The sequence below is a fragment of the Phoenix dactylifera genome, chromosome 13 (assembly GCF_051530095.1).
Source record: "Phoenix dactylifera cultivar Ajwa chromosome 13, Ajwa_hap1_PhDact_Kaust_v1.1, whole genome shotgun sequence".
NCBI classification, from domain to species: domain Eukaryota; kingdom Viridiplantae; phylum Streptophyta; class Magnoliopsida; order Arecales; family Arecaceae; genus Phoenix; species Phoenix dactylifera.
Window position 1 is genome coordinate 19874683 of NC_143202.1, and position 72089 is coordinate 19946771.

Here is a 72089-nt window from a genome sequence, read left to right on the forward strand (position 1 = left end):
GCAGCTTTATCAGTTCGATGGCCTGTCTGTGGGTGTGGGTTGAAGCTTGTATTGACCAATGTTTTTATGATCCTGTTAAAGAAGATAATTTGAAACTGTTGCTGACCGTTACAAGGGTTATGGCTGTCATTGTTCACTTGTTTTGCTTCAGCTGTAATTATTTGAATTAAAATAATGAATATAGAAAGGTTGCTATTCATATTCATAATAGAAAGGTTGATAATAGGAATAAAATGAGTCATTTGTCCTATAGTATTATTTATTAAAAATTTACAAAATTTTAATTTGGAATATTATTTTATTACAATGAATGATGCAAAAATTGATAATATGTTTTAGTTTATAATAAAAAAAATGATGATATAAAATGATATCATGTTAACTTTTAATAACATTATGACATTCATTATTTTTAAACATGGCTGGAAGTTCAGTTATGGTGTTTTAATGGAATTGATTGCTGGCTTGCTTTAATTCGCAAGTGTTTTAAAACTTGATGGTCTAGATCACTCAATCATCGAATGAACTACTAATTAAAATTTGCAGAAGAAAATACTTCTACAGGAGTTTAAAGCAACAGGATTATTTTGGCAATTGGAGACTTCGAGCGTCCTTTCCATCCTTATCTCTTTTTTTCTTGTTTTCCATTTTTATTTACTCGCATCCTCTCATTTTCTAAGAGACCTCTGCTCTCCTAATTGCTCTCGGAACACTACTTGACTCTCATGTCCTCTTTGTAGATAAACTACAATCTCTACTTCAAGCAACAATGAATTGAATGTTCTTTCTTTCTCTAATTTCTAGATAAGGAGAAGATTCAAGCATTTAAATTTTTCTTAATATATCCTCTTTTTGGTGAAATGCCAATCAATAATTTATATAGTTACTTAATCAAAAATGGGTATTAGCTATTGTATAATGAAGAGGATTTTTTTATCAATCATTATGCATTTTTGTTATTATTTGATTTTAATATATATATATATATATATATATATATATATATATATTGAAATGTATTCTATATATAAAAAATTTCTTTATTTTTTATTTTAAAATTATACTATTATTTTTATATTGACTTGCGAGCTAATTCATTCGAAATACCGATCCAAATGGATAACTAAAAATCCAAGTAAGCTGAGTTTCATGGTTTTAAAAACTGAATTGGATAAGAAAGAAGCTCAAATCAACTTGGTCCAGTGAACTACTTTTTGTTTTCAACAAAGTAGCAAACCTCACCTGCCCTAGCAACAAGGATATTAGTAGAATATATGTGAGCTTTGAGCTACATCAACCAACTCTTTGCAAGGGGATAAGCTTTTACTTTACCAGTAATAATTTTAAAGAACAAACAAACAATTAATGCCTTCATCGAAGACAATTGTTAAAAAAAAAAAAGAAACAAAAAAAAGATCTAGGATGATATAGAAACCTCACATGAAGAAAATTTTCAAAGTTCATGAGTAACCCAACTATCTTTTCAACTAGAGCTATGTAGGTTGTTGGTTTGACAAGCAGTAAGAAAGTTATATATCATATATATGGCTCTTTTACAGAAATTTTTGTGTTAATAGCAAAAAATTTTAAAATTTAAAGGAAAAAAAATTATACACTACACCAAGCATGGAGGTTTGCTAGGATTACATGCTCCATGCTAGTCCAAACATGAGTAGACTAAACATATTCGCTAGCTGACCATAGTTTATTTAATTTATATTGGGGATCAACATCTTGAGACCAAGTTGGTGGATATATTAGTAGTGTAGGGTATCTCAACTATTTCGTGGGGACCAAGTTGAAGGCAAGTGGGAGGAATGGAAGCAATTGATGAGTTGCCCTACCTATTTTGTGACTACCTTCGCTTTTTCTTTGCTTTCTATTCTTTTAATGTGCAAGAAAGATTGCATTGAGGGGAACGTAACAGAAGAGGATAAGGATGGGGATGTCGAATCCATGGGCCGTAGTACCTAGAAATTAAAACAAGTTGGTATGGTGGATGGATACAAGAATCAATCAATCTAAATTACATCATCATAAGACATACTAATATGATAGCTAGTGTGTTTTGGCATTTGGATTCATGTAAAGGTATAGATTTTCTACGCACGTGTACTCTTACCAATCTATTAGCAACAAGTAGATTTAGGCCAGAAAAATTGGTAATGTGTTAGGAATAATTGGTACAAGAAATTATGGATCCACTTGTTAATAATGGGATCCAGGGGCAACCAATATGAGATGGTCATAATAAATTTTACAAGTTATTTTCAGATGTAATTGAAAGCAAAGAAGGAAGATTTAGTGAGGCTCTACTAGGTTAATGGGTCGACAGTAATGGTTCTCTTGTTTAGTCATTGTTATCATTTATTTTATCAAACTTATCATCAATTATTTGAAGTGAAATGATTAGTTTTCTATAGTCCCTTGCACAACAGCATCCAAATTTGACTTTTTTTATAGTGAAGTTGGGAAATATAAGTGGGATCCGGTGCACTAGTGCTCATACGATCCCACCCCAAAAAAACCACCAATTTAGATTGAAGAGTTAAAGTAAAAGATGTTAATAGTTGGACAACTTGCACTTCTCACTATAAATTCATGTGACTCTTGCTGTGCAAAGTGACTTCTAATTATTAGATTCTTAAATTGTTTTGCTTTACCTATGGAATCTAATTAGGTTGTTTATGCCATGTACATAATTGTCTTTTTCTTTGTCATAATGTAGCAATAAACTCAGCAACACTCATAAAGTCAAAATACTCAAGTTGAAAATTTGTACCAGATTAAATAAATATGAACTTAACAAATGCTTGAGAACAAGTAAAATGTAATTAAAAAGGCTTTTCTCAAAAAAAAAAGAGAAGGGGGGGGGGGGGGGGGGGGGGGGGGGGCGGGGGGCATTATAAATTTAATGATTAACATTTAGCAGCACATGTTTATGCATCATTTCCCTAACATGTGGTTTCTCCTAAATAGTTGATGATCACTGGCCCATTTGTTGCCTTCGAATCGAAAAATAGGGTTCAAGGGTTGGAAAGTATTACAAAAATCATTTGGTCACACCAGCTCAACATCTCATTACTATATTTAGGTTAGACCTTGTATTATTTAAATGATATGATGGCTTTATACAATTTTTCACCGACTCAAAATTATCTAATTAGTCAACAGGTTAGGTTCATATTTAAAATCATAACTTGAAAATAAAAAACCAGAATGATCCTAAATCATGACTTCCCATAGTTTTTGACCTGCTTATTATGATATATTTCCACGCACTTTAACAATAGCATATTGGTTTTATTTTTAAGGTCATATTATACGACACCAATCTTCTTGTGTCACTATGAGCCAATGATCTAGTTGCAATCAACTCCTATTATGAAAAATTTTCTCCATTCTTTAAGCAGGACATACAACATGAAAAGGGGCTGAAGGGGGAGGGCTTGTGCATCAAAACTATCAACCTTTTGAATCACACCAAGCCTCTCATACAATGTGGCATGCTAATAATGAAAATATCCATTGTAGGACTCAAACTACATCAAACCTATTTGGCACCAAGACATATATGGACACCATATATGAAGATCCATTAAAGGAAAAAAATCAAGAATAACTCAAGATATTTTTGAAGGTTTTAAGAATATTATTACTATGGGCTAGTGTATGACTTGTAAGTAGCACGCAAAAACAATCGCAAGAACATGCACTTTGTTATCTAATATGATAGAATTTGTTTCAAAGACAATATATTCAATATGTATTTTTTTACTCTGATATAATATAATATTAAAGGCAAATTTCGAAGTATATGAAAGGATTTGATGATATATCTCGATACTAGTCACCGCTGTAACTCTTGTAAGAAGTGATATTTCACTTACTTCAATTTTGAGAACAAAAAAAAGCAAAGTACACCCTTCCAAATAAAAAATATATAAAAAGGAATAAATTATAAAACAATAAATTTTTATTAGATAGGAAGATCAACAGTATCCATATGGATAGGTATAGATCCTATCATAGTGATTATCATGTGGATCTCATGGGCTAAACTCTATTTCCTATTCCCTAACACTACAATAATGTCATATACTCCTCTCCATGTTACCACCTACCAAGCCCAGCAAAGTTCAATACAAACAAAAGTTGTATCTTTTGCACGAAAGAAGGATTCCCTTCCTTTACACAAATCCACCGTTGGATCGCACAATGGTCGCTTTGAGATCTATATAGATGGATGAATGAAGAAGTTCGGTGTGCTTTGAGATCTATACGCAGCATGATCCAATGGTCGATATTGTGAAAGAAGATCAATTATTCTTTCACGCAAAAGATACAACCTGAACCCATTCAATACAAGGTTACATACGAACACATCTCTGCTTTGACATGGAGTTGGTTGGTTGGTGGTGATGATATCAAGTATTTCACTTGGTTGGCTAATCGACATTTAGCGAGGTGGGTCCCACTAGATAATGCACATAATGTTGCTGATTTCTTACTTCTGAGATGTATAAGAATGAGAGTGGGATCCAGTCACACCCAACTGACAGGGTTAACAACTTTGACTTTAAGAGTAATCTATGCTCTTTCAATGCAGTTTCTACGTTTTTACGACATATTATTCTTAGGAGCCATCACCCTCCTACTTTCTTGAGATCAACTTTCATGGCAATGTACATTAGAGATATGTTCTTTTGGTAGAGTGGCCTTTGTTATAAGGAGTGCTAGTGATGCTCTATTAGATGCAGGTGGCGTCATAATCTTTGATCCTACGTCGATGGTGGAACTACGGCTCCATCGGAGGGGCCTTATACTATATGGAAGGGCTGACTCATACTACACAGATATCGATGGCATTTTATATTTGCTTAGAGAGGGATCCATTGATAGTTATTAGATGGTTCTCAAATTTACAATCTTCTAATGCCAAACCTTATCCTTTTTGGTAGGATAGCTTGCAAATAATGTATATATATATATTGCTCTCTCTTGAAGTATCATATATCTATAGAGAAGCTAATAGTACAATGGATTAGATGGCTACTTATATGGACACTTACATTAGGATCTCACGTGCCAAACTCTATTTCTATTCCCTAACACTAGAATAATGTCATATACTCCTCTCCATGTTACCACCTACCAAGCCCAGCAAAGTTCAATACAAACAAAAGTTGTATCTCTTGCACAAAAGAAGGATTCCCTTCCTTTGCACAAATCCACCGTTGGATCGCACAATGGTTGCTTTGAGATCTATATAGATGGATGAATGAAGAAGTTCAGTGTGCTTTGAGATCTATGCGCAGCATGATCCAATGGTCGACATCGTGAAAGAAGATCAATCATTCTTTCACGCAAAAGATACAACCCAAACCCATTCAATACAAGGTTACATTCAAACACATCTATGCTTTGACGTGGAGTTGGTTGGTTGGTGGTGATGATATCAAGTATTTCACTTGGTTTGCTGATCGACATTTAACGAGGTGGGTCCCACTATATAATGCACATAATGTTGCTGATTTCTGACTTCTAAGATGTATAAGAATGAGAGTAGGATCCAGTCACACCCAACTAACAGGGTTAACAACTTTGACTTTAAGAGTAATCTATACTCTTTCAATGCAGTTTCTACATCTTTACAACATATTATTCTCAGGAGCCATCACCCTCCTACTTTCTTGAGATCAACTTACATCGCAATGTACATGAGAAAGATATACTTTTGGTAGAGTGGCCTTTGTTATAAGGAGTGCTAGTGATGCTCTATTAGATGCAGGTGGTGTCATAATCTTTGATCCTACGTCGATGGTGGAACTACGGTTGTATGGGAGGGGCCTTATACTATATGGGAAGGGTTGACTCATACTATATAGATATTGAGGGCATTTTATATTGGCTTAGAGGGGGATTCATTGATAGTTATTAGATGGTTCTCAAATTTACAATCTTCTAATGCCAAACCTTATCCTTTTTGGTAGGATTGCTTGCAAATAATGCATATATATATATATATATATTGCTCTCTCTTAAAGTATCATATATCTATAGAGAAGCTAAGATGGCTACTTATATGGACACTCACATTAGGACTACACTATAGGACTCTACTATGAATCTTATTGCTCAATTTTTAGTATTTTATTTTTGTATCCCACAGATATATCTATACTCGAATAATTTAACTTATCTGATTTTTACCAAAAAAAAAAAGGTTGGCCTTGGGTGTCTTGGCTGAGTTTGCTACTACCAATTACAACCGTATTCTATGCTTATGTTCCTCTTTAAGTGTAGTTGAGGATTGATGCAATACATAAAAGAAAGATGACTTTGTACCCTGCAAGGAAAGAAAAATTAAAAGAAACACGTGGCTATCATTGGGCACTATATTATAGCTACGTTAAAGAGGAAATGAGGAGGGAAATAGAGCAGCGTTGGATAACATTTTTCATTTGATTGGCTTGCGACTAAGCTCATTCTCATAGCTCACAAGTTCACAAGCGAAGAAGAAAAGCCTGGATATTCTAAAGATCAACTCCTTAGAACCTCATCGATCATTATCAGTCGATATGAGAGATCGTGGTCTTTGACATATAATTGAATAGTAATTTTTCAAAATTAAGCCATGCATATGTAAGTATAAAATGATTTAAAAGAGTAAGGATAGAGAAAGTGGTAATATCATATTAATAACAATGGTGCATGCTAAACATGAGTTTCAGTGATGTAAGTCTTTATTCCTTCATTCAGCATACTATGTTGCCTTCGCTGATATATTGAATATATGATTGAAGAATTTAATGGTTAACTTGTCTTGGATTTGGAGATCGGATAGAAGAGAAGATTTGGGGATGGAGCCATGGATGTTGCTTTACGTATTTGGTTTGTTCCTCGATGAGTGCATTGCCCATCATGCTAGCACATGATCCGGTGCCCTTGGACCAACCCAAGGCTTAGGCTCCAAGCCGACATTCTCTACTTCTCTAATAATGATTAATGATAATCATCATCATCATCATAAAAAACATAAAACTAATTAATCTTTATGAGAATTAGAAAGGTACCAAAGTAAAGTAAAGCAATAGCTCGTGAAGCATTCAGTCATAGCCAGCTCGAGTCTCAAATTGCAATGGACCATGGGACCACATAGTATACTGGTGTTCAGAAATACTCTAGAGTTTTGCTTCGTCCGTGGAAAGAGGAGGAGAAAAAGTATGGTCAATAGAAAAAAGGAGAAATACCTTGTGTTTAATTAGAGTTTTTAAAGAAGAGATGTGAAAAAGTAGATTTTTCATGGAATAAGATTCTTACATCTCATAGAAAAGAAAAACCTATATGGGATATGGAAAAGTCCAATTCACACAAGGTGAAAATTGGGTTCTTTTTTCCAAAAGTGCTCTTAAGCTTTTAGATAGAATGAGATAAAATCTTTTCTTTTATTAAGGGCATAACGGGTATTTTGCATAATTTTCTAAAGAAAGTAGATGCTCAAGTAAACATAAGCCACTTTGAAATGTGCCATTTTTCTATAGTCAACTAAACAAACAAAAACTACATTTTCAGACGTCATATATCCAGGCATTAGCTTTTCGAAAAAAATATTCTATGAGAAAATATTCTTTCGAACCAAATGAGTCCTAAATGGTGGTGTCTTCCTAAATGAGAGCTATAGCTCCAAGAGCTTGAGCAATTGCTACAATTTTTTTAAAAAAAAATTAGAGAAAAGATGGAGTTCTAATTATATAGATCTAAATGCTAGGAGATTCACCACCCAAGACTCAAGCTTGGAACCCCTAGTTTTTACATAGAGTGTGAACACTGTTTCAGTGTTCAATTTACATCTACTAAAGGTTTTTGAAGAGGATTCTGTGACAACTCTGAAGTTTCTGCATATTTTTTTTCATTAGAAACAAAAAAAAATCTATGGATTGCATGATCTTTTGGCTAAAATATGCACAAGTTTTCATCTCATGTTTTCCTTGACAAGGTTTTCATCTTGATTGAAATCTTAGGTGAGATTTCAATTTGTATCGGTATCGGGCATCCCTCAATATAATGTATATAAAAATCTTGATACTATTATCTTAGCAGCTATGTAAATATCTGACCGATAAAATTTATTTATGCGGATCGATATTTTTCAACATGGACTTACTAGATACCATCTACAATTAGCCTTTTCATGGAGTGATCATCACAAACAAACTTATCAGTATTTTGTAGACTATGATAAAGTTTCTTCCGCCTCCCCACCCCTCCTCTCTGTTCTTTTTTTTTTTTTTTTTTTTTTTTTGTAGTGGATTACCAGATTTGCTCAAGTCATTTTCTTTTCGGTTGATGGGTTCTTAAATAGATACGTGAAAAAGCTGTAGTTTATTTGCATGTCTTAAATAAATTATTATGCTATTTCAATGCCTTGCAGGGGATGAGTCCATGGTTAATGATCTTATGGATAGATTCAAACCAACAATCCTAAAGGGTTGCTCTATCCAAAAGTATTAATTACGGCTTGGATTTGCTCTATCCCAAATAAAATGTGCTGAATTATTTTGTTTAACTTATAGGGAACAAAAATTGTTCATCATGCTTTAAGAAAAATTTACTAACAAATTTCTTCTGTACTTTATTTTGGATTATCATTATGAATTTATTGCATTTATTCATATCAATTCTCATATAAATGCTAATCAGGTGTATATTTAAATCTCAAAACGATGCCGTCCCATAGTCTGTAACTATATACCAAGAAAAAATAACTTTTGTATCTAGATACCATCTACATCCTGATATAATAGCAGTTTTTTCGTTGAATGATCATTTCAAACGAACTAGATATCATCTAGACATCCTTTACCTCTAAATAAAAAGTATTAATTGTAGTTATATTTTTGCAAAAAAAAAATGTATCGTTTATATCTAGATACCATCCACATCTAAATATAATAGCAGCTTTTCATGCCACAATCATTTCAAATAAACTTACCAACATTTTTGTGCGCCATGTAATATTCGATACAACTATAAATTTTACTTTTTCTTACCTCCTTACGAATTTTTTTATTAGTAATTAAATTCCGCTGCATTGCACGGATTATTTGCTAGTTGAACATTGAAAAAAAATAAATATGAATTCGAGTTCAATTGTTAAGTCAGTATATCCGGCCAATCCAAATCTAAATCCGGCCTTATTGGTGTTTAATTGAACAGATGTAACCACTCATATCTACCGTCGATAAATTCTGAAGATAACAAAAAAATGCAGATGAGATTTTTTTTACCTTAATTTTATTATGATCAACAACAAAGAAAGCCACCCAATCAACTATTGTATTAGCCTTTGAAAACATGTTTGTCTACACATGATATCCAAGAAATAATGGGTGGGAGCCTCCATCCCTTGGTTTTCTCAAGATGAATTTTGATGGTAGCATTTCAGAGGGTGGTAGTAGATGCAGTGTGGGTTTTGTGATCAGAGACCACGACTCTAGACTGATTACGGCTGGAGGTCGGCGTATTTTTGATGAGTCTATCCCAGTGGCGGAGTTGCGAGCGGCATGGGAGGGCCTCAGTTCAGACTAGAATGTACTTGGGTGCTCGACGGATCTTACTTGAGGGAGATTCAACTATAGTGGTCGATCGGATTCGGAGTAGGCGTGTTAGGCTAGATCTGCATCCTCTTGTCTATGATATCTGCCATCTTGTGGAAAAGTTGGACTCCTTCCGAGCCACGCATGTCTTTTCGGAGACGAACAGTGCGACGGACTGGATCGCCACATTTGCAGCACACCACTCTGGGGCCATTCTATGGAGGGTTGGATCGAGTGCCGGTGGTACTAGAGTGTGTTTTGCTTTTTGATTATTATAGACATTCTCATAGTTTGCAGTGACACGCTGGTACAACCAAAAAGAAGAAGAAGAAGAAGAAGAAGAAGAAGAAGAAGAAGAAGAAGAAGAAGAAGAAGAAGAAGAAGAAGCCCGTTGCTGATGGCCTTCAGCTGTAATAGTCCATTTATACAATTCGGAAGAAGAAGAAGAAGAAGAAGAAGAAGAAGAAGAAGAAGAAGCCCGTTGCTGATGGCCTTCAGCTGTAATAGTCCATTTATACAATTCGGATCCGCGCCGAATCCGGCTAGACCCGTTCGAGTTACTCTTCGCGGTGATCCAGCGAATCGCCCGCCGTTTCCCGGACGAACGCCTCGAGGGATGCGCATAAACTGCGCGCTTTCTTAAATAACCCTTCGACGGAGAAGAAGAAGCGGAGGATCTGGGAATTGAGATCTTCGGAGATCGAAGCTAAGCGAGGGATGGCGGCAATGGAGGAAGAGCTGAAGGCGCTGCTCCAGGACATCGAATCGCTGAAGCGATCTCAATCCGATGCCAAATCCCTCCATTCAGTCGACGAGGTCTCCCTTCTCTCACTCTTTCCCCTTGTTCTTTGATTTCTTGTTTTAATTTTCTGTTTGATTCTAGTATTTTCCGTTCCTTTATGCGGTCCTAATCTTGGCTCTTTCTTTATTCGTTTTAATGGAGTTTTTGCCGCGATAGTTTGCGATCTGATTTGATCTTTCCCGATATGTCAGGTCTTTTTCTTAGTTGGAGAAGTATCGATTCATCTGTTTCTCTCATGCGTCGGATCTCCTGACTTGCCTTCCGCTGCAAAGTTCTCTCTTTTTGATAAATTCTGTTGTATTTTTTGTTAGTTTCTTTGTTAGACCACGTTGTTCGTTGGATTGCTTAACCATGCCATTATAAACTGATTTCTATTGTTTCCTCTTCTTTTCCTTTTCTGGATCCATAATCTTATATATCAAAAGGAGGCATTATCCTCCCCGAGTTTTTCTTTTTTTGTTTTTTGTTTTTGGAAATAAATCAGATTGAAGACTCCTCATTAATGTGCTTATTGTTGAATATCCATCAAATTTTGGTTCTTATGGTGTTTACTGTAGATGCAACAGCGAATAGTGAGAATCATGAATGTTACGAAATTTGGGACGTCACGGCGCTCCAAAGTCAAGGTCTTTTTCTTACAAAAACCATTTTTCAACCCATATTCATATGCTAATTGCTGCTAACTTTGCTTTGTGGTTATGATGCATCTGGAGTGATGTGCAGGATATGAGTGCCGAGGTGGCAGACAGCAACCCCTATAGTAGGCTGATGGCCCTTCAGCGCATGGGCATTGTGGAGAACTATGAAAGGATCCGAGAATTCTCAGTTGCAATAGTCGTGTGTATTTGTCTCATCTCTTCCTTAATTCTTATAAGCATTTAAATTGCATGAGCTTCTTTAGTAAATTTGATGCTGAGTTAGACCAAGATCAGCAACGATTCTTGAAGTATGAGTAATGAGTAAGATATAAAACAATCAAATATGGATGCCTCTAAACAAATCCTTATCAAGTTCAAAATTACGTCAATGACTTTAATAATTGAAAATTTTGATCTCACAGCCTGCTTTAAGAATATTTCTTGTTTTGTAGGAACCTGTAACCAATAAAGTCATTTTGAGGTTGTAATAAATCATATCTTATGGTCTACAAAAAAATGTGATTTATTGAGCAAAAATAGTATTTATTGAGATATATGATTAAAGTCAATGCCGACCAGAATACTCGACTTTATGGTTATTCAACTCTGGACCCTCTTACAACAAATTCCACAATCGAAAGCCTCAAAGGGTGTGTAAATATGGCCAAACATCATCAATATTGAAGGGAGGGTTATGAACGCATAGGAAACTATGTTAGAACAAGCACGATAGCCAATTCTACATCCTTCACTGCCACAAGTCTCCTGGGCTGCCTTTAGACCTCCCTAAAACTTGATGAAAGAAAAGCACAATGTGATACTTGACTCACTAATATTCAATGAACTCAAGTTTCACAAATAAGTCAATAATAGGTCAAGTTACAATCCACCACACATGAGTTTCCAAAGATCATATCACAATAATCACTATAAGTTGAATTTCAAGCCCAAATCACTTCCAAGATGTCCAATATCAAGTTAGCTTTCCAATTATCTTGAATCATCTTAATTGGAGCTGAGATGAGAAAGTTATGGCCATTTTGTTGCAGACATGTCATGCTGACAAATTGCTGATGAAATTCAGCTTAATTATGAAAATACTATTCCATGGCCTTCTCGAACTAAGGACAATTTTCTAGATTTTTGGTCAAATTTTCTTGTTTTATTTTTTAAGAAACACTTGTTAGTTGGATTACAAGTCCTACAGGACCTAAAAAACTCTTTTCTTGTTATTATCATTTATTTTCTTTGTAGGAAAATTGCATCCATGTAGAAATAGGATTTCCATGGGTGTGAACAGCCCATCTATATAAATACTGCCCACATACTTAATTTTGATCATAGATAAATAAATAAACCTTCTATTTACTGGGTACACTATGAAATTCTCTTTTGTCGTGGAAGATTCTGCATGACCCTATGGATTTTGGGGATTCGCGAAGTGGCTAGTTGGTGGAGTCCTTAGTCATGGAGCTTTTCAAAGGTGTCAGTTGGTGGAATCATTGACAACAATGAGTCCTTGCTAGTGAAGCAAGAAGCTATTACTTATCCCTTCTCTAGTGTCTTTCTTTGCATCTAGATCCTCAGCATTTAATTTAAATTTGATAATTGCTTTCAAAATTTAAGGTTTGGATTTACTTTTATTACATATCTTGCTTTATTCCTCCGCTGGGTAACTCTGAAGCTTGCGCTAGGGTCCTAGCTTATGACAAATATGCTATAGCAGCACATTCTATGCACTTGAGCAAACTGAGATTGCATCAGCTAACTAGTCTTGAGACTCAAAACTTAACTCTTGCCTGGAAATCGTGTGGTGGATGTAATATATACATCTAAAAGAGACCCACCTCTCTCATACTAGAGAATCGTGATGAGCCACAAGAATTCTAATCTTGAGCATGTCTCGCACAGGGTATGCTGAACCGGCCCATGCTAGCCGATTCAGCCTATATCGGACCGGTCCTGTTTAAGTATGGAAAACGATTTCGGCTCCAAAGGGCCCGGACCAAGCGGTACAAGCCCGGTACCGGTGCGAACCAGACCAGTTCGCACTTGTACCCGCCCTCGGGGCAGCGCCAGGGGTGGCCCAATGCATTTTGGGGCCTAAGGCGAACTCACTAGAGAAAGCCTTTTTTTTTTAATGATGAAAAAATAACATAATAAGTAGTTCTGAATTTTTACTATTAAGGAATGCATTTGTTTGATAAATAGAAATATTAAAAAAACAGCGAGAGAATGATAGATTGTAGATAAAATGAAGAGATGTATATATGAACACATACAAATGAAGCAACTCCTATATGTCAAAGTCAAGCAAGCCAGCCTAGCACTTAAATTTAACAAATTGTAAACCGGAAAAAAAAAACAACATCATTTAAACCTTCAAGAAAAAAGTTTGGAAATTACCAAAACAAAAAAAAGTAATAGAACCTCAATATTTTATTGCAGAGAAAGAGGAAGTCATGTCAGATTATGTGGACATGATTACAAATGTAAACAAGGAAATAATGTGTCCCAGAACTCTTCAACCAAAGGAATTTCACAAATCTTCAAGTACATGAAAAGAATGATCAAAATTAGGCATCAAATATGAGTGTAACAGAAACAGTCAGGCTTCCAGAATATGCTCATACATGTTGAACATCAACATATCTGCAAATATAGATTATTCATATTGTTGCATGGTATCTTGTAGCACTGTTGTGCTTTGAAAGAAGTTCCTAGGGAAGATAATGTAGTTTAGCTCTTTGATATGAAAAGACTGAAATTTCTCAGTCTATATCACTCACAACAGAAGCAAGAATCTCTTTGATTTAAAAAACTATGCCTTCATTCATACTGTCTAAAGGATACACATCCACAAAAAACTATCATCAGTATCAGTCAAACAGTCGACAATCAAATTAAGCATCATCTGAAATTTCATTTACCTCTTTTTGCTCTAGCCGTTTATCGAATTCCTAGAGCTCTTTATCCAGTTTGTCTTGCAGTGTAATATGTTTTCTTTCCTTTTCTTCCTCCTCGGCTTCACCTGGGGAATACACACCAAAACCAGTAAATGGAGTTAGTCTTTGCAACATGGACAAGCTGATATACAGATCGAATAAAAATAACATATTCCTCACAGTAGTAAAACCAATAGAACAATACCACACATAAGTTAGTAACAAGGTGTATAAGAAGACCAACTCCAAATCAACAACTTCAACATCTGAATGTCTGATATGCCACAAAATGAAAAACAAAAACAACAAAAGAAACTACTCTGCAGCTCCTCCTAGCTCATTTTTGCGCCGTCCGCGGCTCAAGATCCATTTCGGCGTCAGATCAAAGATTCCAAGATAACGAACTCCGGAGAGAATCATAAATCATCGAGAATAAAATAGTAGCGAGAGTGTGAGACAAGTCCCTTTACTTGCGAGGCAGGCGCGGCGAGCACCAAGAATCCCTTTACGGTTTCAGAGTCCACTCAACGAGCAAGAATCACAGATTCTTCTATCAGGCGAGGCTGCGGGAGGATTCTTCCCTCCCCTCTTACAAGAGCGCACGAGGAAGGAGGGATCAGAAAGAGATGGGAGGGTTTGATCACTATCAGTGACTGTGAGAGGGTGAGGGAGAGGGGAAGGAGTCCCCTATTCTCCGGTGTTTTCTTGCAGAGAAGGGAAGGGTCCATTGAGAGATGGAGAAGTAGGTGAGCGGCGAAGGAATAGGCTGCCGAATAGGTTCCTGCTTGCCGTGGCCAATGGGCGATGGGATTGGGACAGGCGGACGGTGAGTAGGTTTTTCCACGTCCTGTCGAGGTAGCCCGTAGCCGGTAGCTCTACTGCGACTCACTGTAGCTATAGGAAGTTCGGTGGGCGTGGGCCTTTTTTTGGACCGAGGCCTTAGGCAACCGCCTAGGTCGCCTAACGGTTCAGCCGGCCCTGGGCAGCGCGCTCGTGCGTGGGGAAGAGCGCCCGCGCCCGCGCGATTCTCCGGGCGCGTTGCCTCGCGCGTGATTCTCCGGGGTAGCGCGCCCGCGTGGGCACGTTTAATGCCAAACTGGTCCGAACCGAAATCGTACCGGTCTGGCAGGCGACCGGTACGCCTACCAGTACCGGTACAACGCACCTTGATATTCTCACACTTGACGTGATTTAGACTGGAAATGTAGATCAGTTGGAGATTTTGCAAATAAATGTCATAGTTGGTGTGTAACCAAGAGCATAACAATACAGATAATGATAATGAATGAAGAAAAATAAAATACATTTAATATGCCTTGTCTATTAATGGAAAATCAATCTACTATCAAGCTGAATATCACTTTGGGAGGGAAATGTGACATTAAGGCCTAAGAGGATAAAGTGTGAGGTCTAGCTCACTTTGTGAGTTATTACATAGTGATATATTGGTGTTGTAGTAAGAGAGGAGATCCCTCTTCTTAATTTTTAAAGGGCAAATGGCCTTTTTAATGAAGCTCAAGAAATGAATTGTGAGATGCTGGGTGATAAAATTTCTAGCATAATCAACATCTATGGAGTATGAAGAGATGAAGCTTCATCATTGTACTTATTAATGGAACCAAGTATATGATGAACCCAAGAAGGTATTGAGGTAGTAAACGGTTTGAGAGTAGAGGAAGCACTATTTTTGAGTACCAGTCTGTATTGGTATATATTAGGTGTGCAATACTCTACTAGTAAGGGATCAATAACAGGTACACCCCTCATACATAGTGTCAGAGTCGGTGGAACTGTCCCGAACCGGACGGTTCCGGTCGTACCAAGCCGTCCCGGTGGCCGATTCGGACAATTTCAGCAATGAAAATGAAATCTGTTGCCGAAGGGGGAGAAGGAGAAGGAAAGAGAGAGCAAGCGGGGGAAGGAGGGAGAGGGAGGGAGGTCGGCGGAGGGCTGTCGGAGGCCGACGCTTTGGCAGGAGGCGGAGGCTACGGCTGTGTCCTTTGTTTTCGATTTCAATTTTTTTTAAAAAAAATATAATTTTTAAGTGAAGTCGGAAATAGGAGACCTGGCTGCGGCCTCCGCCTTCTGCCCAGGCATCGGCCTCCGCCGGCCTCCCTCCCTCTCTCCGCCTTCTCTCTCTCTCTTCCTCTCTCCCATTCGCCCTCTCTTCTGCCTTCTCTATTGTGTCGGTACAGGCCTGGCCCGGCACAGCGTGGGCCCGTACTGACCCGTGCCACCGGGCAACCGGTTTGGTGCCCAGTACCGGCACAACATACTATAATCACTACTATAAAAATGTGCCATACCAACACTAGACCAGTTGTATAATGGTAGAGGTACCATAATTGATACTTAAAGCCTTGGGATGAAGCACTATTTGATTTTCAATTGAGATTTTTTGGAAGGTATTTTGGAGGCCAATGATTACCATTGCTTAAGATCTTTACGCATAGTTTTTAAGTTGTATATCTACATTGTAGTTTGTTGACCAATTCTTATTAAGAAGCATTAATTTCTTAATCTTTCATGAAATTTTAGGATGCGGTACTATTATCTATTTTTAATGTTACTTCACAATTGTTGAAATTTATGTTGTTGCCACAGGGTATAGGTGGTGTAGGCAGTGTTGCTGCAGAGATGCTTACAAGGTGTGGAATTGGTCGCCTGTTGTTGTATGACTATGACACAGTGGAGTTAGCTAACATGAATAGGTTATTCTTTCGTCCTGACCAGGCATGCTGATTCTTCTGAAGATTTCTCTCTCTCTATCTATCTATACATATTTATCTCGAGGGCGGAGGGTGGGGATGAACTATGGTTATCTGTTCTTTCCCCCATTATGTTGAGATCAATAGTCTACCTGGATATCTGGTATATGTAACTTTGATCATCTATTTTGCACACTTTTGTAGTTCAAGAATTACTTGTCTTTTGAAATTTAATTCTTTGAGGGGTGAGCCCTCTTCACTTAAACAATTTTCTCCCATATAGGTTGGCATGACCAAGACAGATGCTGCTGTCCAGACCCTTTCAGATATCAATCCAGATGTTGCGTTGGAAGTAAGTTTTTACATATTGACTATTTAATTCTTACTGTTCTAGGAGTTATGACTTAGTTATACATGGGGAATGCTTTCTGTCAAGCCAAACAGTCAGGCACCGGATCAACTTGCCAGCATTGTTGCATGGGCATGAATAAGAGGGTAGGATTCAGATATATCCAAGTGTTTGATTGGGCAAGAATGAAATGAAAGAGTAGATGCCCTATAAGCCAATCATTTGATGGGTTTCTCTTTGTAATCCTCCAAATCATGTACTTTGACACTCGATATATATCAATAAAGGCATTGTGTTTCATCATTTGCTGCTTATCTATTTTATTATTGGATGATGAACCCCATAAATTAGGACATTGATTTTAGGGTTATGATGAGATTATACCAGTGAGACCTAAAATCCTAAAATCCTAATTTAGAATATTCCCAGTCAAATTGGTATATTGAGTCGGGGATCAATATTACCGGAAAGACTGGCACATCTTATGTATGCTCAATGTAGAGGGTGATTGATCTCACAATCACTTGTGTGAGACACTAATACAAAGATGTGGGTGCTCATTAGAGGAATGAGTTCACTGAAATGACTAGCCATGAGAACATCTTATGGATTCTTACTTAATTATCAAAAGATGGTTCTCATAGTGGGAGTTGTGCAAGTGATCCTTAGACCTGAGATCACCATGGTACCTTGTGCACTTGAAGCTATATTTTGGTTTACCCTCATTCACGACATTGCGTTGTGTACGGGGTATTCTGGATATGGTGGATTTTGTACGAAGGTTGTGAGTAGGTCAACAAGGAATCAGTCACTTCTAGTAAGAGAAGGTAACATCCTACTTACTCTAATCTTATGATGATTCACGAAGCCTTTGATCAAAGCAAAATGAATATTAGAAAGAGTTTCTAATGTTTCATTGTTTGAATTATCATATAAAAGATTGAGAGAGACATGAATAAGTGATTGAGTTTGATATTGATCCATACTCGAGCACTTATTCAGGATGTAGTATGACTGAGGGATTGAATTGCACAGTAACTTTCCACTGAAGGGTATGTTTGGATTTGTCCAATACATTCCTCATCTTCCGGGTAGACATGATACGTTGCTAGACGTCAATCATGTCTTGTGGGTTGATCGGATCAAAGAGTTTGATTAGATCAAAGCATCAGAAAGGTTCTGATTGCTAAGTCAGGTTTAGCACTAAATTGAACCTAAATTGGATTAGAGGTATTCTAATCAGGTTAGGTCAACTTGCACCTGCACCTACTGCTGGCTAAGATAAGGAACCCAATGGGTCACACACAAGGGAATTGATCAAGGGTCTAATTGGATTAGATCATGTTTGCAAGATGAACATGCTAGCACGTGTTGCAAATCCTAGCTCCTGATTCAAATTAAATTCGAATATGATTCTTAGATTTGGTTGATCTAATATGATTAGATCATGACCTAATATGGGTTAGCCAAGAGTTGAAACCCATTTGGCTTTAATTAGACCTGATTTGATTAGGTTTAATGTTTTCTTTAAGTTGGTTAAACCCAATTGGGTTGGGTTTGATAGGGCCTTCACTTCTGGGCCATTGGATCGCTTCCTGGATGAAGGATCTGGTCCACTGGTTGGCGCCTTCATCTGGACCATTGGATGGCTTCCTGGATGAAGGATCTGGTCCACTGGTTAGCGCCTGAATCTGGACCACTGGATGGCTCTCTGGATGAAAGATCTGGACCGTTGCTCAGCGCCTGAATCTGGACCACTGGATGGCTCTCTGGATGAAAGATCTGGACCGTTGCTCAGCGCCTGAATCTGGACCATCGGTGATGGCATCTTACTTCTGGACCATTGGATGGCACCCTGGATGATGATGTCTTGATCTGGACCATTAGATGGCACCTAGATCTGGACCATTGGCTTTGGTTCACTGCATTTGGGCCCTTGGATCATCAGGATTTAAGAGGGAGATGTGAGAAAGAAGTTGATACACCCTTCTCCTTAGCACCCCATCATGATGGGATGCATCTCTTGGCACATGCCTCATCATGATGAGGTGTGTGGATGGGATGCATCCCTTTATGATGCATCCCTCCATCTCTTATAAATAGGAGGTGCCTTGGGGTTCTAAAGATCATCCAAGAAAAAGCCTCTCTTTCTCTCTCCCTTATCCCTTCTTTCTTACAAGCCTCTCTCTTTTGTCCTAACCCAAGACAAGAGGGTCTTCTTTAGGACAAAAAGGCTAGTGAATGTTTTAGAGGTAGAAAGGAAGAAGTGAAGGAAAATCAGCCAATTAAATCCTTTGGAAGGATTGAACAATTAGAATCAAGTTTTGGTGGAGCTAGAGTCTTGAACCCATTCCTGTGTGGATCAACATCGGAGGGTGAACATTTGGGCACCTTAGGACATCTTCAGACATATTGGATATAGCGTGATAGGTATTCTTCTATACCAAGATTATATTTTCTACATTATTTGGTTATACTATTAAGGTGATCTTGGCTTATTAGGGTTTCATATAATGGGTTTTGTAAGAAAATTTTATAATCCCGTATCTTCCGCTGCGCCCTAGGGCACTGGGAAACCCTAACAGTGGTATCAGAGCCACCCTTAATTAGTTTAACCAAATGATAATACATGCTATTATCTTGATGCTATGAGATAGCTAGGTTGTTTGTATGCATGATTAGTTTATGCTATGAGATAGTGTTATATTCATGTTGTAGCACAGTATAATTGCTAGTACTAAATTATAGAATATGCAATGAGACCAATATAGTAGTATGAAAACTTTGGGCTGACCCATTCTGGAACAATCGACTCAGTTGGTGTCTAGGAAGGAAGCCACAGGTGGTTACTTAATTAGGACCTCACTCTCTGAGTGAGGGGTGCCTCCCACCTGCTTTCCTGGCCAATTATTTGATTGTCCTTTATGGTTGAGCTTAATGTTAGTAAGATACTATTATTTGAAAGCCCTCACTAAATTCATAATTAAGTCGTAGTGTTAATTGCTTTAAGCTGAGCCATTCTGAATCAATTGACTAAGTTGGTGTCTAGGAAAGAGGCTACAGGTGGTTATTTAATTAGGACCTTACTAAGTAAGGAGAGCCTCCCATCTGCTTACCTGGCCAACTATTTGATTGACCTCCATGGAAAAGCTAATTGCTGATATAACACTATAATGGTCCTTCCTTCATGCTTAGATATTATTATGTCAATATCTACGCTAGCTTGTTGTGATTCCCACAAGGCTAGTATTAGGGATTGATATTGTAATATCTTGGTGCATATGATGCATATGGCATATTTTAATATGTTGCCTTGTTGTGATTCCCACAAGGGCAGCATTATTCAAATATGACTGTATAAAAATGAAGGGTTTGACTTAACTAGACACAATAGTTTGTTGTGATTCCCACAAGACTATATGTGTGCTAGAGGACAGAATAAAGTTGGGAATTGCATGGGATACAATTGGAAAGAGTTTCCCACCTTTGAACTTATAAGGGCTTGTTGTGATTCCCACAAGGTCTTTTATAAGGAATTTGGATCTCAACCCCACTAAGAAAATTAGTATTTTCTCGTTCATCATATTTGAGAGTTATGACATTCGATAAAAATAGTGGGAGTAACAATTAGATAGAAGTCCTTGTCTGATTGAATACATGTCATCATGATTGGTCTGCTTATATTAGTGTTCTTTGTAATTATAGATTAATTCTGCAAAAATGGCATCTTCACTCTCACTTAGAGGTATCTTAGATACAAACAAATTGACTGGTCCCAACTATATGGATTGGTTGAGAAATTTAAAAATTGTTCTCACACAAGAAAAACTTTCCTACATTCTTGAAACCCCTGACCTAGGGTCAGCAGGGGAAGATGCAACTGAGGAGGAATTGGCCACATATCGTATGTGGAAAAATGATAGTTTGACTGTCAAATGTATCATGCTTGCTTCTATGAATAATGAATTGCAGAGGTAGCATGATAGCATGGATACTCACTCCATACTCCTTAACTTAAAGGAGTTATATGGTGAGCAGAGCAGAACTGCTAGATATGAGATATCTAAACAGTTGTTCCGTGCTAGAATGATCGAGGGATCATCTGTGCAAGACCACTGTTTAAAGGTTATAGACTTAATCACTCGATTAAGTCAACTTGGTTTTGCTATGGACAGTGAGCTCAGTCAGGATTTGATCCTGCAATCACTACCCGACTCATTCTCGCAGTTTGTCGTGAATTATCACATGAACAAACTGAATTCCTCCCTGCCTGAGCTTCTAAATATGCTGAAAACAGCAGAGTCTCACATCAAGAAGGACAAGGGTCCGATCCTTCTTGTTGGTGAGAGCTCAAAGAAGAAGTCGGGCAACAAGGGTTCAAAGAAAAAACTAAACCCTAAGAGTCGCATCAAAAAGAAGAAGGGAAAGAAAATCTCTGGACCCGGTACCTGTTTCCACTGTGGCAAGACGGGGCATTGGAAAAGGAACTGCAAGAGCTTTCTTGCAAGTGTGAAGCCTGATGCAAGTGTTGCATCAAAAGGTATGTTTTTATTACATGCCAATATGACATTAAGTTCTTCTGATTCTAATTCATGGGTATTGGATACCGGTTGTGGTTCTCACATATGCAAATCTTTGTATGGACTGCAGAAAATTAGAAGTCTGAAGAAAGGTGACTTCGAGCTATATGGCGCTGGAGGAGAATCCATCCAGGCTGAAGCTGTTGGCACCTACATACTGGAGCTACCCTCCGGAAAGTTCTTGAAGCTAGAAGACTGTTATTTTATGCCAAAAATTATTAGAAATGTAATTTCAATTCCTTTGTTGCTTAAGAAAGGATTCGAAATAAATGGAAAGAGCAATGGTTGCTCTATTTCTTTATCTAATGAGTATTATTGTCATGGCACTATGGAAAATGGTCTTTTAGTATTATGTCTTAATAATGTTATGTTTCATATTGGCAAAGATAATAAAAAAAAAAGAGAAAATATTAATAATACCCTCCTCTGGCATTACCGATTAGGTCATATTAGTGAGACAAGGTTACATAAGTTGTATAAAGATAAATTCTTTGACCCTTATGATTTTGAATCATTAGGAACTTGTGAATCTTGTCTTATGGGTAAAATGACCAAGTCTCCATTCTCGGGACATGGAGAAAGGGCAAGTGAGTTGTTAGAACTCGTACACACTGATGTGTGCGGTCCTATGTCAACTCAAGCTAGAGATGGATACTCTTACTTCATCACATTTACTGATGACTTATCAAGGTTCGGTTTTGTGTATCTAATGAAACATAAATCCGAAGCCTTTGATAAATTTAAAGAGTATCAAAGTATGGTCGAAAAACAAACTGGAAAGTGTATTAAAATCCTTCGATCTGATCGAGGAGGAGAATACCTTTCTAGTGAATTTTTAGACTATCTTAAATTAAAGGGTATACTCTCTGAATGGACACCTCCATATACGCCACAATTAAATGGTGTAGCTGAAAGAAGGAATCGTACCTTATTAGATATGGTACGGTCCATGATGTGCTTCACAAATCTTCCAATTTCCTTTTGGGGACATGCCCTAGAAACTGCTGCATTAGTATTAAATAGAGTACCATCTAAGTCTGTATCTAGCACTCCATATGAGATATGGAAAGGAAAGAAACCTAATCTTAAGTATCTTAAGATATGGGGTTGTCATGCTTATGTCAAAAGAAATTTTGGACATAAGCTAAGTGCTAGATCGGACAAATGTATATTTGTAGGTTATCCTAAAGACAGTTTAGGATATATCTTCTATGATCCTACCGAACAAAAGGTATTTGTTGCTAGGCATGCCACTTTCTTGGAAAAAGAGTTTTTCTTAGAAAAAGGCAAGGATAGAAGAATTGAACTTGATGAAGTTCAAGACCTACAAGGTGAGACACATAATAATCCTCAACCAGATGTACCCATGGAAGAGGTACAACCACTACACACTACTCCTCTCCGAAGGTTAGAAAGAGTGCGAAATGCACCTAAGAGGTATGGATTTATCATTGAGAATGATGAAGCCCACATCATTGATAACGATGACCCTCTGACCTATTCGGAAGCTGTCAAGAGTAGGGACTCTGACAGATGGCTAGACGCCATGAAATCCGAGATAGATTCTATGTATACAAACCAAGTGTGGACTTTGGTTGATGCACCTGAGGGAGTGATTCCAATAGGGTGCAAATGGGTATACAAGAAGAAGATAGGAGCTGATGGCCAAGTAGAAACCTACAAGGCCAGGCTAGTGGCAAAAGGTTTCAGGCAAAAACAAGGCATTGATTATGATGAAACTTTTTCGCCAGTAGCTATGCTCAAATCTATTCGGATTATCCTTGCTATAGCTGCATACTATGATTATGAGATATGGCAGATGGATGTCAAAACTGCCTTTCTTAATGGTCACCTTGAGGAAGAGGTTTATATGACACAGCCAGAGGGATTTGTCTCAAAAGGGAGAGCAAATCAAGTATGTAGGCTTAAGAAATCCATTTATGGATTAAAGCAGGCATCTAGGAGTTGGAACATCCATTTTGATATGATAGTCAAAGAGTTTGGCTTCATTAAAAATATAGATGAACCTTGTGTGTACAAGAAGACTAATGGGAGTGCTATTGTCTTCTTGATATTATATGTGGACGATATATTGGTCATTGGAAATGATGTTCCAATGATGCAATCGGTCAAGACTTGGTTATCAAAGAAATTTTCCATGAAAGACTTGGGTGAAGCATCCTATATACTTGGTATAAGGATCTATAGAGATAGATCTAAAAGGATGCTAGGTTTGTCCCAGTCTAGGTACATTGATAATGTGCTGAAGAGGTTCAGCATGGATGGAAGTAAGAAAGGTTTCTTACCCATAGGACATGGCATACAACTCTCTAGGAAGATGTCTCCTAAGACATCTGAAGAGAGGAATAGAATGAGTTCTATTCCCTATGCTTCAGCAGTAGGGTCGATCATGTATGCTATGTTATGTACCAGGCCTGATGTAGCTTATGCCTTAGGTATGGTAAGTAGATTTCAGGCAGATCCCGGGGAGGATCATTGGAAAATTGTGAAAAGCATTCTCAAATACTTGAGAAGGACTAGAGATGTTTTTCTGATTTATGGAGGATCAGAATTGAAACTAGAAGGCTATTCAGATTCTAGCTTTCAATCTGATCCAGATGATAGCAAGTCAATCTCTGGATATATCTTCACTTTGAATGGTGGAGCTGTGAGTTGGAAAAGTTCCAAACAGCAAACTGTAGCTGACTCAACTACTGAGGCAGAATACATAGCTGTTAGTGAAGCTGCTAAGGAAGCAGTCTGGATGAAGAAGTTCATCACAGAGCTGGGTGTAGTTCCTGAGATTGTCGGACCAGTCCCAGTTTATTGCGATAACACTGGAGCAGTTGCACAGGCTAAGGAACCAAGGTCTCATCATAGATCCAAGCACATTTTGAGACGCTTCCACCTTGTTCGAGAGATAATCGAAAGACAAGACGTCAAGATTGAACGAGTAGACACAAAGAACAATATAGCAGACCCATTTACTAAAGCTCTACCACAGCAGCAATTCAATCGTCACCTCGATTGTATGGGGTTAAAATATAAGGGCGATTGGCTTTAGTGCAAGTGGGAGATTGAAAGAGTAGATGCCCTATAAGCCAATCATTTGATGGGTTTCTCTTTGTAATCCTCCAAATCATGTACTTTGACACTCGATATATATCAATAAAGGCATTGTGTTTCATCATTTGCTGCTTATCTATTTTATTATTGGATGATGAACCCCATAAATTAGGACATTGATTTTAGGGTTATGATGAGATTATACCAGTGAGACCTAAAATCCTAAAATCCTAATTTAGAATATTTCCAGTCAAATTGGTATATTGAGTCGGGGATCAATATTACCGGAAAGACTGGCACATCTTATGTATGCTCAATGTAGAGGGTGATTGATCTCACAATCACTTGTGTGAGACACTAATACAAAGATGTGGGTGCTCATTAGAGGAATGAGTTCACTGAAATGACTAGCCATGAGAACATCTTATGGATTCTTACTTAATTATCAAAAGATGGTTCTCATAGTGGGAGTTGTGCAAGTGATCCTTAGACCTGAGATCACCATGGTACCTTGTGCACTTGAAGCTATATTTTGGTTTACCCTCATTCACGACATTGCGTTGTGTACGGGGTATTCTGGATATGGTGGATTTTGTACGAAGGTTGTGAGTAGGTCAACAAGGAATCAGTCACTTCTAGTAAGAGAAGGTAACATCCTACTTACTCTAATCTTATGATGATTCACGAAGCCTTTGATCAAAGCAAAATGAATATTAGAAAGAGTTTCTAATGTTTCATTGTTTGAATTATCATATAAAAGATTGAGAGAGACATGAATAAGTGATTGAGTTTGATATTGATCCATACTCGAGCACTTATTCAGGATGTAGTATGACTGAGGGATTGAATTGCACAGTAACTTTCCACTGAAGGGTATGTTTGGATTTGTCCAATACATTCCTCATCTTCCGGGTAGACATGATACGTTGCTAGACGTCAATCATGTCTTGTGGGTTGATCGGATCAAAGAGTTTGATTAGATCAAAGCATCAGAAAGGTTCTGATTGCTAAGTCAGGTTTAGCACTAAATTGAACCTAAATTGGATTAGAGGTATTCTAATCAGGTTAGGTCAACTTGCACCTGCACCTACTGCTGGCTAAGATAAGGAACCCAATGGGTCACACACAAGGGAATTGATCAAGGGTCTAATTGGATTAGATCATGTTTGCAAGATGAACATGCTAGCACGTGTTGCAAACCCTAGCTCCTGATTCAAATTAAATTCGAATATGATTCTTAGATTTGGTTGATCTAATATGATTAGATCATGACCTAATATGGGTTAGCCAAGAGTTGAAACCCATTTGGCTTTAATTAGACCTGATTTGATTAGGTTTAATGTTTTCTTTAAGTTGGTTAAACCCAATTGGGTTGGGTTTGATAGGGCCTTCACTTCTGGGCCATTGGATCGCTTCCTGGATGAAGGATCTGGTCCACTGGTTGGCGCCTTCATCTGGACCATTGGATGGCTTCCTGGATGAAGGATCTGGTCCACTGGTTAGCGCCTGAATCTGGACCACTGGATGGCTCTCTGGATGAAAGATCTGGACCGTTGCTCAGCGCCTGAATCTGGACCACTGGATGGCTCTCTGGATGAAAGATCTGGACCGTTGCTCAGCGCCTGAATCTGGACCATCGGTGATGGCATCTTACTTCTGGACCATTGGATGGCACCCTGGATGATGATGTCTTGATCTGGACCATTAGATGGCACCTAGATCTGGACCATTGGCTTTGGTTCACTGCATTTGGGCCCTTGGATCATCAGGATTTAAGAGGGAGATGTGAGAAAGAAGTTGATACACCCTTCTCCTTAGCACCCCATCATGATGGGATGCATCTCTTGGCACATGCCTCATCATGATGAGGTGTGTGGATGGGATGCATCCCTTTATGATGCATCCCTCCATCTCTTATAAATAGGAGGTGCCTTGGGGTTCTAAAGATCATCCAAGAAAAAGCCTCTCTTTCTCTCTCCCTTATCCCTTCTTTCTTACAAGCCTCTCTCTTTTGTCCTAACCCAAGACAAGAGGGTCTTCTTTAGGACAAAAAGGCTAGTGAATGTTTTAGAGGTAGAAAGGAAGAAGTGAAGGAAAATCAGCCAATTAAATCTTTTGGAAGGATTGAACAATTAGAATCAAGTTTTGGTGGAGCTAGAGTCTTGAACCCATTCCTGTGTGGATCAACATCGGAGGGTGAACATTTGGGCACCTTAGGACATCTTCAGACATATTGGATATAGCGTGATAGGTATTCTTCTATACCAAGATTATATTTTCTACATTATTTGGTTATACTATTAAGGTGATCTTGGCTTATTAGGGTTTCATATAATGGGTTTTGTAAGAAAATTTTATAATCCCGTATCTTCCGCTGCGCCCTAGGGCACTGGGAAACCCTAACATGAAAGAGATCAACATTGGACATATTATCAAATTTCTAAATTGGATTAGATTGGTACCAGTTCTTATCATATTCTGTGATAGGAAATTTTTGAAGATGGCATTTGTTTAATTTCTATTAATTGGCAATTTGTTTCTTTTGTTGTTAGAAACTAACTTATTAGTAATTAATAATTCATATCAGCATATGCCCCTCTTGATATTAAACATTTCACTAGTTTGACCTATTTGGTAAGTATGTAGGAAAGCGTAATCCTTGAAAATAAAGATTGCTTCCATGTACCTTGAAAGATGGTCAACAAGTGTAAAATCTGAAACTTAAGATTGTTCAGATGCTATTGTTTATTATACCTAAAGAGCATTGGCATCAAGCATGATGAATGAGGATTCTAGCATGATAGATAGTGTGCCATTGTTTAGATGCTCCAAGAAAACTGAAAGGTTAGGTTACTGATTGTTCTGCTGTTAAAATACATGTTCCTTACCCTAACTCCAAAATTATCTGAGGCTATAAATATGCGACCTTCTACAAAGTTATTAATGTCTAACCTCCACTCTTAACCATGCTCTGGAAATGTCAAAAGTCTGTCTCTATTGCCATTCTGGTAGGATTTATTTGAGATTTGTGTTTGACTTGCTCTTGAAAGTCGGACTCTTCACCATCTTTAGAACATGCAAACAGAGGTATCTGAAGTTTCTAACATATCCAACTTGCTGATAATTATTGACATGGTTCCTTCAAGTTGGAGGCATGAGTCTAGGTAATATGTTTGCTTAAGCATTTCTTTTTAGTGTTTTGTTAACAAGTAAGATCTAAGAGAATGCTGAGTAAGTATGTGGAAAATTTGTGAGCTGGTAATTTAACAAGAAAATTAAAATAATGATCAACATTTCCTCTATTGACCTAGTAGATGGATTTATGAAACAGTATCTGTCAATCATTTTTAACAGGCTCTATACCATCAGCATCAGCAATAAAATTCTCCAACCTTGCTAGTTATGCCTATCAAGGGATAAATTCTTGTGTCTAAGAAAACTCTTGCAGCTTTAGAACTTATATTAAGGTTTGATTTTCTAGGCTTGAAGCTGGAAGAGGGGTGTAGCAGGAATCACCTCCAAGCATGGACGGCAAATTGCTAAGTATGTAGTAGTCTTGGTGTTTATTCTATCTGATGCTTCCACAAATGAAGTCAGAGAGATCTTCTTAAAAGTTTCGACTTACCTAAATCCATGAGGACCTACCTAAATCCATGATTAAGAGTTGCTATGATAATCTGAATGATGTTTTTCTGACAGGTAGAAAAGCAAAATATGATCCTTCTTTTATCCTTTTTTCTTTTACACACCTGGGTGTAGTGTGGGCGTGTGTTTATGTCATGGAATGATGAAATGATGTATCAAAATAGTATTGTGCAATCGGTAATTGGATGATTGAGAGATATGAAAACATTAAACTGCTGCAGAGATTTGGTATCAATGAAGATGATATCTCAATATATCAGTGTAATAAGGTTTTACAAAGTGTAGGCTAAAAGATTGTTGGCATAAACAGGTCTCTTGTGGCCATGCTAATGTGGATGTTGAACATAGGAAAAAGGGTCAAAATGCAGACAGAGTAACATGTTGTGATATTTTTTGTAACTACAAAATATGATCCATGCCTCTTTTGTGTAACACGGAAATAACATCATTGTTAGCAGTTAGCACCATATAATAATGTATGACAAAGGATGATTCATAAAGCTTGATTCCAAATGTTACAAGAAGCTTGATGGTTATGTCCAGGATTATGGTTTATTTCTATAGATAACTGAACAGCGAGCTTTTGGCATCCATCAATAACTTCTACTAGTGTAGAGATGGACTGAACTCTCACTCATCTCATGTTTGAGTGTATTATATACAAATTCTTTCTGAAATTTGTAAAGTGATTGCTCACTAAATTCAACATCTTCAGGAGGAAATCATCAAGATTGATATAAATAAATCACCATCCAATTAGTAGATGGCTGATAGATATAAATGCTACTGCTCTATTAAACTGCTGATAGTTTGATAAATGACTAGGGGAAAAAGCTATATGGTAAAGGAGTGGAGAAAGATGCTTGTCAGGAACTGTAGGCATCCCAGAAATGTGAGTTTGGTTGCTATGAAATAGTTGGGATGGTTACTTGTGTCACATAGCGATGCTAATACAATTGTTGAACAGGCGAAAAAGTGTAGATTAGGCAGCGTATGGTTACCACAAGGATACATATATTGTTGTTTCTGTTTATTTAATGAAGTAATCAAAAAATGAGGTCTGATATAACTTTAAACCTACCTATATTATAATATGAGTGTAGGTATGAACCCAACCCTTAAATCATTAATTTCTTGGATTTATTATAGGCAAAATACTTACTGAAAGTTCATTTAGAATATGTAAAGTTGCTGGTCAATAAACCCAGAATTCTCAAGTGTGAGTGCATCGTGGTCCAAAACTTAATACTATTTACTACCACTCTAAGACATCACCATGGTATACAAAATGATTTTTGAGGATTCTCATTGAACTTCGTACATGCATATATGTGCACCTGTGTATATTACATGTGTGCAGAACTGCTCAGTAAGCAAAAATTGGTGATTTTTATGGAAGTTCTAATTGACTTGTCTTACTAAAGAACTCTAGGCATAACAACCTCATTATACGGTGATAATATAGTGCAGGAGAAGTTTTATAAAAAACTAAAAAACACAACTTTGGAAGCGTTCTTCTATCATAAAAACTAGACAACTGATCAAAATCAACATTCTTATCACAAACACAAGGTAGATCACTATTATTAAGTCAACGTTAGATCGTCTAGAGAACTATAGTCTAGTCTTCACGAGAATCATTAACACAAATGTTAAGCTGCTATATCTTAGCATTTCACTAGTTGTACTTGTATCTACTGCCTATTATGGAAAAGGGAAAAAGAAAAATCTTAGATTGGTACACAAATGCATACTTGAACATGAGGGTCAGTAGAGATTCAAATGTGGAATCCAGACATGCACGTGCAAAATGATGTGATGAATATGAGTATATCCCTGAAAATATAGGTGGAAAGGCTGTTGGTAACGCCTACATTGGATGGCTGATGCAGCATGTGGAAATTTTGACCCATGTGGTGGGGACTGTTGAGTAACCCTTTCAAGGACCTTTGGGTTGGTTCATCCACCACTTCTTCTAATTCTAATGTCCAGGTGAAGAACTATAGGATGATGAATTTTTGGAGTTTGCTTAAAACCTAAATGTTGCTTATGTTTTACGGAGGCTGAAATATATTTGGTAGGATAGTTTTTGAGGCTTCTCAGGTTTTGTATCTCATTTTGGTTTGGCTAATAGGCTGACAATTGATTGTTCAGATAGACCAAGAGCTGAAAAACTGCATAAACTATTTGCATTCTCATCGTTGTGAGTCTTTTGTTTCTGTGGACCCTTAGTTATTGCTCAATATTGTTAATATTTAGATGCCAGAATATGGATGGGGATGTTAAATTTCTACATATTGAAATGGTCCACCTAGGATATTGTTTTTTATCTCCCATTGAAGGCTCTCATTACACTGGTAATCTTTCATTGTTTCAGTTTTCTACCCAACTTTTTTTTTATCCTCTCAGGAGGATCACTATGATCTTGGTTGCATAATTAATATGTCAGTCCTTTTATGTGAATTGTACTATTTGATGTTTTGAATGAACTTGAAATTAATGTGATGTCTCATTCACATAAGAGTCATCTCTCTGTATGCTCTGATGAAGATCCAAGTGAAAATTAAACTGCTTTTTTATTTGTATCGTTGGACTGCATGAAAATGTTGATAAAAGTCTAATATGTTATAGGTTGTAGCATCTGGAGTGGATGAACGTACGCTCAAGCGAGAAGGTGTTTGTGCTGCATCTTTGCCAACAACCATGGTAAGAGACTTTTCTTACCTTCTTACTTGTCTTCTTTGTTTCACTTTTGTTAGGAAAAAAAAATAACAGTCAAGGTGTTCTAGGCTCATTTTCATTTCAAGAAGCAACTATTAATTTTTTCAAAATCATTCTGTTAAAATTATGATATTTTTAGAAGTTGTCTCGCGATCCTATATGTTATTTGTCCAACTTATGATAGGAAGTGTTGTATTTTCATTCTTAGCATATAAACTTTAGGGAGTATTGGCTAGAGAAACTGTTGCATATTTATGTACATGTAGTTGTATGTTATATTTTTTTTGTATCCAAGTACTTTGAGCACATTCCTTACATGAGAACGTGACATCAACTTCAATTCTGTATGTTGGGTTGTTTATATAACCAATTTACCTACCACCCATTCAGACAGTTCTAGTCTATGATTCTCTATGGATTTCATTGGATATTTGAGATACCTCAACTAGCAATCTTTGTGCCATCCACATAGGAACAGCTTTCTGGATCCACGTATAACCCACTTATGTTTGAAAACATGGATCCCATATGGATTAGTGTCAATTACTAAGCAAAGCTCTTCATGCAAAACTTGAAAGATAGGAGGCTTATATTTACAGGGTTGTGCATAGTTGTGTAAATTTGTTACATGTGAAATGCATTGAATGAATATACAACATCTGAGGGGTTATGGGCCTTCTGGCTAATAATCCATACGTTTAGCTTTTCCCTTCATATGGATCTTAACACATTCACCACCATGAAATACTTTCCTTAAGTTACAAAAACTTTTCTCCGGGAGTAGCATATGTTGTTTTTAGTTGCATTTTAAGTCAGAGATTAATTCTACTAATTTGGCAGGAATTTTAGGATGCATTGCAATGTGGGATTTTTCTTTGGCCCATATGCTTATTTTTATGCAAAATATTGTTCTTATGACATTCATAGAGGTGTTTATTTATTTTTTTCTCATTTGGAAATGTTCTGTGTTCTTCCATCATCTTCCATTTGTTGTCTCCAGAATTTGAATCATACCCTCAATTTTAATTTCTTGTCATTCAGCTATTATGTCAATTGCCATGATAAAATTGATCAGTGGAGTATAATGATGTTATTGGCTATTATGGTTTGATTGTGACAAACTGTTATTTTTTCACATAAAAAAATTAGTGCTGTTGCAATGTTTTCCTATACTTTTTAGTATATCTATAACCGTTCTGCCTATTATGGAAAACAAGAATCTCAGCATCTGCTACAAATTCTTACTCATGGTTCCGAACTCAATTTTTCTTGCATTGGACTTAAATTTGCAACCTGTTAATTTATTACCTATATTTTCACCAAAACATAATGAAATTGCCTTTTTTTGTAAGAGTTGATTTAGTGACCTTGATAATATATTTTATTGTCATGGTAATAATTTTCTTTTGCAGCTTCTGAACTTTTACTAATAAGTGTAATATTCTGACAGATTTTTGTCTGTTTATTTTGTGGAAAGATTAAACATAAATGTTGTATGTGTGTCATATTTTTCATTCTCTTTTTCTGTTTTTCTGATGTGGTGATGATGATTTTCCATTTCATGGTATGATTTATGATCAGCTGTTCTTGGACAAGTTGTTCATTCTGTGCTAGCATTGGTATCTTTATCCAATATATGCTAACTGGAGATTCATTGTCTATTCAGGGGGTTGTTGCTGGTCTCCTAGTTCAGAATGCACTTAAATACTTGCTGAAGTTTGGGCAAGTTTCTCCTTATTTGGTAAATTCAGCTCTTGAAAAACTAATCCATAATCAACTTGTACATAAATTCTTGTACTTATGTAGCTCTTTTATCACCATCACTGCAACTTTGTGTTGTAAGTCTTTTTATCAGCATTCATATGTTACATAGCTTGTTTTTCTGAGTTAAAAATCTGCAGTTTTAGCATATGAATTAATCTATGAATGCCTAATAGAAATTGTTAAACTCACTGGCAATCAGCAAAAGCTAAATTAATTGGAAAATTATGCAATTTCTATGAGGTATTGATATTAGAGCTTTCTCTATCTGAATTTCATAACATCATTTACATGCAGGGATATAATTCACTTGAAGATTATTTTCCAACCATGGAAATGAGACCAAATCCACAGTGTTCAAACTTGGCATGTGTTGAGCGACAGGTATATAATTTGCATGCTGCCTATTCATGAATTAGCATTTTGCAGTATTAAAATCCATGTGCTTCCCATTGTATTGTACATCTCTTATGGCTAAGGCAACATATATTGTGCAGAAGGAATACATCCAAACAAAACCAGCTAGAGATGCTGCAGCTAAGGCAAAGATGGAAGTTGAAATATCAGCAGTAAGAGAAGGGCCCCTTCACTTGGATAATGAGTGGAATATAAGGTACTTTCTTGTTCTTAATAATCTTATTTCACTCCTACTATCATCATACATTCACACAGATTGATTTTCTATTTTGAAGAGGAAAATTATATTCTATATTTTCACCAAATAATATTCACATATGCCTAAATGTTATAGATGATCACAATGCTACATTTATGGTGTATATGCATTACTGTATGCACATGTTCATCATGTTGCCCACTGATGTGTTATTTCATTCTTTATAGTAGTCTGTGCCTGTAGTTAAATCTACATGCATTCCTGCATCATGCTCATTTGGGTGCATAAATCTTCATAATTGTATGTTTGGGTGCATGATTATTCTTCAAGTTTCATGGTATTAAACTCCATATCCATGATCGAAGGGCTTTATATGACAACTTCAGGAACTATTTTTGAGAATTGTGCATTTGTTTTCTAATCCAATAGCTGGGTCAAAACTTATCATGCCGCCCTTTCAATCTTAAATTTTTCATTTTTTGAAAGAGCTAATGAACTTAATAGGATGAAGGGCTATGGGAAGAATTTTAGTAGGTTTCCTATCTAGGCTTGTATCCCTTAATCCTTACTGTGTCACCACGTTCAGTGACAACAAGTCCTAGCAAGTGAATCGTGCCCCACAGCTTTACTGTGCTTTCTGCTGTCATCCTGACTATGCTAGGTTTCAATCACTTATTGTTGTTTATAGGTATTGGACCATGTACTGGTGCCACACTAGTATTGTGTCAATACGGTATGTGGTCTTTTTGGCATATCAAGGGTGGATACGTCTCCCATATCGGGTACCAGTGCCAAAGCAGTATGGTATGGTACGCTTTATACCGCTCGGTTCGGGCTGGTACGGTGAACCATGGATAGAATTACCCTTCCATACTTCTAAATGTAGTCTTGTTATCATTGCAACAACACATTTAAAGGTCTGTGGTCAAAAAACTTGATGTTGTCCAATTTAATCTGACTAGTAAAAGTGCACGTGCCAATGCACTTTGAACTAAAATACCAATGAAAGAAAAATTAAATTTTTATTTAGTGTTTAATAGATATCAAGAATTTTGGTTTTCAAGTTACAGGAGTTACGGACAAAAGCTTTGAACTATTTTGAGTATGGTTGCTAAAGGATTTGACAATTCTGTTTGACATGTTGACTGGACATTGGTGTATTAGTTTCTTCTTGAAAATTTCTTGTCGTTCTTGGTGGGAATGAAAAGTTCCCACTATGACAGTGCAATGCATGGGATTTAGACTCTCTCGTGTGCATGTGCGCTCTCTCTCTCTCTCTCTCTCTCTTTTTTGTGTGTGCGTGTTTTTTTTTTTGGGGGGGGGGGGGGGGATGTGATTTTGGGCTTTAGTTTGACCAACTTATGCATTCAAATAATAGGCCTAAACAAGCTATAATGTCCATCCAACATGGACTAAACAATATTAAGAATCTACACAGGAACTACAAAATATATGAATGGATTTTGTTAGGCCCATTGCCTATGAACTGATAACTGAAAATATGAAGTTATATAATATAATCAATGGGCGACTTGTTTGTTTTTGCAGTGTTAGACTCATCTTATTGATCAAACTTCCAGTGTAGTTAATGGGCCACAAGTCTGGTCAACACTTGGGCTACAAGGTACAGGAGAAGGAAAGAATCCCTGGAGTTGCACAAGGGACTTGGTTATGGGATTAACTAATTATGGAAGGTGGAGATTAGGTGTTGGGTTGGAAACCTTGGGCTTGCATTTAAGAGAGGGAGGGGAGTAGAAATTGGGCTGAGCTCTTGGACATGGAACTGAGAAAGAGGAAGGTGGTAACAAATTTTCTTCTTTCTTTTGTTTTTTTGCATCAAAAGATAGGAAGCCTTGGGCGAGAAAATTGAAGAAGGGGGTCCAGAAGGATTAAGAAAGAGGAAGAGGATGCCAGGATGACTTGCTGTAGGCAAGAGAATTGGAGAAGGTATGGGAGTTTAAAAGGATTAAGGAACAGGAAGAGGATTCCAAGATGATTTGCTGTTAACGAGGGTCACGGAAGATTCAAAGAAAGGTATTAAGCTGTAACTGATCTATGCCCTACCAATTTGGGAATTTGAGAAGGGACTCATGTATAGGAAATACTTTGAATATTTGAGATTATTCCATCTAAATCTAAGGGTCTAAAATGCTTCTTGACATAAGTTATTGAATCTTTTATAGTATTTAAGATTAAGGTAGGGCTTTCTATCTTGCCTCTGAAAATACTTTAAACTTACGTAATTTATGTACTCTAACATTTCTGGATTTTCTTGCTCTAGTTTCATATTCAGCCTGTCTAAACACTAATTTCTGTCCACTAGAGATTTTTTATCTCTGATTTAGGTGCCTTTTTGTATTTCTTCACATTTTTTGTGCCTGTTTTAGTAAATTTTAGGTTCCTTTTGTCCACTTCCCATGTCTTCATGGTTATGGTTGATTGTTAGCAAATAGGTTAAGCCAAACCTAGATAAAACTGACATATATGCTAGTATAATTAATTTTTAGAAATTTTTTTCTTGCTTAACAATTTTTATGTGACAAAAAAGTATTAGATTTAGAAAAAGTTTGTTTTGGTTTTACCTTTTTTTTGGGTACAATTGTTTTTTTGCTTGATGTCGTATCTTCTCTTGAAGAAAACTTCACATGGTCTCAACTTATAAGCATTTAATCCCATTTGGAAGGGTTTGGCATGGTTATTTCTAATTTCCGACCCATTTCTTAAATTCTAAATCCATTAAATCCTTTGCTTGATTTAATCATGGATCGATTTATACAGATAGTGTTTAACAAATTCCCGATTACCGATTAATTGCGCCTACCTATCCCCAATCACCTAGTAATGTTCGTTTGGACACCTACCAAGGATGCCTTTCACTTTTAGACAGTTCCTTGTGTATCAAAGGACTTAAAAAGTAAAGGTAAGGGTGGTCTACGATCAGGGAATGCCTTTATTCTTAAGGAGAATTGGTTGTAGAGAGAGCGTCTATCTCTCATAAGAGAAGAGAAGAGTTATTTAAATAACATAAATAATTTTTCAAACAAACCATGAACTTGAAGCAACAGATCATCAATCCAGAAGTTCACTTCAAATCAAGTAGTTAAGTACTGCTGCCATGGGTCATGCTGTCTGGTGGCTCCATGCCGCACCTAAATAAGAAAAGAAAGGATGTGAGGGGCCCTTCAGGCTTCATATGGTGCCGTCCTGAGCAATAGCAACCTGTGCTGAACTGGCATGGGTCGATGCAGACAAGCACGCTCCTTAGTCAGTACCAACCTAGTGTTGGGTGCCAGCATTGGCCCAACAGGGAATGTGCAGGCTGACATGGATCTCAGCATGGACTGACACATAAAACCTTGCTTTAGATACACCCTCTCAAGTCCCTGTTTGAATCAAACCAGGTTGATTTTAGTAGAGAATATGGTGTTTTTGTTTGGAAGAAAAAAGGTTGTTCCAAGGAACTAAACCTGATGAGTGGGTTCTGCTTTTTCTGCTGTTGTTACTGAGAACTTACAGCCAAGCTGACTATTTTGATGCATGTCTTATGCTATATGCACTGATACACTATGGTATCAGTCAGTGCAATCATATGTGACTAGTCCATGATACACAAAAATAATCGAAATCACAACAGGTCATTCATCTTGTTGCATATCATCTGAATGGACATCTTCTGGTCTGTGATCTGGCATATCTGACATGTCTCTATTCATGTCATATCCTGGTGTAGGACAGGTATAGACAAGTTTGCATGTAAAATAGTAGTTTGAAACTGTTGTCTATATCAAGATGCTGCATGTGATACTAACCCAGATAATCTGTCATTAAGATTATAAGGCAAATATCGAGTTCATAAGGAACTAATACATGCTCTTACTAATCTAATTCTCAAATTAATTAAATGTCATCAAGTAATAACAAGTAACCATGTTTGTCTGGTTGCACTCCAATTTGAAGATTTTTGAAACTGTCAGATAACCTTCTTTAATGGCTGTGAATTGCTTTTTGTCATGCATTGAATTTCAAACAAACATGGTCTTCTGTTGATGCAAATAGATTAACGAAAAACTCACTGACACTGCCTTGAAAGCTGAAACCTAATACATGTGGAATTTTGGTGGGGGTCAATGCATCCCTTTCTTTACAGTGATACTCGGGCAAGGAGAGAATGATATTGAAGAACCTTCAAAATCACTACCACCTTATTGCCAAAAGAAAACTAAAATTTAGTAGGCATGGAAAATGAGGTATATTATTTTAATTCTCCTGGGAGCTTAGCTGAGCAAGTCTCGATATGAAGGAGCTGCTATTGCTGATATTAGTAGATGGGAGGATTTCATATTATTTTCTGCATTCCACTAATGTATAGCTAGCCGGACGCTAGATTATGAAAGTATTATTAGCATCTTTAAACAAACTGCTGCTGGAGATCTTAATTCTTTTCCATAAACAACGATAAAGATGATTTTTATATTAATTCGACTGATGCAGACAGCCGAATAAATTTAGCTACACCATTACATTAGCCTAGAATATTGCATGTATATATAGTTAGCATAGTTCAATGGATATCAACTTTTGAGTTGGACATCTTGGCATCCATCTGCCACATCTTGTGATACAAAATATCAGACCTTATATGTTGTTAGGTTTGCTCATGGGATAATGCATGCTTCAGCTTGCAGATAAAATTAGACTGCTATTATGTGTTGCGCAGTTTATATTTATGTTCTAAATTGTAATCTTCCTAAAATCTGCAATATCACATCACTTTTTCATGTTAAAAGTTCTCATAGGTTTTTCCTTACAAGACTGCAGTTTTTCATGTTACACTAATTGTACTTGTTTATACAGTGTTGTTGATAATAGCAAGATGGAAATATCGAATGGTTGCAGTGCATCAGGTGATCTTTCTTCCATGGCATGGCCTCTATTTTCTCTTTTCTTGGTTTAACTCTTTCTCATTCCTGCACCTCTTCTCAAACACATGCAGATGATGCTCTTCCAGAAGGTCTTATCCACGAGCTCCCAAGTGCCGGCAAATATCCGGAGTCACTGGTGGTTGGAGAGGCGTGCCCTGTGGTAGATGATCTTGAGGATCTCCAGCGGCAGCTCGATGCCCTTAATGCATCCTGACCTTCCAGAAACATTGACCTTGCAATTTTATTTGAACCCTTCTTCTTTTTTTTTTCTAATGCAAAGGGTATTTATCAGTAACATTAGCTTCCCTGGTTCCCTTCTGAGATGAAAAAAAGGGAAATGAGGGGAAGGTGTCATGACTTAATTAGGAGAGACATTCATTTCCTATTCGCTTAACCTGCATTCCTCCAAATGGTCCTGAATGTAAGTTTGCCTGTCTGGAGAGCCGCAAAAGGTATAGTATATGGCTATATGCAATGTTCGGGGAGGAGAAGGTATAGCAAAAAAATTGTGTGCGCGTGTGTTTTGACATGTTAATAAACAAATGCGCATCCAAGATAGGACATAAATTACTGCAATTCTATTTAATTAAAAATATTATTATTTATGTTATATGATTGATATGCTTTGTTTTAGGTGATGCCAACTTGAATATTCTATACAAGGACGGGAAGAAGTGGAATGGGAGGTGGTGTCTTTACCATAGTCTGAAATAATGGCCTTTGTCACATCATAACACCTTGAGTAGGGTGCTGCTGCCTCTTTTTTTTCTTTTTTTCTTTTTTTTTTTTGTGTGTGCTGGAAGAAAGGGAGAGGAAGGGACAAGCCCAATCCCACGTAGCAGCCTCCATCCCGCCAAGAGAATGTTCGATACGGGCAGAAATGACCGTGTGTTGGGCATCCCGGCTGGTTTTACTCATACTCTCCCCACCGATGGGCGAACCTTCGTGTGAGTACATCACACCTAGCACCACCAAGATTATCAGCGGACCAATAAGCCCTCTCAAATTCCGTGTCCAAGCAGGGAGCATCCGGTCTCCATAATTTAATCGACGCTCGCGCGTTTCGAACTTGGAAGTACTTGGTTGGAAGTAAGGCCCAATTCCACTGCGCTACCACCTTAGTGGCGCTGCTGCCCTTTCTATTCCGTCCGAGTGAGCTTGGTTGATGAAGGGTATACCATCAAGCTTGTCTGGGCAAAGGGTTAACATGTGCATAGTACGTCACTGGCTTGGACTAGTCGGAAAAGTATTGATCAAAGAGAGGATAGAAAGTAGCGTGGTTCAAATACCATACCTTCAAGGACTTTCACGATTATTATATTATCGTTCATAGAAGGTGGAAGTGGCTAGGATTGTAGCATTAGGCTACAATAGAAAGAGCATCGCACTGGGTTACGGCGGAAAAATTTAAGTTGTGTCTACTTGTAGAAAAAAAATTAAGATTTAGATAAAATAATATGATTGGATTGATTGTTGAAAAATATTTTTTATGAGATCCAATATTACTATTTATAATAATTGTCCTCACATACTACAACCATCCAATCCGATGGTTACTTTCTACATTTGAATTATATTCCTAGTGTTTATGGTAACCGCCATCAACCATCCTCCCATTATGTGTGTTATAAACACAACTACTTTGCAACTGTTAGATTGATAATCATATTCTATCGGTCATTGGTTTGTACTAGCCATCATTTTATTTGGCCTACAATACGATCTTCTGTTTAGGAATTTTTGAGATTGGTATATTAGTCTCAATTTTCTATTGGCCATCTTTTATGGCCAAGACTTGATATTTTGGTATGTTTATCCACATTATAGCCGAGTTCTCTCTATTTAGCCTAGATCTCCATATTTTATGTGATTTCACAACTACACTCTGCCCAATCTTAACAAAAGTCATGAGATTCTCACATGCTCAGATTACCTGCTTAGATTCTATCAAACTTAGGCCCTGTTTGGGATTGCTATTAGCATTAAACCTTTAGAATTTTTAGAGATAGAGCTTTCGGAAAGTAGAGTTTTTGGAAGTAGAGTTTTTATTAAAATCTATTTCTTGTTTGGTAACTATATTTCTAGAATACTATAAAACTTTAACATATATTTGGTAATCAAAATGAGAAAGTGCTTTTAGTATAATAAAATGACAATAAAGAATATTGCATAATAAAGTATAATACAATATAATATTATTATTATATTATTATTTTGTATAATATTACTATAATATAGTGTAATATAATATTGAATACTATGGCGTATTAATATAACATAATATGATATGATATGATATAGTAATGTATTATTAATAGTACAATATTACTACAACATAATATAATATTATTATAATTAAAATTATAATATAATATAATAATATTATATTATAATATATAGCAATATAATATAATATAATGGATTAGAATCTAATCTAATAATAGATTATATTATATTATAGTATAATAATATTACATGACTATTAAATATATAATAATATTATAATATAATGATATAATAAAATATAATATAATGTAGTATAATCTAATCTAGAATCTATTATATTATTAATCATATATTATAATATTATTATAATAATCATATCTTATATTATCATAATATAACTATTATTATAATAATAATAATAAATTATGATTGCAATAATATGTGACATTATGCTTATAATAAATATAAGAATATATTATATTATAATTATGTATTACTACAATAATATAATATATTTGTACTATTATAATATTATAATATAATGTAATATAACAAAATATACTATTAATTTATTATTATATTATATTATATTATATTATATTATATTTATTGTATAATAATATATTATGATATGATATGATATGAGATATAATTATAAGATTTGTTGGTGGGCATTTTGGTCATCAGAAAAATTTTATTAAAATCAAAACTGCTTTTCGACGTTGGTGAGAAAGCATTTTTGGGGAGAATCTCCAAAATAGGGCTTTTCCTAAATAGACATTTTTATCTTTTTGACAGAGCCAAAAACAACTTATCGATTTTTTACCAAACACCACTATATCATTTTTTTTTTTTGCTAAGACGGGTGGATCATACCAAACGAGCATGGATGCACCCAATAAAATCAAAAAACAAAATACCTCGGAGTGCCGAGGGCAACTCCCCATCTCCAGCCCATAGGGTACTATCCGAGGGACTGGCTACATAAGCAGCCGCCCAGTCCGTGGCCCCATTAGCTTCACGGAAGATATACTTGGCCTGAAAGGCCCCTCCATCCCTCACCATTGCCCAGATATCGCGAAGCAGAGGGTGGACGCAACCGTTACCCCTTGGACCCCCCAGATCCATCTGATGATCATGGCCGAGTCCCCCTTCAGGATGATGGAACTGGCCCATAAAACATACCGGGCGTGACGAAGGCCCGTCCAAGTGGCCCTCAACTCTGCACCCGGAACTGATATGTCGAAGAGTTGACTGCCCTCTGCAGCTACGACTCTGGCAGATGGGTCCCGAATAATAAAACCTGCGCTGCCCCTCGTACCTCCGTCCAAGACAGACCCATCGAAGTTGACCTTGAGAAAACTTGGAGGTGGGGGCTCCCAGGTGAAAAATACTATACGAGATGCTGTCGAAGCAGAATGGGAACCCTAGATGTCCCGACCTGTGAAGGTCCCTTTGACAAGTATGATGTGACTGATCTCTGACGCCTGCACACGGGCACTCTTCACCACAAGTCTCGGCGACATACTGCGTTCGCCAAAGGTTCGAGCGTTCCTAGCCAGCCAAATCTGGTAGAACATGCAAAGAGCTGCCTCCTGGCGGAGCAGTGGGGACTCCGAACATCGGTGCATGGCTTGTAAAATCTGGTTCCTCCGGCCCCGAACCTCCCGCAGGATCCCTGCCAGTCGCCCTAGCCCATGTGCACTGGAACAAGGCATGATCCACTGTCTTGTCTACACCACAATCCCTACATACTGAGAAAATTGTCAGACCACGTCCACTACGTACTACTCTTGTCGGAAGACGATCCCAGACCACCTTCCAGAGGAATAGTGCAACCCTCAGGTGGAGGCCCAAGCGCCAAACCCAGGCACAGTCTGGCCCAGGCTCGTACTGCTGCCGGAGAATACGGGAGGTCACCCACCCTGACGCTGGTCCTGGTAGAGGTGCCCCAACCCACATGTCTGGACCTGCACACCTAGATAACAGGAGGGATCAAACCCTCTCCGCCAAATGCCCCCCGAAAAGCTGGACCAGCCTAATCTCGTCCCATGCAGCCCCTCCAGAGACAAGGAGATCACAGACACACAAGCCCTCCGCAACCTCGACACTAACCATAGTCGGCCAATGCCGCAAGGGGAGGGCATCTACCTGCAGATCCTCAATCACATCAAAGCTGCGCCCATCACTTATCAGCCACCTAATGTGAACCAACTTAGTAGGTAGGTACCTCGCAATCTCTCGCCACAGGAAGGAACATCTCCACCCTCGGACCAGTGCCTCAGGGTCCACCCGCCCATAGTGGGCTGCCATGGTCTGGCTCCAGATCCCCTGCGGCTCCAAAAGGAAGCGGACTGCATGTCGGGCAATGAGCACCTCCCGCCTCTCCAGGAGAGACAGAACCCTAAGGCCACCCTCAATGAATGGGAGGCAGATGCTCTCCCAAGCCACCAAGTGCACCCCTCGACCGCCTCAATGCGAGCTCCATAGGAAGCTCCAAAGTAGCCGCTCAATCTTCAGTAACACTGTTCTCGGCATCACCGTGTTTGCCATGAGATAGATGGAATACCACTATATCATTCTAATGTACTTTTGGAGGACCAAAAAAATATTTTCTAGTCTTCCAAAAACTTTGCCAAACAAAACCTTAATCCATGTGTCATTTGTTCCTAGTCACAGGCTAGATTGTTAAGATGCGGTATAAACATCGGATCTATTACATTATATAAATAAATATTAAATAATTAAATAACAATGGACCAATTTTTGTTATAAGAACTTTTATTTACAAAGGGTAAAATTATTTTTTCCAATTTTTTGTGCCAATTGAGAAATCATCATATTTCGAATGAAGAAAAATCATCATTTATTAAAGAAAAATTATTCAATGAAAATTTTATTTGAATGATAGTAATTTTGGAGGGTAATGGTAATTAAATAATTTTTTAATTTGAAATTTTTGTGCTAGTTGAAAAGATTATCATTTATTTGTTCAGTCTTTTTTTTGTTTGATAGTAGTAATTTTTTCAAATAATGATGCCATTTTTTGTTATTGTTTTCTATTTCTGGATATAGTGGTAAATAATACTTGACATATTTTAAAAGTTTGAAGTTCAAATAAAATTTATTTAATAGGAGAAAGGGAAATAGATCCACCTATGTCATAGTTATTCAAGTCTAGATATATAATATACATACTCAGAATCTTTGATTGCTGGGATTCAGAAGATCAAGCGTTCTTTCGAGCGAAAGGTACCGCCGAACCCTTGCCGGAGTACGGGATATTTGTGACGTAAGCAGCGGTCACATGGGTCGTCGGATCATCCGTGATCCGGTTCTTATCACTTCAGTCGGTTGATCACAACCGTCCATCTTCTCCGGTCCTCGCAACCATAGACCGTGTTCCTCCATATATAGGTGGTACACGAAACATTTAGTCTCTCGCATCCAACTCCGAACCGACTCAGCTTTCTCCGCTCGTCTCTTCTCTCTCTCCCTCCCTCTCCAATGGAGGAATCCGCCCAATTCGAAACCCTAGCCTCCTATCCCCAACCTCTCGATCTTCCCTCCAATCCATCACCCCAAACCCTAGATCCCCACAACCCCCCTCCGCCTCCCCCTCCTCCGGAAATGCTACATCCTAACCCCCCGCCGGAGCAACCCGACGGCCAGACCGCCGCCGCCGAGAGGCTGCTGGTCTCCGAGAACGGAAAGTCCGCCGTGACCCACAGCGGCACCGACAAGGAGGTGTCGGCTGGGGAGGAGGAGACCAGCCGCCGCCGCCGCCGCCGCAGCCGCTGGGAGACCCCGGCAGAGTCCGGCGACAGCGCCGGCGATGGGTCTAGCTGTGGTCAGAAGCGGAAGTCCCGGTGGGCCAACGAGGAGCCGAATCCGGTCGTCCAGCTCCCGGATTTCATGAAGGACTTCGCCGCCGACCTCGACCCTGAGGTCCAGGCACTCAACCTTAGGCTCCTTGAGATCAGCCGCCTCCTCCAGTCCGGCATGCCCCTCGATGACCGACCGGAGGGCGCCCGATCCCCCTCCCCCGAGCCGATTTACGACAACATGGGCATCAGGATCAACACCAGGGAGTATCGGGCACGCGAGCGGCTCACCAAGGAGCGGCAGGGGATCATCTCCCAGCTCATCCAGAGGAACCCGGCGTTCAAGCCCCCGGCCGACTACCGCCCCCCCAAGCTCCAGAAGAAGCTCTACATCCCCATGAAAGAGTACCCGGGATATAATTTTATCGGCCTCATCATCGGGCCGAGGGGCAACACCCAGAAGAGGATGGAGAAGGAGACCGGTGCCAAGATCGTGATCCGGGGCAAAGGGTCGGTCAAAGAAGGGAGATTGCAGCAGAAGAGGGACTTGAAGCCGGACCTCTCGGAAAACGAGGACTTGCACGTGTTGGTTGAGGCTGAGACTCAGGAGGCTTTGGATGCTGCTGCTGCCATGGTGGAGAAGCTCTTGACGCCTGTCGATGAAGTATTGAATGAACACAAGAGGCAGCAGCTGAGAGAGCTCGCCGCGCTTAATGGAACCATCAGGGATGACGAGTTCTGTAGGCTGTGTGGCGAGCCCGGGCACCGGCAGTATGCCTGCCCTGCCCGAACGACCACCTTTAAGATCGATGTGCAGTGCAAGATTTGTGGTGATGGAGGGCACCCCACGATAGATTGCCCAATGAAAGGATCAGGGAAGAAGATGGATGATGAGTACCAGAACTTCTTGGCCGAGCTTGGCGGGACTGCTCCAGATTCTGTAACTAAGCAGAGCTCGGTGTTGGCTATCGGTTCGGGCTCTTCGGGGAGCAATCCACCTTGGGCTAGTGGTAGTGGGGCTGGGGGCACGGCAGGCACTGGAGCAGCCAATGGGATCAAGAAGGAATACGATGAGACAAACTTATATATAGGATATCTGCCGCCTACTCTAGATGATGACGGACTGATTAGATTGTTCTCCTCTTTCGGGAATATTGTGATGGCTAAGGTTATCAAGGATAGGACCACTGGGTTGAGCAAAGGTTATGGCTTTGTGAAGTATGAAGATGTTACTATGGCTAATGCCGCGATAGCTGCTATGAATGGGTATCATCTAGAAGGCAGAGTTATAGCTGTAAGAGTAGCAGGGAAACCTCCTCAGCCTGCTATGCCTCCTGCTCCTCCGGTTCCTGTTACACCTACATATCCTTCTCAACAGTATATGGCTGGTGCGCCTGTCGCAAACCCTCCACCACCACCTGGTAGTTATGCACCAGTTCCATGGGGTCCTCCAGTCCCCCCTCCATATGCTTCATATTCTCCGCAGCCACCAGGTTCGAGCATGTACACCCCCGTTCAAGGCCAGTCTGTGCCACCTTATGGCATGCAATACCCTCCTCCGGCACAAACTGCTCCTCCAGGCACTGCACCTCAAACTGCTCCTCCTGGCACTCCATCTCAAACTGCTCCTCTGGGCACTGCACCTCAATCTGCATCTTCAAGTGATTCAATGCAGAATTACCCTCCCGGGGTGCAATCACAAAGCACTACCACACCTGTCCAGGCTGTGCCAAACAATGTTTACAGCAGTACCGTTGCTCCGAACTTTCCTCCAATGTATCCACCTCCTCCTCCTTATGGATATACACCTTATTACTCTGCAGTTACACCAGTGCCGCCTCTGGCTGTTGATCCCACTCAAACCATTGCAAATGCACCATGGGCCTCCAATCCACCGCCGCCTCAGCCCGCTTCAACTGCAGAACAGTCGGCATCTTATGGTGCTGACACGGACTATGAGAAATTCATGTCAGAGATGAAGTGATGTTGATCAGCAAGCATTTTGCTTCTGCACAGAAAGGTAAGGCTTCAGATGCCTATACGTGCTTTTTCTTAGATCATATCATAGTGAAGTCATGATTAATTGCAAAGATTAATTTTATGAAGTCGATAAATTTTGATCAACATTAGCTTTGCAAGCTTGTCGTGGATTTTATAAAGTTAAGTCATGGACAACATGAACTGGGGGAAAAACGTGCTCATATGAAGTGATTCATTAGTGTATATTCTTTACTATAGCATTCAACATTTTTGTTTCTTATTGAGCAGGAGGCATTTTCAGCTTAGCTTGTCTGGAAACAGCTGTGCTGTGCTTCCATTTGTCCCTTTTCTTTTCATGACCTAATAATTGCACTGTCTATTGTTGCGCATTGTTGTTTGGTTGTATTCATGTTTTGGCAGTTCTTGACTTGGATACTGTTGGTGATAAATTTTTTGGCAGGCTTGAGGTTTCTTGGAGATATTGTCAACCTGATTTATTTCCTCTTGCTCACCTAGTTGGAAGTTTGGGACTCACATCTTTAACCTTGCTGTGCTCTTATGACCATTGCAGAAACTGCTGGGCTGAAAGACCTGATCATTTTCACAGTGGCAAATTTATGTACTTGATACATCTGTTGCTTGATAGTTACAATTTTTCTGTGGTTTTGGATTTCTTTCTCAGGCAGAGGGGTTTTCTGCAACCTGCACACCAAGATACTGTTCTTTTCCCTGTCCGCTTTCGTCTGGAACTTCTTTAGGGGTTGTTTACTGGTTACTTCATGATGGTTCTTATTTGAGACATGTTATATGACTTATTGTTCTTTGGCTGATTATCTAGTTCACTAACTGCTTAATATTTTATTGTCATTTGTGCAATTATCTTCTTGCTGTTCTACACATTTTTGAATGCGTGGATCTGGCTGAAATTTCTGGCTGTCACACTTCAGAGGAAGCCTTCTGGCTATACAGTTTGCAGAGTGGGTAAATGTTCAATTTACTCTGCAACTCACATATTGATGCTTTTCATTTTTGCTTTATTAACATAGACTGCTTAGAGATGTTTCCCAGTTTATAGGTGAGAGCTGGGAGGACATGCTGCGAAAATTGATAATCACTAGTTCATCAGGTACTGCCTGGAATTCAGATGAAAATGGGGCATATTTAAAAAAAAATTTGCATATATGTTTTTTTCCCTTTGTTCATTTTGATATTCTAACGAAGTTCTGCAGCATCGGTGATGTCTGTCAAGCTATATGGTTGCATTGTGTTTTAAATGTATTATGAGTTGATGATGTTATCCATTGATGTTGCTTTGTCCTTTTGAGCATAAGCCGCAGGATGATGGATCCTTTCTTTGGTCACTGCATTACTGGTGCCACTTCATCAGCATGCCAGTTCTTCTATCCTTTGACAATATTTTATTCTCACAACCTATGGCTCTGCTGGCTTCTTTTCTGAAAAAATCTTATTTATCATATTATGCACTCTAACTTGTTAGTGACATGATTGCTGCAAGTGCAAACTTGATGCAAAATGGAGAATGTAGATAACTGAATTGCTCTAGCTTGGTCATGATACATGGTGGGGCTACTGGTAAGGTGCAGATATTACCATCTTCCGGAGGTCAAAGAAATTCACCACGGGTATGTGTTAAAGAGAGACTTAAAGCTAGGTAGGCAGGAAAAACTTATATGCAGTTGGGCAAAAGCAGCCCATTGCCTTGGTATTATGTTATTTGGGTTTCTTCGAATCTTAGATAAGTCAAGTTGTTTAGGCAGATTTTGAAGTCTTATATTTTCTTGCAGTTCAGCAGGGAGGGCAAATTCCTTCGGAGCAGCAATCTCAAACTTTAATCTTTTATCATGTGTGCTCTTCTCAATGTAGAACATATAAAATTGGAAATGTTAATTCTCATAATCTGTAGGGAAGTATGAAAACATCCCTATAATAAGAAAAACTAGGAATTCTCAAGTCATATAATTGTTGAGATTCAATTTGAAGTATAAACATTCGACCTTTTGTTTTGTAAAGATTATCTTTAATTTATTTTGCTTTGTTTTTATATTTTTCCTCTTCTTATCTTTTGTTGTGTTGGGGAGGGTGGGGTGGGGGGGCGGGGGCGAGGAGGGGGATGGGGGGATGAAGTGAAACATCATAGCGAAATGGAAAGCAAACCAATCCAAATAATAAAGTAATAATTCTTTGATCAGTCAGGTGCTTGTTCTTTAACTTGAAGTCAACTCTGTCAATTCACCAGATCTCCACTATTTCCTGCCGAAGGAATTGAGAGCAAGCACGGAATATGTTGTATGGGAGCAAAATTCCTGCAACTAACACACGGAGAGAGAAAAGCTTATAAGTTTTGAAACTTGAAGAAATTTGGTGAGTGCTGAATCGTACATGTTCACGACCCTGATATACATGAGGTCTTGTATCCATCATAAACCCAAGATAGCTACTTTATTTGCCTAATGTTGTTTCTTTGGAGTTGGTTTAGTCCTCTACCACATTGCTGTACTTAACACTGAATGACTAAATCTGCCATTTTTCTATTTTCTTGAAACTGTTGACCTGGCCAAAGATGTGGAAACACTGATAAGAATGTGGAGGGAAACTATGAATTGGATGCATTTATTTTGGAGATCAAACTCCATCAAACCCTTGAATGTTTTTTTTTCCTTTCTTTTATTTCTTTCTTGTGAAATGAATAAAGATCAAAGGGGAGATACATATCTAAACGTGGCATTAAAGTTCCTTTCCGCAGACTTTAAAGACAAGTTTAGGCATTTAGTGAATATTTAATTTTTTGAAATAAATGGCATGATTATTCGCTTTAGAATCAGGAGGCAGACATGAGAAGTACAAAGGCCACAAGACTTGAGCCTATTCAATAAAGTTGGTAGGAAGAGAAAGAAGTTTGAGGGGGATAATGGTCATGAGAGAGAGAGAGAGAGAAGCCATTGTGGGAGTTTGTATACAAGTTTGTTTATTTACTTTTATAACTGATTTATATGTATTCTTAATATTCAAGTTTTCTTATAGGAATCAAATATCTTTTAGCAATCAAAAAGTTAACAGATAGAACCTTTTCAATGTTAAACACTCTTGTTTTTTAATATATGTTTTATTGGTGGAATTAATAAAAAACCTTATATGATATCCACTTCTGAATTCTTCTCGTCACTTGTCAGATTCTTTATCATTCACTTCATATTACTTTCAACTATGTGCTTTCCCATGGTTTTACTCCTTGGCATCATCTTGTATGTTATTGACATAATACTTTCAGCTATGTGCATTGTCAATGGATATGTTGTACTTTTAGTGGTATCACAACCATGTGAGAAGTGATGTACAACTTCATTGAAATAGTTGTTAGTTTGTCCCCTTTTTTGCATTTCTTGGCATAAGCTTGCCTCCTTGGCAGAAATGTTACACCTTATAGTATCTTGGTTGTCACTTCATGCAAGACTATTAATATTTTCTATGTTGCGTATAAAAGTGTTCAGCAAATTATTTTTCTATTGCGGAATAATTAGCTGTTGTTATTCGTTGATCTGAATAAAGTGTAGAAGTGCAACTCAAATATTGAAGTGGTGTGTACTATATGAGCTGGGAAGCTTAATATGCAATTAGAAACATGGTTTTCATTGTCATCAAACTAAGATCCGAGCTTTTGGAGTTTTGGACATTGTGGTGGTTCCAAATATATTTCTGTAGTTTCAGCTGAAATAATACTAAAAGCCCAGGAAATGTCTAGAAAACAAAGAGAAATAGTTGAACGAAAACCAGTTGACAAACAAATTAGACATTACTTTACAAGGTATAGAATTCTTTGGGACTTCGGGCTGTACAGTTGCAATGGTTTTGCATGAGGACCTTGAAAATAAAGTTAAGATGTTATATTCCACATTGTTTCAAAATAAAACATTACTTCATTGTTTGATGATAATCTAACACATGATAACCTACATGATATTTGTGCTCTAGTGTAGGATAACCATACTAACATTAGGAAAGTATATTTATTCCCTAAATCCCTAATAGGTTTTTTAAGGTTTTGTTTGGTCATAAGGAAACTGATGGAATATGAAAAGGAAGATCTACTTTTCAATTTGTTTGGTTTGCCACATATCTTGCAAATTTGAGGAAGGAAATTGCCCCTACACTTTGGATAAGTTGAACTTCTACGCTATACTTGGATAACTTGATCTTTCATGCTATACTTTGGATAATGTGTTTGGTTGCCTCTAAATGGGCATCAGAAGTCACTTCCAGAGATGGGGAATCAGTTCGGGCATTTGGCTGCCTTGAAGCGACTTGAAGAAAGTTCCTGCTTTGAGAGGAACTAGACTGAAAAAAAAAAGCTAGCAGTGACTTTAGCTGGTGTGTCACCGAAAAGATTTCCCCCCCCCCTTTTTAATGAATTTTCTTACAATTAAATTTTCTTTGTAATGACATTGTCAATGTTTCCATTTGCCTGTTCTTGTAAATCTGAGCTTAAACATGGGAAAATGCTTCCCAATTTTAAGGAAATAAAGAAGTAGACAAATCAGCGCCTATTCCCCATACATATAAATTTAGTTGGTTCCATGAGTTGGTTTCAAAAGAAAACTCAAAAGCTGACCTAATTTTGATTTAGTTGTATCTTTAGCCAGGGGTTTTGGTTTTGGAGTTGTGTGAAAATTATATTTGAACAGGATGATAGATTGGATTTTTTGACGTGGATATGCAAGTGCCCTGCCTCTTAAGAAACTTAAGAATAAAATGTTCTTTGATGCACTTCAATAGCATTATATCAAACTCTATAAGCAGGCCATTGATATGGATAGTCTTCTATAAGCTATTAAGTCAGAAGACTATATTTACTATTACTTTATTACTAAAATAGGGAACAAATTCTTTGTCAATGGATGATGAGTTCATTTTCTCACAATTATTTCCACTTATTGTATATTCTTAACAAATTGTTTGAAAATAATTGTTCCGCACATGGGTTAGTTTGAGGCTTGCCTTGCCTCATGCCTCAAGCCTCAAGATGAGGCTTCCAGAAATGCTGAATCTCATTGGTGAGACTTTGTAAAGTGAGACATTTGACTTCAAGAGATTCAAACAGGGGATGCACCTTGCACCTTAAGTTCCCTCATGTACGGGAGGCATACATCTTAGGTTTCTCTTTCTCCCACTGCCAATAGAAACTATTTATGTCATATATTTCATATGTCTATACTCAATTTCCAAATGTAAGTTTGGTGGGAAATGCATTCATTACCAAGATTTGTTCGCATCTGATATCTGGAATGTGTAATTCTGATTATATGTTGTCATCAAGGACAAATATGATGCCTATAGATTTAACATCACCTAATTATCATGTTAGTTTTCTTAGTTTTATAAACCTTTGGGGAAAATGAGCCCTTTGCATCAGCTGATTGAGAGGTCAAATCCCTTGCGTTTCTAAATGATTCATGTTTCGATAACAGACTTTTATGTGGATAACATTGTTAGTGAAAGGACTTGCAGGTCAAATTTAGCTATGGGGAGCATTTGAGCATTTTGAATCTTTTGTATTGTGTTTATGCTTGATTGAAAGCATTGTCTAGTTGAGTCACTCCGGTCAAGTTTAGGAGTTCTTCAATTGTTTTCTTTGGTTCATACTGTGTCTGGAAGATGAATGTAGTAATTTAAATTAATCCTTGTCATCTTTTCTCTTTCTCAAAGCTCTTTCCAAGTAATAAGGTAGATGTCTCTGCTAGGCAACCATAATTTTTGGTGTTGTGGCATGGCTTGATGGCCCTCTTATCTAAAGTTCAACGGGTGCCCACTTTTTAATGGTATATGTTACACTAACAATCTAGTATAAAAGTTTAATTAATTCCTTTTACGAAGCCTTGGTGACTTAATCTCGTATTGAAGGGAAAATGTTGGGATGATGATAATGATGATAGGAGTCCTATATCAGATATTTAACCCTGTATTATGGTGGACATCTGGCTGTATTTCTTTGTTGTTTAATTTTTGTCCATGTTTATTTGTAGAACAATACGAGGACTGCCTCTCAGTTTTTTAGATATTGCTTCCATGTATATCTGCATATAATCTAGATTTTGTGAATTTGCTTTGTCAACGACTTGTACGTCCCCATTTGACATTTATTTACATGCGACTCGGTAGCAATATTATAGATTTGAACAAGATAACATATGGCACTCCATCTATGCTTCTCATGGACAAGAAATGTTGAACCGGCCCGTACTGGCCGGTTCAGCACGTACCGGCCAGTTCATCCCGTACCAAACCAGTCCGGTTCGGCGTTAAAAAGCGGTACCGGCTAGGAACCGGTGCGAACCGACCGGTCCGCACGGTCGGTTCGCACCGGTTCCAAATTTTTGGGCTTTTGGATGCGCGAATCATTACCAATTCGAACTGGTCGGTTCACACCGGTTCCAAATTTTTTTGGGTTTTTGGATGCGCGAATCATTACCAATTCGGTTCGGTTCGAACCGGTCCGGTGGCCGACCGGTACGCCTACCGGTACTGGTTCGGCGATCCTTGATCATGGATGAACTCAAGGACTGCCGAATCGGTACCGTAATCCATACCGGTTGACGGTCGGTATAGTTCGGTACCGAACCGGAATGGTGCAACACTATGACAATAATGCCACAGTGCCCACAGTCAACCCGCTGAAACTGGGTTGACTTGGTGCGAACTGACCGGTTTGCACCAAGTCGGCATCGAACCAGCTGGTTCTGGTTGGTTCCGGCCAGTTCCGGCTAGAAAAGAATCGGTTCCAGCCGGTCTCTTTGCAGTTCTGGCCCATACGGGGCGGAACCAAATTAAAATGGCGACCCGATCCGGTTTTGCATCGGGTTGGCTCGGTACTACTTGAACCGGGCGACTCAGCCCGGTTCGCAAACCTTGGATAAACTTGTTATTTAATAATGTAACATGTGATGTTGAAGATGATACAACGTGAGTTGATGAGTTTAGTGTTAAATGCTAACTTGAGATTATGGTGGAAATATATGGTAGACGAGGGGCTGGTTTTTAGGACAGCTAAAGTGCATGGATCCAATCAAAAGAACAAAACAGTGATTCTATGGATTTAATTTTTTATGGGATTTGAGAAAAATAAGGTATAGCATCAACAAAAGATCATGCAAACTATTTATTATCATTATTTTTGGATTTATCGCAAATGAAAATTAACAAACAAGAAATATTTTATGGATTCAAGATGCAAAACTGCTGAGGTGCCTCTGGGTGATATGTGGTTGATGCTTGAGGTAAAGGAGTGGTGTACGCTATTTTGTCATGTATATTTGAATGTTGGGTGTGATATAGAAGGCTCAAACTAAGGTTCCACATGTTGTTTGCGCCGGTCAGGCAGCTGCTATGATAGTGCCTTATCAGTATGTGACATGACTGCATGCCTATTGCATGTGTGCTGGTTGTGCCGGTGCATGCCAGGCTTTGGCATGTCTTGGCACAACATCGCACTTTACTCCTTGTTTGAGAGGATCGGAGTTCTGTGTGTTGGCCTGGCATTGGCATGATATCTACTGTGCCATTTCATGCTACTGCTTGGCATATTTGGCTTGCATGCACCCAATATACTAAGGACTACATTTGTATCAATTATATTCTATATTTAATGTATTTATTTGCTTTTCAAAAGAAAAAAGGACTGATATGATGGATGTTGAATGTGGGGAGGGGAGGTTATGTTGAAGTATGAATTTGTTGGAGGAAGTACAGCGTTTGCAACAGCCAGAATGAGATGGTGGAGAGCTTGTTGGTTTGAAGATATATGGAGGTGTCAGGTTAAGGAATCTGATATAGGTGGAATCTCTGATAGATCTGATGGAAACTTGCAATGACTATAGATATTGCCTTTGTTAGAAAAGAATAGTCAAGAATTCAGAATTCATTAAAACCAATCCATGGCAATTATGAGTAAGGCTTATTTATTTCATTAACTATAATCATAGATACTTGTGGAAATGTGCATTCTTCCTACCTGTTTGCAGTTCTTTGTTTGTTCATCTTTTGTTTAACATCTGTAAGGAGAGTTTTCTTTTCTTTTTATTTTTTCTTCTTTTCTTTTTTCCCACGCAGTAATAGAATTACAAATTAATGCTGCAAAGTTTCTTGAATTGTCTATGGGTCTGATAAAGAGTGCTGCTTTTAGGAGATTTTTCAATATTGATGTGAAGATCACAGAATAAATAGTGTTGTGCATCCTGCATATATCAAATTTATTGAACACACTGATTTTGTCAGCCATTTACTCAAATTTGATTTTATTTTATGTTTCACGGATACTTGTGATTTGTGCTTCTGAAATGCTACTTCGTTATGTATTTTGATTGAATTAGTGTTGACTGCAAATTTATTACTAGTTTGTGAACATCCCTGGAAAAGCAATTTTGCTGAAATGGAAGTGCTGCTTCAAAATCATATCATTAAATTCAGATCATTAACTTGTCAGGAGCATGTTTATTGTGTGTGGGGATCACCTGGACTGTACAGATTGGTGGCCCATGCCAGCGGTCTGATTGTGATCAGAAATTTTGGATCAACGGTACCAGTTGCAGCTGATGTGGGTGTACTGTCATCCATTCTTCTTCTTCATCTTCTTCACATACATCGGGATCCATCTTTCTTTCTTTCTTTCTTTCTTTTTCCTTTTTCTTTTCTTTTTTTCTCTCTTTCTTTTGTTTTTCTGTGGCATGATCCAAGGATGTGATAGAATAAGAGGGTGATACGCCCGCATCTATGGATTGGTAAGACTTACGTTTCTATTGGCCCAGGTCCAGTGATCATCGTCTTGCAATCCCTTCTCAGCCACGCGTGCTTTGCGTGGATAATCTTGCAGGCGTGCCCTAGACCCTCCCAGGCAGCAGCAACTTCAAATAAGTCGCTTGCAACCAGTAATCGATATTTTAATATCCTTATGAAATCCGCACCAGCATATGCTTCTTTAGCCTCCCCTCGGTACAAAGTGTACCATTGGAGTTCACCTCGATGACGCCAGTAGCAGGCCCTTTCAAATAATTATAGGTTTGGGATGGCAATTGGACCAGGTTGGGTGAAAAATTTATCGAACCAAACCTGACTTATTGGACAGAGAAATTGAGATCCAAAATAGCCCGCATGATCTGTTTATTGAGCAGGATGAATTTGGTAAAGCAAGTTTAGTGGATTTTTAACATGTAGATTTTTAACAAGTTGAATAGGTTTAAAGGGGGTTAAATGGTTATATGCGCTGGGTTGGACGGGACAGAAATAAGTTAAACATAAATCTGATTAGTTTAATAAATAGATTCAGATAGGTTGATATATTATGATCTGAATCTATTTATGTAAAACTGAAATGGATCTATTGCGGATTGGGTTAATAAATGGGTTATGAATTGCTACTTCTAACTAAAGTAGACCTAGAAGGGCTTGATGAGCCAAGGCTTCCAAGTGCGGTGGTGAGTTTTGAACAAGTTGGCTTTGTGATACTCATTCTGTAATACAATTGCTTTCATATGGATCTCCATAACCCAACCATATATGTCTGAACACCTGAAGGCGCAAGTTGCCTAGAGATGTCTGCCACGGAGCAAGTTTTGGATTCTCTTTGATGGTTTGATGGGAGCCTACAGCTGCTATTCCTGGGCATTTTTGAGATATTTTGGTGATTGATAGTAGTGGATTTATTCACATCAGTGCTATATAGCAGCCGCTTAAAAAAACAAAAGAAAAAAAAAATCCCTTTGATAGTAACCGTATCAAAGAAATCCACCCTTCAACAAGGTTTTACAGGGCAATTTCCCCATGAAAGCTTTCAATCATCAGGTTTGTGCTCTTGTTGATCCAGGGATCAGCCTGATCCAGCTAAATTAGCAATGACTTGACTGTTCACCAGAAACTATTCTGTAAGCATCCTTGGATCTGACCTCAGTCGAGTCATTGCTACCCCACTTTAGACGATTCTCATTATCTCCAATACGAACAGGTTCTCCAGAAATCAACCGAGCAAGCTCATGGGAAAAAAATAAAAAAAATCCAGGTCATCTTCATTGTGTTTAAAAAAAAATAAAAATCAGGAACTGCCACATACATCCTCCATAACAGCATTCATCCATCAGGATGATGTTTTAGATGAGGATATGGAGAGCAGTGGATCATCTGGTATGGAAATCATATCGCCAATTGAGATGCCGGAGATGGTGCAAGCGCCGCCTTCGGTTGCAGAGATGCATCAAAGGATATACGTGTTGTTGGAAACTGGATCCGGGGGTGACCGTGGACTGAGGAGGAGGAGCTCCGGCAGGGGATGCGGCGGTGGACAGCTTTCTCCAGGGATCTGCAAGAAGCCGGTGGGCGGGAGTTCTGGCACCGGCCCTCCGATACTTAAGTCAGAGGGTTTTTTTTGGAACAAACAGGGAGATTACGTAAAAAAAAGATCTTCTTCCAGAAGGTTATCTGTGACGTGATTGTGCGAATTAATGAGTTATCGTAGTGATTGGACGTGATCGTGTGAGTTAATAAATTACCGTAGAGGCCCAAGATTTTGGGCTGGCTGGCGGTCCACTGAGATCGTGCGCATTTAATCGTTGGCAGCCGTTGAGGTGGAGATTGCGGAATTAGATTCCGGATGAGGAGGAGGGGGACTTGATTTTCGGTGGAGTGAAGGGGTTTGCTTCTTCCTCTGACTGGATCTTCTTAGGGCTTGAGGTCGATCGGGCTCAACTTAGCCGAGATCAAGGCTGCAAGCTTTAAGGTCGGGCGCGCTGAGGTCGGGTGCCTTGAGGGTTGCCGCCATTGCGCCCGCCATCAAGTGCCAGCGATATATCCATGTGTTTTGAGCAATCCATTTTTCCCCCAACAGCCCGCAATAGTGTTTTTAGTATCATAACAGAAAAGGTAAACCTAGCATAATTGTTCTCTTAGAAACTTAATGTTTGAAAGGCCAACTATGTAATTGACTTACCAGCAATTAAACAGTCCCTATGAAGCAAATAAATAAATGAATAAATATATTAACTCTTGGCAAAGAGCTAGATTTTTCTGTACTCGTGACAGGACCACACATCAGATCCTCCTTCCTCTTGGATCAGCCACACGCATTGCTCCATTCTATTGAATCAGCAACTTCTGCCACCTTCGGAACTGAAAAACTCTCCAACCTTCAATCCAAAGGATCAAAGTGCTCCAGGTAAAGTTTGTGCGTCAACTTTGAAAGGCTGAAGTTGGGGATTTTGAGTGCTTATGGGTTGATTTTTAACTCACTGCTCGACTTCTTGTTGACCCAAATCATTTGAGATAGCTTTGCAGCAGAAACAGCAAGTGTTATTCGGGACACGAGCTCAGTGATCTACTCTTTTAAGTTGTGCGAGACGACCCTTCACATCATTATCTGCTAAAATAGAAGCAGTAGGCATCTTTGCCTTTCCTTTATTATACTTCGAGCACCAATAGTTGTTCTTCAGTCCGCTTGTACCATGCACAGGTTTGGACCATAAAATAATATCCCCATCGATGAATATTGAAGCTCCGATACCAACTTATTCCGATTGCAGAAAAAAAAAATTCTTGTAACATGCTGAATTTGAATATTTTAAAATAAAATAATAAAAAATTATGAACAAGAATCTAAATCTTTTACTTTTATTATTTTTATTAAAAAATGCTTGCATCTGTATTTTCATGGAGCCTTCCTATTTAAAATAGCATCCTAAAGTAAAAATAGTGTTATTTTAATGGACCATATTCACACTGTCTGTAAATATAGAGTTATTTTAATGGAGCCTTGCTGCTTAAAGTTTAAGCCCAAGAGCTATCTCCATTTCGACGAGATAAGATGTAGTTGCTATTGATAATCTTGTTATGGTCTTGCTATTAGCATGGTCCTTTCTTGGCAACTGCGTAGGCTAGGTTTCAATTCTCATCATGACCCCATGAATCCAGATCCAAGAGGAACACAAACTCAAAATCCAGCATGCATGCAATGATATTATGGACCCAATTGGGCGGCGCTTGATGCAATAAGACTCAAATTTGACGGTCATGATCGAAGTTCTTAACCAAACTGGATCAGATCTTGTCATGTTTTAACAGATTTTCTGGACCACAAAGGATTAAAGAGAGAATAGGGCTAACCTTTGATCTGATTCTAATAATTGGATTCACCACCCCAAGCTGTCCAACTGCCAACCACATCCTTCCAAGATTTTTATCACAGCCAAGGTCTGCTTGGGCGCCAGCCACAAGCCACAAGATTTTCATACATCCATGTCAGCTAACTTTGTGAAGGATCCAAGACCCAGATTCTCTGTCCCACGTGTCAAGACACAAGAACCTCACAAGACCGGCCTCCTATCTCTCCAAGATAAGCCCGCTCCATGCATTAAACTGGTGCCTCTTATCCTGCTCCCCACTAGCTACCACCAGAAAGAAAGCAACATGGCTTCAGTCTGTGCCTCCACTTCTGCTGTTGCCAGGCAAGATTATCTTCTTCAAAAGCGCTTAATGACCAAGAATGTAATGTTAAATTATTTCTATAATAGTTCCTTCTACTAAAATATCTCCTAAAGAGTAAAAGTTTTAGATTTGCTTTCTTTTGTGTGTGTGTGTGTGTGTGTGCCTGGTTCTACAAATCCATGTAAATTGTTATAATTTACAGATACGACATTAGTTTTTGCTTACAGAAAATTTTTGCTTTTGATTTTCTTCTTTTTCCTTCTGGTTGATATGCATAAAATGAAGGCGAGGTTGTTTGGCATGGATTTTTTTTAAAATTTTATGTGGTTCTTTGTTGACCAATGTGATATATCTCAAGCGAATGTGCGAGGAAAGGAAATGTCTGAATATCTGATCATTGTATAAATTTGAATGGATGCAATTCAGTTCTCAGAAGACTGGGAATGGACTGGGTGCGATGAAGGCATCCTTCCTTGGAGGAACAAAATTAAGGCAGAAGAAGTCGACAGCACCCACTGCACGCCGAGCACTTTCAGTGTCTGCTGAAGCAACATCTGAGAGGCCCCTCTGGTTCCCAGGCAGCACCCCTCCTCCATGGCTTGATGGCAGGCGAAGACTCCTTCCTTTCTCCTTTCTTTGATCATTCCCAACATCTTTCCCTTTCATAATTCACTCTCAGAAAATCAAGAAGCAAAAAAAGCAGGATTTGCATTAACTCGATTTAAACTTCCATGGATGCAGCCTCCCAGGAGATTTTGGATTTGATCCCCTAGGCCTTGGTAAGTCTAACATCCATCGAGACTATACTATTATACAGGATAAGATTAAAACCGGTAAGTAAACAATGTATGCAAATATATATTTTGAAATTTGATCTTTTTATATCTAACAAGCCTGGACTTCACCCAAAATGGTTAGCGATCTACCTAGGAAATAACCGACATGAAATTAAACACACGTCCGCATGGATCCTTACATACTCTCCCTATTTAAGCCCTGATGTCCTTATCAGGTTAAAAATTCAAATCTAATCACAAGCATCACGATCGACCTGTGGTCAACCTTAATTGATTCATACTGCAGTATTCCCTAGTCCATATAGGTTATGAGTTGGGTCCACTATGACCATTTGTAACAATTCAGGACTTCATCCAAAATGACTAGTTCGAAGGGAGCTAAACACATGTCCGCACGGGTCCTCACATTATATGTATGTTTCAATTTGAAACAAAAAATAGAGATATTGACTGGATCATGCATTCTAAATATTCACTATACGATATTTAAATACCTTATGAACTCAAAAAATAATGTGTTAGCTTGCACATATAAATCGATAATCAATGCTTCTCACCAGGAAAAGAGTTTCGAAAACCGTTTTGTCAACTGGAGCTTCGGAAAAAGAAGCATTCCCTTCATGCACATTTGACGGTTGTTGGGTGTTCCACAGGATCTGATCCAGAGAGCTTGAGATGGAACCAGCAAGCAGAACTCGTGCACTGCCGATGGGCAATGTTGGGCGCTGCAGGAATCTTCATCCCTGAACTCCTTACGAAGATTGGCATTCTCAACACTCCCTCATGGTATACTGCTGGAGAACTGGAATACTTCACAGACACCACCACCCTCTTTGTGATCGAGCTCATCTTGATTGGTTGGGCTGAGGGGAGGAGGTGGGCCGACATCATCATGTTGTAAAATTATAGATGGAGAGAAGGAAGAACTTATCAGTTGAGGCGTGATTTCACTGTCCTTAAGAATAGATCGCGCCCCTCGGAGAATGGATCTCGGTGTAGCAGGTAATGGCGGCCTATCCTCCAGGATACAACAACTGGATCACTCCAAGCGTACACCCGCAGATGCAGTGATACTATCGAACAGCCCAAAACCGCTCAGGAAGATAGAATAGAGAAGTCCTCTTCGGGAACACAGAAAACAGAAGACTCTCGGGAACGCAGAAAAAAACAGAGAGAGAGGAAGATAAGTTTTCTTATCTTAATCCTCGGATCTGATAGGGTTTAAAAAGAAAGGAAGAGGCGTTTTGAAAAGATACGGGCGTTTTTAAAAGACGCGACGTTTTATCAAGAGATAAAACAAAACAAAAGACGCGACGTTATCAAACAAAATAATTCAAAAAATAAAACGGCAAAAAGAAACCTGGCTCAAGCCCACACCCGCGCGGGGGGGGGGGGGGGGGGGGTCCCCCTGCGCGTGATAATCGCAACGCGCCCGGTTAAACGTTTCCGGATCGGACTCAGAATTTTGGCTTGGACCTCCATTGGGCTCATGCGCGCGTAGGCTACTTTCTTTCTTTGCTTCACCAAGTTAAAAGGTTGAATACTATATAAAGATCTTTTGAGTTTTGTTCCTTTCCAATATAGGACTAAAGAAAGTACACTAGACAAAAAGACAAAAGACAAAGAAGGGCAGACTCAGAATTTTGAAATATTCCAACAATCTCCCACATATTTTAAAATTCAATAATAAGTTAACGAGCGCGAGAGTTCAATGCATCAAATTGGTGTCTTTGAGACTATGAACCATTTTTTAGGACTAGTAAGTATGACTTACAGAACTTTTGGTGAAACATAAAATTTCTATGAACCAAAAGTCCTTTACGTAAAACAGTGACTCATAGCCCACATTGACCTCTCAAGTTCTGGGCTTGTTCTAAACGGGTTGGTGCAAATAGGCCATGCACCTTACCTGGATATTCATGAGTGCTTTAGAAAACTGCCTAATTCTCATAGGAAGCGGCCCCACTCCCACACCCATATAGGTGGATCCATCAAGTGTGTACTGCAGGTATACACACCATCCTAAAGGACTATGGTATCCATTAAGAGCTTTACCTCATCCTTATCTACTGCAGTTTGCACTATCTACACCATAGGGATGGATTTTCCAAAATTAAATACGATAGTGTACTCACAGTCAACTAGCGACTTGTTATTACCCATATGAACATGCTTCATGGGATCTCCAATCACACATGTTGGGTTTCTGTCGTTATTGACTTTGATATAGGCATTAGTCCCATCCCCCTCGATGTTTCACTCACTAGTTTTCTACCTAGTGGTTTTGTCAAAGGATCGGCCAAATTCAACTCTGACTTTACAAACTCAAGAGATATAATCCCATCATCAAGCAGCTGCCTTACAATATTATGTCTCAACCTTATGTGTCTATTCTTCCCATTATAAACTTTATTCTTAGCTCGATATATAGCAGCTTGGTTATCACAAAGAATAGACACAGAAGGTGTTGGTTTATTCCATAATGGAATATCTCCCACAAGATTTCTAAGCCATTCAGCTTCAGAACCTGCCTTTTCTAAGGCAATAAACTCGGACTCCATTGTAGACCGAGCGATGCATGTTTGCTTGGATGATTTCCAAGTTACTGCACCCCCACCAAGAGTAAAGATATATCCACTCGTGGATTTCATCTCATCTGAATCAGAGATCCAATTTGCATCACTATACCCTTCTAGTACAGCTGGAAATCCACGATATAACAAACCATAATTAATGGTTCCTTTCAAGTACCTTAGTACTCTATGAACATAACTCCAATGGTCCTTACTAGGATTATGAGTATACCTACTTAATCTTCCTACTGCATAAGCAATATCAGGACGAGTGCAGTTAACTAAAAACATTAAACTACCAATGATGCGAGCATATTCTATTTGTAAAATACCATTATCTTTATTTTTCCTTAAATGTATACTAGCATCATATGGAGTAGATACGGGTTTACTATCATAATGCTCAAATTTTCTTAAAATTTTCTCAATATAGTGTTCTTGTGATAGCATAAGTCCATTAGAACTTCTTGTTATTTTAATCCCAAGAATTACATCAGCTTCACCCATATCTTTCATATCAAAATTTGAAGCTAAAAATTTCTTAGTATCTATAACTATATTCAAATCAGTTCCCATTATAAGCATATCATCAACATACAAACATATGATCACAACAACATTATTAACAACCTTACTATAAACACACTTATCAGCCTCATTAATTAGAAAGCCATTAGATACCAATACTTTATCAAATTTTTCATGCCATTGTTTAGGTGCTTGTTTTAATCCATATAAGGATTTTACTAATTTACAAACTTTGTGCTCATTACCAGGAACAACACAACCTTCAGGTTGTTCCATGTAAATTTCTTCATCTAATTCTCCATTCAAGAATGCAGTTTTTACATCCATTTGGTGAATTACTAAATTATGAATGGATGCTAATGCAATGAGTACTCTAATAGATGAAATTCTAGAAACTGGTGCAAAGGTGTCAAAATAATCAATATCTTTTCTTTGTGAGTATCCTTTTGCTACTAATCTTGCTTTAAACTTATCAATTGAATTATCTGGTTTTAACTTTCTTTTAAAAATCCACTTACAACCAATTGATTTAGCACCTGGAGGCAAATCAACTAAGGTCCATGTATGATTAGACATAATAGACTCTATTTTATTATTAATAGCCTCCTTCCAAAAAGGTGCATCAGCTGAAGTTATTGCTTCTTTATAAGTTTGAGGTTCATTATCAACAAGAAAGGTGTAAAAATCATTTCCAAAATTTTTCTCTTTTCTAGTTCTTTTACTTCTTCTTAAATCAATTTCATAATTTTCATGTGCCTCCTTTTCTTGTTTATTATGAGACTGAGAGTCAATTTTTTCTTTATCTAGTTTCATAGGAAAGATATGTTCAAAAAAATCAGCATTTTTAGATTCTACTATAGTGTTGGGTTCCATAATATTAGATTCACATTTTAATACCAAGAATCTATAAGCAGCACTATTTAATGCATAACCAATAAATAAGCAATCAAAGGTTTTAGGTCCCAACTTTCTTTTCTTTGGTTCAGGTAATAGAACTTTGGCCAAACACCCCCACACTTTAAGATATGTAAGGTTAGGTACATGACCTTCCCATAACTCATAGGGTGTCTTACCAATTTTCTTATAAGGTATTCTATTTTGAATGTGACAAGCAGAGAGAATAGCTTCCCCCCACAAATAAAGAGGTACTCCTGAGCTTATTAACATAGCATTCATCATTTCTTTTAGAGTTCTATTTTTACGTTCAGCAACTCCATTAGATTCAGGAGAATATGGTGGGGTAATCTCATGGATTATACCTTTATCTTCACAAAATTTATTGAAGAGATTATACTCATATTCTCCTCCTCTATCAGTCCTTATTCTTTTAATTTTCTTATTAAATTTATTTTCTACTTCAGTAACATATTGCTGAAATTTTTCAAAAGTTTCATCTTTAGTCCTAAGTAGATATACCTTAGTGTATTTAGAATAATCATCAATAAAAGTTATGTAAAATCTTTTTCCTCCTCTAGTTGGAGTGTTTTTCAAATCTCCTAAATCAGAATGTATTAATCCAAGTAATTCAGTTTCTCTTTCTATTGACTTATGACTCTTTTTAGTAGATTTAGATTCTACACACACTTCACATTTATCATTCACATTTCCAAAGGTAATATTATTTAACAAGCCTAGGTCTTTCATTTTCTTGATATAAGAAAAATTAACATGTCCTAATCTACCATGCCATACATCAACAGAATCAATCAAATAAGCAAAAGATGATACATTTTCATTCATAGTTTCGGTTATATTCAAGACAAATAAACCCTGGTTACAATAACCCTTCCCAATGAAAACATTATTCTTAGTCATTACAATTTTATCAGACTCAAAATACACTTTAATTCCAGCTTTTCCAAATAAAGATACAGATACTAAGTTCCAACGGATATTAGGAACATGCAACACATCATTCAGAGAAAGGACTTTTCCTGATGTTAGCTTGAGGAGTACTTTTCCTTTGCCAACCACTGGCGAGGGTCTCGAATCACCCATGAACACTTGTTCTTCGCCTTCATTCAATGGAGTGTAGGAAGTAAACGCACTCCTATTGCCACAAATATGTCTAGTAGCCCCAGAGTCTACCACCCAGTCCTTTGCTGCCATAACCATGTTGGTTTCAGACACAACTGCTGCAATAATATCTGTCTCCACCAAATTAGCATTTGGTTTAGCAGATATATCATTCCTTTTTCTAAACCTGCATTGATTAGCATAATGTCCAGGTTTTCCACAAACAAAACAAGTTCCTTTTCTTTTAAAACCAGGACCTTGGAACTTAGGTTTCTTATCATTTTTGAGATAAGGCTTCTTGGACTTTGAATGAGACCCACCTGGTTTGCTGACTATTACATTGGCTTTGGAAGTCATTTCCTTGGCCAATTGTTCTCGGTCTCTAACTCGATTTTGTTCTTCAATTCTAATATGAACAATAACATCTTCAAGACTCATATGTTTCCTTTTGTGCTTCATGCTATTTTTATAATTTTTCCAAGACTCAGGTAATTTTTCAATCAGACAGCCGGCTAGGAAAACTTCTTGAAGTATTATGTCTTCATTTTTAAGATCAGTAACCAGCCTATGAAAATCATGGATTTGTGATGACACATCCCTATCCTCAGACATTTGAAAGTGCAGAAAATTTCCTATAGCATATTTCTGTACTCCTGCATCTTCTAACACATATTTTTTATTCAGATTTTCCCAAATTTCTGCAGCTTCTTTGTATGAACAGTAGACATCAAAAAGTTCATTTGACAGTGTACTCAGAATTGTATGTCTACAGATTCTATTTCCATGTTCCCACTCTTTGAATTTAGTGTCAAAATCATCAGACCCTTCTATCGGTTTTGACTGATTTAAATACCGAGCAAAATTAAGCATATCCAATGCAGAATAAACACGTTCTTGCCATCTCTTAAAATACATACCATTGAAACTTTCAATTTTAGAAGTATCAGGAATTGATCTAGCAGTAATCATAGCAGAATCCATGTCGATCTATCTATTCTTAAGATTGTTGTAAAATTATAGATGGAGAGAAGGAAGAACTTATCAGTTGAGGCGTGATTTCACTGTCCTTAAGAATAGATCGCGCCCCTCGGAGAATGGATCTCGGTGTAGCAGGTAATGGCGGCCTATCCTCCAGGATACAACAACTGGATCACTCCAAGCGTACACCCGCAGATGCAGTGATACTATCGAACAGCCCAGAACCGCTCAGAAAGATAGAACAGAGAAGTCCACTTCGGGAACACAGAAAATAGAAGACTCTCGGGAACGCAGAAAAAAACAGAGAGAGAGGAAGATAAGTTTTCTTATCTTAATCCTCGGATCTGATAGACGCGACGTTATCAAACAAAATAATTCAAAAAATAAAACGGCAAAAAGAAACCTGGCTCAAGCCCACACCCGCGGGGGGGGGGGGGGGGGGGGGGGGGTCCCCCTGCGCGTGATAATCGCAACGCGCCCGGTTAAACGTTTCCGGATCGGATTCGCCAATTTTGGCTTGGACCTCCATTGGGCTCATGCGCGCGTGGGCTACTTTCTTTCTTTGCTTCACCAAGTTAAAAGGTTGAATACTATATAAAGATCTTTTGAGTTTTGTTCCTTTCCAATGTAGGACTAAAGAAAGTACACTAGACAAAAAGACAAAAGACAAAGAAGGGCAGACTCAGAATTTTGAAATATTCCAACAATCCCCCACATATTTTAAAATTCAATAATAAGTTAACGAGCGCGAGAGTTCAATGCATCAAATTGGTGTCTTTGAGACTATGAACCATTTTTTAGGACTAGTAAGTATGACTTACAGAACTTTTGGTGAAACATAAAATTTCTATGAACCAAAAGTCCTTTACGTAAAACAGTGACTCATAGCCCACATTGACCTCTCAAGTTCTGGGCTTGTTCTAAACGGGTTGGTGCAAATAGGCCATGCACCTTACCTGGATATTCATGAGTGCTTTAGAGAACTGCCTAATTCTCATAGGAAGCGGCCCCACTCCCACACCCATACGGCGCACCGCACTGGGGCAAGCGAGTCCCGGGTGGGATAGGTGGATCCATCAAGTGTGTACTGCAGGTATACACACCATCCTAAAGGACTATGGTATCCATTAAGAGCTTTACCTCATCCTTATCTACTGCAGTTTGCACTATCAACACCATAGGGATGGATTTTCCAAAATTAAATACGATAGTGTACTCACAGTCAACTAGCGACTTGTTATTACCCATATGAACATGCTTCATGGGATCTCCAATCACACATGTTGGGTTTCTGTCGTTATTGACTTTGATATAGGCATTAGTCCCATCCCCCTCGATGTTTCACTCACTAGTTTTCTACCTAGTGGTTTTGTCAAAGGATCGGCCAAATTCAACTCTGACTTTACAAACTCAAGAGATATAATCCCATCATCAAGCAGCTGCCTTACGATATTATGTCTCAACCTTATGTGTCTATTCTTCCCATTATAAACTTTATTCTTAGCTCGATATATAGCAGCTTGGTTATCACAAAGAATAGACACAGAAGGTGTTGGTTTATTCCATAATGAAATATCTCCCACAAGATTTCTAAGCCATTCAGCTTCAGAACCTGCCTTTTCTAAGGCAATAAACTCGGACTCCATTGTAGACCGAGCGATGCATGTTTGCTTGGATGATTTCCAAGTTACTGCACCCCCACCAAGAGTAAAGATATATCCACTCGTGGATTTCATCTCATCTGAATCAGAGATCCAATTTGCATCACTATACCCTTCTAGTACAGCTGGAAATCCACGATATAACAAACCATAATTAATGGTTCCTTTCAAGTACCTTAGTACTCTATGAACATCACTCCAATGGTCCTTACTAGGATTATGAGTATACCTACTTAATCTTCCTACTGCATAAGCAATATCAGGACGAGTGCAGTTAACTAAAAACATTAAACTACCAATGATGCGAGCATATTCTATTTGTAAAATACCATTATCTTTATTTTTCCTTAAATGTATACTAGCATCATATGGAGTAGATACGGTTTTACTATCATAATGCTCAAATTTTCTTAAAATTTTCTCAATATAGTGTTCTTGTGATAGCATAAGTCCATTAGAACTTCTTGTTATTTTAATCCCAAGAATTACATCAGCTTCACCCATATCTTTCATATCAAAATTTGAAGCTAAAAATTTCTTAGTATCTATAACTATATTCAAATCAGTTCCCATTATAAGCATATCATCAACATACAAACATATGATCACAACAACATTATTAACAACCTTACTATAAACACACTTATCAGCCTCATTAATTAGAAAGCCATTAGATACCAATACTTTATCAAATTTTTCATGCCATTGTTTAGGTGCTTGTTTTAATCCATATAAGGATTTTACTAATTTACAAACTTTGTGCTCATTACCAGGAACAACACAACCTTCAGGTTGTTCCATGTAAATTTCTTCATCTAATTCTCCATTCAAGAATGCAGTTTTTACATCCATTTGGTGAATTACTAAATTATGAATGGATGCTAATGCAATGAGTACTCTAATAGATGAAATTCTAGAAACTGGTGCAAAGGTGTCAAAATAATCAATATCTTTTCTTTGTGAGTATCCTTTTGCTACTAATCTTGCTTTAAACTTATCAATTGAATTATCTGGTTTTAACTTTCTTTTAAAAATCCACTTACAACCAATTGATTTAGCACCTGGAGGCAAATCAACTAAGGTCCATGTATGATTAGACATAATAGACTCTATTTCATTATTAATAGCCTCCTTCCAAAAAGGTGCATCAGCTGAAGTTATTGCTTCTTATAAGTTTGAGGTTCATTATCAACAAGAAAGGTGTAAAAATCATTTCCAAAATTTTTCTCTTTTCTAGTTCTTTTACTTCTTCTTAAATCAATTTCATAATTTTCATGTGCCTCCTTTTCTTGTTTATTATGAGACTGAGAGTCAATTTTTTCTTTACCTAGTTTCATAGGAAAGATATGTTCAAAAAAATCAGCATTTTTAGATTCTACTATAGTGTTGGGTTCCATAATATTAGATTCACATTTTAATACCAAGAATCTATAAGCAGCACTATTTAATGCATAACCAATAAATAAGCAATCAAAGGTTTTAGGTCCCAACTTTCTTTTCTTTGGTTCAGGTAATAGAACTTTGGCCAAACACCCCCACACTTTAAGATATGTAAGGTTAGGTACATGACCTTCCCATAACTCATAGGGTGTCTTACCAATTTTCTTATAAGGTATTCTATTTTGAATGTGACAAGCAGAGAGAATAGCTTCCCCCCACAAATAAAGAGGTACTCCTGAGCTTATTAACATAGCATTCATCATTTCTTTTAGAGTTCTATTTTTACGTTCAGCAACTCCATTAGATTCAGGAGAATATGGTGGGGTAATCTCATGGATTATACCTTTATCTTCACAAAATTTATTGAAGAGATTATACTCATATTCTCCTCCTCTATCAGTCCTTATTCTTTTAATTTTCTTATTAAATTTATTTTCTACTTCAGTAACATATTGCTGAAATTTTTCAAAAGTTTCATCTTTAGTCCTAAGTAGATATACCTTAGTGTATTTAGAATAATCATCAATAAAAGTTATGTAAAATCTTTTTCCTCCTCTAGTTGGAGTGTTTTTCAAATCTCCTAAATCAGAATGTATTAATCCAAGTAATTCAGTTTCTCTTTCTATTGACTTATGACTCTTTTTAGTAGATTTAGATTCTACACACACTTCACATTTATCATTCACATTTCCAAAGGTAATATTATTTAACAAGCCTAGGTCTTTCATTTTCTTGATATAAGAAAAATTAACATGTCCTAATCTACCATGCCATACATCAACAGAATCAATCAAATAAGCAAAAGATGATACATTTTCATTCATAGTTTCGGTTACATTCAAGACAAATAAACCCTGGTTACAATAACCCTTCCCAATGAAAACATTGTTCTTAGTCATTACAATTTTATCAGACTCAAAATACACTTTAATTCCAGCTTTTCCTAATAAAGATACAGATACTAAGTTCCAACGGATATTAGGAACATGCAACACATCATTCAGAGAAAGGACTTTTCCTGATGTTAGCTTGAGGAGTACTTTTCCTTTGCCAACCACTGGCGAGGGTCTCGAATCACCCATGAACACTTGTTCTTCGCCTTCATTCAATGGAGTGTAGGAAGTAAACGCACTCCTATTGCCACAAATATGTCTAGTAGCCCCAGAGTCTACCACCCAGTCCTTTGCTGCCATAACCATGTTGGTTTCAGACACAACTGCTGCAATAATATCTGTCTCCACCAAATTAGCATTTGGTTTAGCAGATATATCATTCCTTTTTCTAAACCTGCATTGATTAGCATAATGTCCAGGTTTTCCACAAACAAAACAAGTTCCTTTTCTTTTAAAACCAGGACCTTGGAACTTAGGTTTCTTATCATTTTTGAGATAAGGCTTCTTGGACTTTGAATGAGACCCACCTGGTTTGCTGACTATTACATTAGCTTTGGAAGTCATTTCCTTGGCCAATTGTTCTCGGTCTCTAACTCGATTTTGTTCTTCAATTCTAATATGAACAATAACATCTTCAAGACTCATATGTTTCCTTTTATGCTTCATGCTATTTTTATAATTTTTCCAAGACTCAGGTAATTTTTCAATCAGACAGCCGGCTAGGAAAACTTCTTGAAGTATTATGTCTTCATTTTTAAGATCAGTAACCAGCCTATGAAAATCATGGATTTGTGATGACACATCCCTATCCTCAGACATTTGAAAGTGCAGAAAATTTCCTATAGCATATTTCTGTACTCCAGCATCTTCTAACACATATTTTTTATTCAGATTTTTCCAAATTTCTGCAGCTTCTTTGTATGAACAGTAGACATCAAAAAGTTCATTTGACAGTGTACTCAGAATTGTATGTCTACAGATTTTATTTCCATGTTCCCACTCTTTGAATTTAGTGTCAAAATCATCAGACCCTTCTATCGGTTTTGACTGATTTAAATACCGAGCAAAATTAAGCATATCCAATGCAGAATAAACACGTTCTTGCCATCTCTTAAAATACATACCATTGAAACTTTCAATTTTAGAAGTATCAGGAATTGATCTAGCAGTAATCATAGCAGAATCCATGTCGATCTATCTATTCTTAAGATTGTTGTAAAATTATAGATGGAGAGAAGGAAGAACTTATCAGTTGAGGCGTGATTTCACTGTCCTTAAGAATAGATCGCGCCCCTCGGAGAATGGATCTCGGTGTAGCAGGTAATGGCGGCCTATCCTCCAGGATACAACAACTGGATCACTCCAAGCGTACACCCGCAGATGCAGTGATACTATCGAACAGCCCAGAACCGCTCAGGAAGATAGAACAGAGAAGTCCTCTTCGGGAACACAGAAAACAGAAGACTCTCGGGAACGCAGAAAAAAACAGAGAGAGAGGAAGATAAGTTTTCTTATCTTAATCCTCGGATCTGATAGACGCGACGTTATCAAACAAAATAATTCAAAAAATAGGGGGGGGTTCCCCTGCGCGTGATAATCGCCAATTTTGGCTTGGACCTCCATTGGGCTCATGCACGCGTGGGCTACTTTCTTTCTTTGCTTCACCAAGTTAAAAGGTTGAATACTATATAAAGATCTTTTGAGTTTTGTTCCTTTCCAATGTGGGACTAAAGAAAGTACACTAGACAAAAAGACAAAAGACAAAGAAGGGCAGACTCGGAATTTTGAAATATTCCAACACATCAAGCCTGGGTGTGTGAACACTGATCCTGTCTTCCCCAACAACAAGCTCACGGGGACTGATGTAGGATACCCGGGAGGGTTCTGGTTTGACCCACTGGGATGGGGAAGTGGTTCTCCTGAGAAGGTCAAGGAGCTGAGGACGAAGGAGATCAAGAATGGAAGGCTGGCGATGTTGGCAGTGATGGGTGCCTGGTTCCAAGCCATCTACACCGGCACTGGTCCAATCGATAACCTCTTTGCTCACCTCGCAGACCCTGGCCATGCGACTATTTTTGTAAGTGCCCTTGCCAAGATAAGCTTCCATTAATTTCCTGTGCAAGTAAACTTCTAGAGTTAAGCAGCATGGAATGACTACATGGATACATAATCTCTAGAATGCAATGTCTGAGTATATCTCCATTTCATTTCAGGCTTTCACCCCAAAGTGAAGAAGGATCAGAGGAGCATTGGTTGCAGTCGACATCGGAAAGATAATGATGTAACTCTTTTGCAGGAATAGAAGCTAAGCTGAAGAGAGGAGAGTAACTGACATGGATGTTTG

The 72089-nt window shown here is 38.1% G+C and overlaps 3 protein-coding genes across 4 annotated transcripts in view; all 3 read left to right on the top strand.

The window, feature by feature from the left end:
• The first annotated feature begins 9848 nt into the window (after window positions 1–9848).
• Window positions 9849–38962, top strand: LOC103715851 (ubiquitin-like modifier-activating enzyme 5). 2 transcript variants are annotated; one of them, XM_089926922.1, is made up of 11 exons: window positions 9849–10415; window positions 10959–11027; window positions 11125–11238; window positions 16589–16717; window positions 16976–17044; window positions 30964–31038; window positions 32720–32794; window positions 33112–33198; window positions 33312–33427; window positions 38285–38334; window positions 38424–38962. In XM_089926922.1, exons 1-11 carry the CDS (start codon window positions 10317–10319, stop codon window positions 38564–38566), a joined length of 1026 nt encoding a protein of 341 aa, XP_089783048.1. In that variant the 5' UTR covers window positions 9849–10316; the 3' UTR covers window positions 38567–38962. The 2 variants fall into 2 exon arrangements, with proteins under 2 accessions (XP_089783048.1, XP_089783049.1); XM_089926923.1 differs by having other exon boundaries at window positions 10015–10415; window positions 10968–11027.
• A 5031-nt stretch (window positions 38963–43993) lies between these two features.
• Window positions 43994–47258, top strand: LOC103715850 (splicing factor-like protein 1). Its single transcript, XM_008803616.6, has 2 exons — window positions 43994–46422; window positions 46843–47258. The coding sequence occupies exon 1, from the start codon at window positions 44086–44088 to the stop codon at window positions 46384–46386; it is 2301 nt and encodes a 766-aa protein (XP_008801838.4). The 5' UTR covers window positions 43994–44085; the 3' UTR covers window positions 46387–46422; window positions 46843–47258.
• An 11568-nt stretch (window positions 47259–58826) lies between these two features.
• The window catches only part of LOC103715849 (chlorophyll a-b binding protein 7, chloroplastic), a 13363-nt gene continuing 100 nt past the window's right edge, over window positions 58827–72089 (top strand). Inside the window, exons 1-6 of the mRNA XM_089927010.1 lie at window positions 58827–58879; window positions 59286–59468; window positions 59601–59638; window positions 60310–60545; window positions 71547–71822; window positions 71959–72089. The exon at window positions 71959–72089 is cut by the window's right edge and continues 100 nt beyond it. Of these exons, the coding sequence (XP_089783136.1) occupies window positions 58842–58879; window positions 59286–59468; window positions 59601–59638; window positions 60310–60545; window positions 71547–71822; window positions 71959–71976 (789 nt within the window). The 5' untranslated portion in view covers window positions 58827–58841 and the 3' untranslated portion in view covers window positions 71977–72089. The remainder of the gene's footprint in view (window positions 58880–59285; window positions 59469–59600; window positions 59639–60309; window positions 60546–71546; window positions 71823–71958) is intronic.

Excerpts from the sequence above, each read along its gene's own strand:
- LOC103715850 (XM_008803616.6), top strand. The coding sequence starts at position 44,086 with ATGGAGGAATCCGCCCAATTCGAAACCCTAGCCTCCTATCCCCAACCT.
- LOC103715851 (XM_089926922.1), top strand. The coding sequence starts at position 10,317 with ATGGCGGCAATGGAGGAAGAGCTGAAGGCGCTGCTCCAGGACATCGAA. Across the intron at positions 16,718-16,975 it reads TATTCTTTCGTCCTGACCAG|GTTGGCATGACCAAGACAGA; the intron begins GCATGCTGATTC and ends TCTCCCATATAG. Across the intron at positions 33,428-38,284 it reads GATAATGAGTGGAATATAAG|TGTTGTTGATAATAGCAAGA; the intron begins GTACTTTCTTGT and ends TTGTTTATACAG.